This window comes from Gossypium raimondii, chromosome 6, assembly GCF_025698545.1.
Source record: "Gossypium raimondii isolate GPD5lz chromosome 6, ASM2569854v1, whole genome shotgun sequence".
Lineage (NCBI taxonomy): Eukaryota > Viridiplantae > Streptophyta > Magnoliopsida > Malvales > Malvaceae > Gossypium > Gossypium raimondii.
In genome coordinates this window covers 57,133,321-57,204,895 of record NC_068570.1, presented here as the reverse complement: position 1 = coordinate 57,204,895, position 71,575 = coordinate 57,133,321, and the positions used below count along the sequence as shown (strand labels likewise).

Sequence of the window (71,575 nt, the reverse complement as noted above, 5' to 3'; positions counted from 1 at the left end):
ACATTCATTGACATAAAAAGAATCATATCAGAAATCAAATTGTATTTCGATTTTTATATTAAAAAATAGTAAATTAGTTATGCATGTTAGATTAAAGAGTAAATTGGTTTTTTTATTAAAAATTTTATCTATTTTTACGGTTAAAAATTGACCCCTATGCCGCTATGCGTAAGTAGGAGATACACATGGTATGTCATGTGTCATTGTCAAGTTAGTCTATCAGCCACATCAGTTTTAACCGTACAAAGGGATGAATTTTTTTTAAAAAGGAACTAATTTGCTCTTTGATCTAAGTACTAGGATTAATTTATCCGTTTTTTAGCAGAGGGGGTAAAATACAATCTATCTCCTAAAACAAAAGTTTTCATGATACTTTACCTTACGTTGATTTAAACTAAAACCAGATTTCGAATCTCCGCATTTGCAACCCCTTCCCTTATTCTTGGGTTACAATCACTTTAGTCCTAACTTATTGTTTTGGTAAAGATATTTTGGGTGGCTCCGGGGACTCACATGGACAACAACATATTCAAAGATCCGGAGAAGTTTGATCCATCGAGATTCGAGAACTCGTCGAAAGCGTTCCCTCCGTATACTTACGTACCGTTTGGAGCAGGGCCTCGGGTTTGTGCCGGGATCGAATTCGCTAGAGTCGAAACGTTGCTGATAATACATCATCTTGTAACAAAGTATAGTTGGACTGAAATGATCTCTGATGAACCTATAATTCGGGAACCAATGCCATATCCTGCCATGGGACTTCCTATCAAGCTTTACCCCAAAAACTGATGTATGAAAATGATAGCCTAAGATTTTTTATGATTAACAGATAAAAATCACTATAGTTTGATTATTTATTGTTTTTTCAATAAGAGTTTTTAATGGTAGCAATCTGTAATCTATTTAATATCGATATCTAATACATATTTAAACATGAATAAATGTTTTATCCTTCAAGTATATGAAAAAATTTTCATTTCATTTCCATAAAAAGAGTACAACCTGAACAAGACAAAAATCTCATGTTAGATATTGTGTGACTCGAATCTCGTTACTAAATAAATACACTGGCTAAATAAGAAAATATGTGGGGGCGAGAGATCCCCATTAAGCATAAAATTAAACTTCGCGGTACGGACCATGAGCAGAAGATGGTAAGAAGGTTGGTGGCTGGTAAAGACTAAAAATGCCGCATATAGAATCTACTACTGAAAATCCAAGCAGACCGGTGACTTAAGCGGAGAAGTAGTGAGGAGGGTGGAGCACAGAGGAACAGGCGGCGGTTGGCTGGAACAATAAGGCACCTACGTGAGAGAGGCCGAATTAGAGGTTGCCGAAGGAGAAATCAAAAGGGCTTTCTCTAACGGAAAGGTTGAAATATAAGAGAGCCGGTAAAGATTACCAACCAAACGATTAACAAAGATTGTACAAGAGTGGAAGAGCTCTTGATGGTGCTGCCCTTGGCCAAAGAGATAGCCAGTATCGATGAGAAAGCTCCTTCTCGAGAGTACAAAACGAGAGAGAAAAGTAGAGGGACTTAAGTTCCATGTGCATAAGTTATTATGAAAATTCCAATATCTTGGGGCAAACAACATTTTTTTTTGTAAGAATAGATAGAACTTTGTGGTTGACTGACCTGTGCCTAGTCACATTTACTCTTTTTGCTTTTATAATATCAATGCCTGCACATGGTAATGGTTATGGACATTCTACCATAGGTCCATAAACTAATGCTATCAGTGGATTGTAAGCGAGGAGACAATTCCAATGAACAAAAAATTGCAAAATACTGCAGATTAGTAACAATAACCTAAGGGGTCCCTGGAAATGGAAACCGGTGAAGAGGAATCCGGCAAACTGAACTATAACATACAGAAGGAATCACGAATGTAAACCGTAAAACAAAAACGAAAGGGAACAAAAACCGGATTCTTCTTCGCCAGATAACCCCTTAATAAATCTCAGTTTCTTAAGGAACAAGTTAAAACTCATCCCGAATCTTGGCTTTCTGAGGGGCATCTGATCAATTCCAATATATTAACTACCTCGGACATATCTGGCCGATTTGATGGTACTTGTGACGTGCAGATTAAGCCTAGTTTCATTACAGGAATCGCTTCCTCTACTGGGAATTTGCCTTGCAGCCTTTCGTCAACACATTCTTCCACCCTGCCTTCTTCCAATGCTCCTCGTACCATGTCGCAAAGGATGACGACATCGTCTTCCATGTACTCAACAGGTCTCTTCCCAGTAACCACTTCCATAACCAAAACACCGAATCCATACACATCGCATTTCTCGGTTATTTTCACGGTTCGGCAGGCAAACTCGGGTGCCATGTAGCCAAGTGCACTTTGAATTTTGCTGCTTAAAATGTAGCGGTCTAGCATAGGCAACAACCTTGCTAGGCCAAAATCTGCCACTTTAGGTTCACCTGAACCATCGATGAGGATGTTGCTCGACTTTATATTGTAGTGAATAATGTTTGATTCGTGCAAGTGAGCCAAGCCTTTCGCTGTCCCTAGAATGATACGGAACCTGTCGTGCCAAGAAAGGTAATTTCCACTCGGTCCTTCATGAAGATGTTTGTGTAGACTTCCACCGGATACAAATTCAGAAATGAGAAGTTGCAGCGATGGAGTCCAGTAATAGCCCTCAAGCGCCACAAGATTATAGTGCCGTAGTTTCCCCAGTTTCTTGACTTCCCTTTCGAATTCTTCTTGTGACTTCACAAGACTTGAGACAGTGAGCTTCTTGATTGCCACCGCGCGTCCATCTTGCGAAACTGTTCGGTACACTGCTCCGAACCCACCACGCCCAAGCTCACAGTCCTTGTTGAGCATAGCATGTGCTCCTGTGCTAAAGTCAGGTTCACCAGAAAACATGACAAGTTTCCCAGAGTTGGCATCGGTAGTAGGGCTACGGCTAAACTCGTCCCCAGCAGAAAAAGCAATGGGCGCTGCAGAGTGGTATGTTGATGACTTGACACGGAGATTAAGAACAGTGACGGCAATGACTCCAACAACAATGAAAGCAGCTGCACCAATAGCAATAAGGGCAGATATACTAAGAACTATCCTTTTACGACCAACATTCGGAGGTAAGTCATCAGGAATGGAATCAGAAGTGGTGTTAGGATTTAGTACAATCGGTTTCGGGAGAACTGCAGGGCAAGATTTGTTAACTGTGGAGCCGCAAAGTAAGGGATTGCCGAAGACAGCCGTAGGCGATATGGTGTTGAAAAATCCACCAGCAGGCAGTTCTCCTTGTAAATTGTTGTGGGAAATGTTGAATGATAAGAGACGGGGAAGATTGGCTAACTGCTTCGGCAACCTTCCCACAAGGTCGTTGAAAGACAAGTCCACGTATTCTAGGTTGCTCAGTTCTCCAATTTTGGCAGGGATCGGACCACTCAGGTTGTTTTGTGATATGATCCTACAAAAATTCAACAACAAAAGAAAATCCAACACTTAATACATCGTAAATTCAAGATACCTTGCTGAAAAAGCTTTAACCATGTTTCCAACATCAAGCATCAACACAAATGCAACAGATAATCCATGGAACATAAAAGGTTTCAGTTTTAAAGTAACTTTTTCAATGACAAATAGTCCAAAAACTCATACAACCTTTGAACAAATAGATTAAAATTCACCTATCAAAAGCTTATATGAATATAATGAACCACAAAATGAGCTAATCATACTCAAAGAGAAACTTACAAAGTCCTTAGCAAAGTGCAGTTCTCAATTGATGAAGGAATTTTTCCCTCTATGAAATTTGCTTTGAGCCTAAGATCCTTAAGGGAGTAAGCTCCTCCAATTTCCATAGGAATGCTTCCATTAAGTTGATTTTGACTCAAATCAAGAACTTCCAAGGCCTTCAACTCTGCAACAGTTCCTGGAACAGGTCCAATGAGAGAGTTTCTAGACAGATTCAACAACTTCAAGCTGCTTAAAGCCCCGATATCGAACGTTAATTCCCCGGAAAATGAATTCTGAGATAAATCCAGGACTTGAATTCTTTGAAGGTAGGCTCCTAATGAAGCTGAAATGGGGTTATCCACATTTGCACCAACTTTTTGCTCCGAAAACAAGACTTGGTTCGGACCGGATTTAAAAATCCATCCAGGAAGATCACCGGTCAACGAGTTCTGGCTAATATCCAATGCCAGAAGGTTCATATTGTTTTCCATTGATGCAGGTAAGCTACCATTTAAGCTATTAGAAGAGAAATTCAACACCTTCAAGAACTTAAGTTTTCCTATAGAATCAGGAACCTGACCAGAAAATTTATTCACTGACAAATCCAAAGTTTGGAGACTTTCCATTTCACCGATCCATTCAGGAACCTCAACAACAAATGAATTCACACTTAAATTCAGATAAGTACACAAGCTAAGCTCTTGCATTGTCTTAGGAACTGACCCAGAGAACAAATTCATGCTGAAATCAATTGATCTTAACAACAAACAGCTTCCAATTTCATCAGGAACTTGACCAGTGAACCTGTTGTTACTCAAATTAATGGACCTCAAATTGTTCAAAGCATGAACCCCTTCAGGAATTTCACCTTCCAACATGTTACAAGACAAATCCAATGTCCTTAAACCACTTAAACCCCAAATCCCAACAGGTAATAACCCTGAAAACCGGTTCATGGACAAGTTAATAGCAGCAAGTGTAGCACAAGAACCTAAACTCCCTGGAATCTTACCTGAAAAGTGATTATTTGCTAAAGAAATGTACCTCAAAGACCCACATTGTTTAAAAAAATCATCAGGGATGGAACCTGTAAGAGAATTCTCACTCAAGTCAATGGCTATGAGACTTTCAAGCTTTACCATGTTGGGACTTATGGTTCCACTGAGGTTGTTGTTGGCTAAAGAAAGCTTCCTTAAGAACTCGAGCTGCAAAAGGCCACGTCCGATCCGACCCGAAAGAGAGAACCCGTCAAGGTTGAGCTCAGTGACCCGGTTTGACCTAGGGTTACATTTAATTCCTTTCCAGTTACAAGGAGTGTCATCGTCTTCATTCCAAGATGAAAGCTTTTGAGTTGGATCTTGAATGTCTGCTTTGAAAACTATTAACCCCAAAACATCATCATTTAAAGAAGGGCTTAAAGTTAAAGATCTCACTGGGAATGAAGCAATAACAGCTAAAAGAACAAGCCAAAACAAAACAAAAGTTAAAAGAGATTTCATCTTCATCTTCATGTCCATGTCCATTGCTCTTCAGCATTACAAAAACTCCATTTTCTTTTTCTTTTTCCTACTAAGCTTCAAACAAAAGCTGGAGAAGCCATAACTATGGGGTTGAAACTTCAAAAAAGAAAAAAAACAAAGAAATGGACTTTAAAAAAAAAATAAGCTAAAAAGCTAAGAATTTGGAACCTAGAAAACAAGAGAGGAAATGTTTAGTTTCTTTGAAATATCAGCATTTTTAAGAAAACCCCATTGGTAAGAGAACCACCGCCTGTAGGGTTCCTGTGAGAGTCGCCGCCGGGAAGTGAAGTAGAGAGAGGGAAGTGAAGAGTGGAAATGGTCTGTTATTGTCAGCTTGTGTTGTTTTTTCTTTTAATTAAATAACTGGAAAGGGTCAGATAGATTGGTGGGGGAATTTAATGAAGGGAGAGATTAGGACACGTGGCGAAATATAATAGGTTGATAATAACTACGTGGCAGACACGTAGTCATAGTCAGTGAGGGATTTTAATTTTTATAATTTTAAATTAATTTTTATTGGTTTTTGAAATTAAATGTCGGGAAAACGTGATTCTTGGAATTGACCCAACATTTTCGTTGTTTTTTAATTCATGGAAAACGACATGCATGTATTCCAAAACCAAAGCCAAAAAAATATCTTTTTAGTCCCTGCATTTGTACACAACATGTGATTTAGTCTTTATATTTTAAAAAGTTAAAATTCAATCCTCTTACTTCTTTAATTTAAAAAATTTAGTTCCACAATTATCATCGTTAATAGTTTCTATCAAAATTTGTCAACTTATCATATTTATTTTCTGTCAATATAAAGATAGCTTAATCAAAGTTTCAAATTGATAAATTTTGATGGAAAATATTTATGATTTTAATGACTGAATAGAGATTTTAAATAAAAAAAGAAGATTTAATTTTAACTTTTAAAGTGCAAAGTCTAAATCTTAATTTTTGACAAAGTATAGGGACTTAAAAAACATAATTACTCTATTATTATTTTATGGTCAACTTAAATTCATGTAATCAAAAACAAAATATCGACTTTTCGCTTTGCTTCTAGCGAAACATGATCGAAGAACCTTACAACCCCGAATTTAGAATTGGAAGCTTTACAACCTCATATTTAATATTTTTTATTTGCTTGTTTCGGTCTTCCACGATGTAATATCTGTCATGTGTGTAAATTTTTTTTTAAATTTTAAAAAAGTCGCATAATCCATTTTAGATGAACTTCTTCGACCGTATTATCTATTGGGCTTTGATTATTAAATCCAAAGAGTATAGAGGCTAAATTCATTGGATTAAAAGTAGATAGATCAGATTTCAAATGTTAAAAAGTATAAGGGACCAGAAGAATTAAAAAAAACAATGCTATGTTATGTTATGATGCATGTTCTGTTTTTTTGTTGCCGTTGCCATATTCTTGGTGAGTTTAGTTAGAAGGAATTTTTGGGTATAATTTCAGTGTGTACTTTCTTGTTTTTTAAGTTATTTAAGTACCAATATGGTATAAACTAAATAAATATTTTTAAAAAACCTACCGGTTTAATTTATTGATTATATTGATTAAATTTTAAGTTAAATCGAGTTTTTTTCTCAAAAATTTAGATTAAGTTTAAATATTGGAATCAATATTGTTTCGAGGGATTTAATTGAACAAGCATTGATACGAGCAATGAGCACTAGGAGTGTAACTGTGATAAATAAAAAAGAATACAAGCAAGTTGTTTACGCAATTCAGTTTTTTTATAATTACGAAGTCTTGTCTAAAGAGATAATCCAATACCTTTCAACCTTGTACAACAAGTGGTATAAGTCTTAACACACACCGGTTTAACAATCTCACATTTGCATCTAAAGATCTAGATCACTCTCCTCTAAGTTCCCTCTAAAAACTTATGTTGTAAATTAATGGCATCTTTGGATTGGCGTTTACCTCCAGTATGGTGTGCTTAGCTTTCTTTTTGTTTCATGCTACAGTATCGCTACATTATCTAATCTCATCGCCATCATTGTTTTTATACTAACCGCAGGTAAACACACTATCAATCCAAATAGGCCTTAAGTAGAACACTACTTTACACTCTCAATGCACTTCACAAGTACAAATTCCTTAATGAACAGATAAGTGTTAAAAGCTCTTAGTACACAACCTATACAAATCTCTTCAATATATAATCATCAATTACAATCAGTCTTCCCTATTAAAATGCTGCCAAAACAATATATACAATACTCTCTCCCACTAAAATTTGTTGGCTTCTTATTTTTTAAATTTATTGTAGATAAATTGGATCAATTTTCAAAGATGGGGTATAACATGTTCAAGCTATCAACAAGAACTATAATTCAAGAATTTTGTTCTAAAAGATTGCCAACAATAAATAATGCAAATTATGTGGGTTTGTTTGGTGCGAAAGGAGAGTGGGCACTTACCACTACACAAAGGAAGCGCAATTCCATCGATTTTTCGATGATAACACGTTTTCATAAATGATTTCATTTGTGTTAAACTTCCGCATTTATGGAATCATAATTAAATACTAAATTCAAACATATAATTTTCGAAATTTAAAAACAACATATCTGTCGAAATCATTTTTATTTTTGAAAAAAAAAATAAAAATTTAGTTGTCGATTTAAAAAAATAAAAAATTGGGAGTCACCACCAATCTTTTATTGAGGTGTGATTGGATCACCTAAAAACGACTTTGGTCTATGAGTTTTAGAAAAACGGATCCTGAAGTCAGTTACGTACAAGGAAGGATTAGCACCCTCGTTACGCCAAAAAATTGGTACCTAGTTGATTAATTAGTGTCTTAATGTCGAGAGTTAAAAAAATATGATCCTTAATAGAAACTTTAAAAATACGTTACTTATTTAGACTTTTCTCATTTCGGAAAAAGAAAATGTCACACCCAATGCGTTAGGGCACGACATTCTACTTCTCCAAAAGTGAGTTTGTCCAAAATGCTCGTGTAATAAAATTTAAAAGAATATTCATTTGTTTAAGATTTATAAAGAAATCGCGGCCCAATACATTAGGGTACAATTTCTCAAAATTTTAAGCATTGAATATTTCCTTTATTATTTTTTAGAAAAATCTTTATCTCGAGAAATCAACGCGTCACATCCAATACGTTAGGACACAATATGTTGAATTCCTGATGATAAGCTTTATTTTGTTTGATTAAAAAGCAATTCTCGATTGTTAGATTTTACTAAGAAAATTGGAACCCAATACATTAGGACTCAATTTTCTTGAAAATCCTAAATCTGAGTATTATCTCTATTTTGAAAAATTTCTATTTCTAAATTCGAGTAAAAGATGTTGTAATGTTATATTGTATGTATAAATGTCGCAATAACAAATACAACAATAATAAATACAACAATGACATAGAAATAATATAAACAAATAAATAAACGAAACTAATATACATAAGAAAAAAAATCAATGACATGCAAAGTATCAAATAAATGAGCAAAAAATAAATAAATGAAAACACAAATTAATAAACAAATGAAAGAAATAAACAAAAAATATAAAGAAAAAATACAAAATATATATATTGAAATCATGAAGAATAAAAGACGTACACATAAAATTTTGGGTTATAAAACTTATATATATAAAATACATAGTGCATTTATGAAAACAAAGAAAAAATATAAATATATACATATATACATAAATTAGAAAATATGTGTTAAAAATATAAGTAGGTAATTAAACATTTTCGAAAATAAAAAAAACATAGATATATATGTATATAAATATAATAGAATATTCATTAGAAACAAAATAAATAAATATGTATACATGTACATATAAAATATATTAAAAATGATTAAATAACATCTACATTATCAAAATTAATTAATTTTTTAAAAAATATGTATATACATACGTGTATGTTTTTTAAGGAAAAATAATACAAATGTATAAGTATAAATATTATTAAAATGTATGCACATAGGTATATATGCATAATTATAAATATATATATATATTAAAAATATAGGTAGGTATGTATATATTTTAGCGTTATAAAAATATATATGTAAGAATATTAAAATATACATAAATGAATATATAATAACAATAATACTTAATAACAATAAAATCAAATTTAATAAAAATAAATAATAAATAATAAATAATAAAAGACTAAATCGAGCTTTGACATAAATTCTGGGCCTAAATCCGCAAATAAATGAAGTCGAAAGGACCCTATTGAACACGCCAATAATGCAGAGGGGCTGGAAAGAAAATTATCCCTTCCCCTCTAAAACGGCGTCATTCAAATAGGACTAAATTGAAAACGAAAATAAATTAAATGGATAAATTTAAAAATAAAGAAAAACTCAATTGAATGAACATTAAAAGGCGGAGGGGCTAAAAACGCAATTTACCCCTCCGCATAAAAACACGCGAATCCTAGGCCGGGTCGAGTTGGTTTCGGGCCAATCTATGCTTAAACGACGTCGTTTTTAACATTTCGGACCGCTCCCAAAACGGTACCGTTTAGTACTGCTATTTAAATTAATTTTTTCCCAAAAAAATCATTTGTAGCAAAAAAGAAAAACTTGATATTCCTCTGCTAGGGTTTCGGCCCTAGCTTCTATGCCGCTGTGCCTTTGCCACGATCCCACCGTGAAAGGTAGTCGGAGCAGCACCCCAAAGAGGCTTTTTGGCTCTTTTCGCGCAGATTTAAAGGCGTATCCAGGTATTTTCCTTGTCTTTCTTTTTTACTTTCCGTATAACAAATAAATAAATCGAATTGAAGGAAAGGAAAACAAATCACTACCTTTAATCTCTATTTTGTTTTTCTCTGCTTGATATTGTGAAAATACTCTTTTTTTATTGATTTCCAAAAAAAAAAATCTCTTTTACAATATATTAATGGCCTTTTTATAGCCATAGTAATAATAAAAAAATAAAGAAACAAATCATGTTTGATATCTTCTTGATCTTTGATTTTGTTTCCTTCTTTTTGTTTATTTCTTGCAGGTGAAGGCGTGCGGCTCACGCGGGGGCTTGGATGCGGCGCAAAAGTTTACCCCAGAAACCCTAAGGGTTTTTGACATTGTTTTGGGCCACTGGGTTGGTATTTTGGGCCTCTGTATTTCGGGTTTGGGCCATATAAGCCTGTTGTAGTTTGGGCTAGGGGGTTCATTCGGTTAACCGACCCGAAATTGCTATAACCGAATTAACCGACTTTTCAAAATTTTTAACCGTTAACCGAACCGAATTTTAAAAAAAAAATTAACCGAACCGAAATATTTTCGGTTAATAAGGTCGGTTAATTGAATTAACCGAAAATTATGTGTTTTTTTATTTTTGGTTAAAAATTACCCGAATTACCCGATTAACCGAATTAACCAAATTAACCGAATTACCCAAAAATTACCTGAATTACCTGAAAATTACCCAAAAAATTCGGTGTTGAGCTTGAGAAAAAAGTGGGCCGGGTTTAATTTGACCGAGTTTAGGCCCTACCCTGAAAAATTCGGTTTACCCGATTTTTTTCGGTTAACCGACCGATTTCAAACCGATTTAACCGTTAACCGAAAAAATCAAAAAAAATTAACCGACTCCCGACCGAATTTTTTCGGTTAACCGACCGATTAACCAAACTCGGTCGGGTAATCGAAAAAAATCGGGTTAACCGAATTATGCACAGCCCTAGTTTGGACCTTTTAGACCCGGGCCAAAATCGGGTATTACAGTATCAATTTTTGGACGTTGTGAGGATGCTAGTATCTTCTTCACATGTAACTGAATCCTGAATTCAAGCTTCTTCTTTTTCTCTTTTTTTTTTTTATACTTATTTTCAAGGTGTAGGCCAAATAATTATCTTTTTAAAATAATTTGCAAAATTTTCTTTTTAAAAGGTGATTTTATAACTGTTCGATCACACCTAAACAAAATATTGGTGGAGGCTCTTGTTTTTTTAATAATAAAAGCGAATTTTATTCAAAAATAATTTCAACATATATTATGTTGTTTTTTAAGTAAAACTTTTAAAAGATATGAATAAATTAATTAATTTCACATTAATAAACTATCATATTAATTAATATTAATTTTATTATTTTAACATAATAATACTAATAAATCTTATTCTAATGTCAATTTAGTAGTATAATTAATAATAAAAAGTATTTTAAATCAGTTCAAAAGTTCCTCTAAACTCATGCTTTTATATATATATATATTATAGTTTATAGATTTTTTATAGATTCATAAATTTTACAAATTTTAATATTTTTAAATAAATCTTATAATTTTTAATATTGAAAAAAATATTTTTTACATGTTATGAAATAAAAGAGAAAAAAAGAATAAGAAATAAGAGTGCAAAAGATAATTTATTTATCTTATTAATAGGGATGTTTACTGTGTTTCTTCAAATTCTATATTTATAGACATAAGGGTATAAATGAAATAAAACGATACTTTTAATGAATATTAAAGTCTTAAAGTAAATCAAACTTATCTTGATGTCGATGAACATCCGTTTAATAATAAAATATTTATAGCATTACAAAATTTATAATATTTATAAGTTTTACATTTTTAAAATAAATTTTAATATTTTTTTTGGTTGGTCAACGACTAATTGATGTCAATCAACTTGGTTAACTCACCACATCTTCAATCACCATTCCACATCATTGATTAACATACAACATCATTAGTATAGTTGACGTTGCACGTTCTCATTGGTCATCTTTTTTTATTTTTTAACGCCGAGATCAAAATAGGTAACAAATCAAATTCAAAGGCCCAAATAAAAGGATAAAAAATTTTCAATACCAAAATGAAAAATTAGGTATGTCAAATTGTGAAAAAAATTTAATATGATGTATTATTATTATTAGTGACAATTACATAAGCCAAATGCAATTTCAGCTATTAATGTAATTTAATTTAATTTATTGATATTTTTTTAACTAAAATTGAAATCTTAAAGTTTTTAATAGCACTTTAATGAAGTCAAATCATGAAAATTTCAAGTCAAGTAAAGATGTTTAAAAATAATAATTTGATCTAGTCTTCGTATTTAAAGATATTTGATTTGTAAAGAAAATTACATTAAAAATATTTTTGTTGATTCGTTTCATGTTGGAGACTTTTATCGAGTTGAATCAAAGGAATTAGATATTCAAGTTGATTATAATTAAACAACCCATTTTATGTTTATTTAAGAAAATTCTTGTTCCAATTTTAGATATGAAATTCAAAAATACTTGACATGCAAAAACAAAAGATTTATTTATTTTTTTAATATTAATCTCATTATAAATTTTTATCATATCTGCTCTTTTTTGATACCATGTCTAAGCCTCTTCCAATTCTTAAATAGGGGATAATGCGCTGAAGTGCGCACTCAAATCCACATCCTCTTACACTAATAATAATACTGTTGCTAGTCAAACTAATACTCAACCGAAATAAAAAAAAATATTTTGTAACATGGAAATTTCACCTACATATCCCTCTCTTGGTCATATCTAATATTATAAGCTAGTTAAAGTTGAAACATATGTCTCAACTGCTATTATATTTAAAAATATGTATTAGGTGCACTTAACATATTTATAATTTCAAAAGAAAACAAAGCAATTTATTATTTAATATTTGCACATATACTTATATCCTTTTACATTTTATATCTTCCATCATCTATCATGGAATAAATAATTTGATATTTGAGTTTAACGATTGGTATTTGTGTTAATTTTTAGTCCAATTAGGTATTTATATTTGACAAAAGTTATATATATATTTTGGTACCTAAAGTAACGTGTTAACTTTTTAATGTTTAATTCGAGTTTTGGAGTTGATTTGATGAAAGTTCATTGTTAATATTATTATATTTGATTTTGTTTAGGATTTCGTTAATTGTGAATTTGTTTAATTTGAGTTTAATTTGTTAAATACAGTACAATATATGTGATTTAATTCGAGTTTTAGAGTTGATTTGATGACAGTTAATTGCTAATATTATTAGCTAATTATAAATTTTCATCAACTCAATTCTAAAACCTGAATTAAACCTTAGAATGTAAGCATTGTTACCTTCAAGTACCATTACACTCTAACCCTGTAACAGCCCAAACCTGGCCTAGACGTTATGGCTAAATCTTGAGGAAGTACATAAACTTGTTTTAAATTCTATATTTTAAACTAGAAAAATGTGTTTTTCGAAAAAATGTTAATTTTAACAAATCTCTTGCAAATTTCAAGAATATATGCATAGGTCTTACTTACTTAGCAGAAAATAGTTAATTTGTTACTTAATTTCACAGTGGAAGTTTTAGAGTTGATAATTTGTAAAACGCAATTTCAAAAGGTGAAACTGAATAATTTTGCAATTTATTAAAAGCATAATCCAATAGAAAACCCAATAAAAACCGAAAATAAAGTCCAAAATATTTAAACAGTCTAGAGTTAAATTTAAAAACATAAACCAACTCATTTTATTAACTAAGAATCCAATCCGAGCACCCGCATGCTGCCCAGTCCAAAGTTTGTTGATTACCTGAGAAGATAAAAATATAGAGTGAGCCAACAAAGCTCAATGTGCAACTCAGGCCTCATGCAAATAATAGAGTTCAGATAGTCAAACAAATTCCATAACTGAACAGACACATATGGCATGGCAATTTTATGAAATGCAACATAATAAGCAAATCAGATACTGATGGTAAAACACCCCAAACTCAACCTAGACGTTATGGCCGTATCTGGCAATGTCATACGATAGTGTTTTTGAAACCCCGTTGTTACGATGAAAACATTCCATGTTATTATCTTTAGTAAACCTTTGTTAGAACTTAGGAAGTCGTCTTTATTCATTTAAAACATTTGTTTTGAAACACCCCTCGTTGAGGAAGCTTTAATAAAACAGTCTAAGTGATCATGCGTTTAGAAAATACTTTAACTTTTTGATAACCGAATTTCTTATGACCAGCAGGTATAAATCCATAAAGTGAAATAAATAAATAAATAATCAAAATTTAAAACCAAAGTCCCAGAGGGTCCTTAAGTTACAACCCAAATAATCAATAATAATCAAATCATAAATCGTAAATTGAAAACCATGAAGTCCAAAAATTACTGTGGTTTCTCCGTCGCACCAAACCGTCTAAGTCTGGGGTTTACCAGTGCACATTAAACAAAAAGGGTGAGTTTACATAAACTCAATGTGTAATCTCGCAGAAATAAACAAACAATCAGTATTCACAGTGCACAGTTGAACAGTCTTGGGCCTAAGCCCTTTTCAATATCAGTGACAGTTTGGGCCTTAGCCCATCTCAGTATAGTGTCAAAAATGCAGTAGGGCCTTAGCCCATCACAGTATCAGTAACAACAGCTATGCAATAGCAAAATCCTACCCAACCAGCCTCTACACACTATCTCCGTTCAACCCTACACTCCATGTGGGGATATAACCCATCCTTACACTCCAAGTAGTACTGAATGCGGCACAAAATAGTAGTTTGCAGCTGAGCTGCCAGTAAATTAGGCTTAAAGCCTTTCAGTACACTTCCTCCGAATAACAACCCCCAACCCAATGCAATGCAACATACCATGAATGATATGCTATTATGCGATTTCAGTACATATATTCAGTTAAGATATTAACATGCTTAGTACAAATATCATTCAGTCAATTTCACACATTTAGGGGTCTAAGTAGCGCTTACCGACCTTACAGTAGGTTCACAGTCAACTTGGGTGACCCATGCAACCTTAGAATCATTTCAGTAAAAATGGGCCCACTGCCAGTATGTGCCCGTGTGGCCCACTCGGCTCAAATTGGCCTTGGCCATGTGATCCATTTTTAATGTAACTCATGCTAGCTAAATATTCATATATGTTTTCACTATTTACTTATATGATCATTTAGAGCTGTCTACTTGAGTCATTGTCACTAAATTATTTATATCTTGAGTTGCAGAATTCCAAATTAAGATCCGCTTGATGTTTTTGAAACTAGACTCAAATACCTTTCTACCATAAAATTTTTAGAATTTATAGCGTATCAAATAAGTATAGTAAAATCTTCAAATTTATCCTTATTCTGCTGTTTGACAGCTACAACCTTTCCTTACTAAAAATTATTTATCTCTTGGTACGAAATTTGGATGACATTTCCGTTTGTTTCTCTTAAAAATCGACTCATTAAGGATTTAAAAGTATAAATTTAAGCCCTAATTATTCTTTTTACAATTTTTGATGATTTTCCAAAGTTAGAACAGGGGAACCCAAAATCATTCTGACCTTATCTTACAAATTTTATTATATCTCATAATTTACAATTCTATTGCTTACACCGTTTCTTCCATGAAAAACTAGACTCAATAAAATTTAATTTCATATTTTATTCAACCTGAAACTCAATTTCCACTGTTTTTTTATGATTTTTCAAAGTTAGACCACTGCTGCTGTCCAAAACCATTTTAGTGCAAAATGTTGATTTCCAAGTTTATAACACCCTTATTTCCTTTCTCTACAATTTTTTCGCATCATTTTCTCTTATTTCTCAACAGCAAGCAATTTTGGCTTTTCGTCGAATCTCATTTTCTGCGTTTCGGGTACACACCTGTATCGTTTTCGCTGCTTACGCAATCCCGAGATCACCAAAAACCTTCTAACTTCGCACAATTCCACCACTACTCAACACGAGGGAGATAGCAATCGAAACGATTCCCTGCTGTAAAAAAATAACCATTCCTCATTAACGAAGAGTTCAACAAAGTTAAGAACGAATCCAAAGCTAAAACAACTCGCCTAAACAACACAAGAAAATGCATACCCTATACGCTTACCAAACGATCACCACTTCGAGTCAAATCGACGAATGTTAATTCCAGCCTCACGATCGACTCCTAAACAGTCAACAAAACACCCCTTAATCCCTTATCCAGAGTAACATTCGAGTTTAATAAAACGAAAACTTACCTTACAACACAATTACAAACTTGCACAAATGGGAAAAGATGAAGAAAGACAACAAAAACGGAAGGGGAATTCAAAGGAAATTCAGCAGCAAGGATTTATTATTTAGAAAAAAGAGGAAAACCGAAAATTGAGAGTGGGGGAGAAGAGAGAAAACGTCAAAAAGGGGGAAAAGAGTCCGAAATTTGAAAAAAAAACTAAACAAAAAGATAATGCCTAAAAATCTGGTAACTCATCTCTCCCTAACCTCCCACAACAACTCCACTACTTGAAATTTTAATTTGACTAGGACTCCACCACGCCACACGACCAAGCAACAAAAATAATTCCCTTGCTTACACAGGGACTTGAACACCAAACCTCCCACCCGCCAACACACACTTTAGCCACCAAACCAACAGACCCATTTTAATATGTTTTTACCAACCTTTAACTATAAGCCTACTGACCAGAGATAAGGCTTTATTCATAAAAAGACCAAAATTTGCCCAATTCAAAGCTTGAACTTGGGACCTCATATACACACTCAAAACATTAAACCACTAAAGCAGACAAATATTTATGTCATATTTTCACAATAACAAAATTAGAAATTTTAGGGCGTTATAGATGGCATGGCATATCATGCGATGCATCATATTTCACATATCAGATATAAATCCTACCCCAATCCGCTACACACCATTTTCGTCCATCCCTACACATCATTTAGGGTAATAAGTACCTATCCAACCCTACACGCCAAATAAGTGATCATATGTCACTGTATAGAAATGTGCAGTCAAGGCTGTCAGAAATAATGTGGTAATTCGCCAGAATCAGATAAGGGGTAATAAGTACCTATCCAACCCTACACGCCAAATAAGTGATCATATGTCACTGTATAGAAATGTGCAGTCAAGGCTGTCAGAAATAATGTGGTAATTCGCCAGAATCAGATAAGAGTGGTCAAGCCACTAGAATAGATTTGTGGTTAAACCACCAGATAGGACAGATCATTAAACTAGCAACACTTCCTGTCACATAATTATCTCACCCCAATGCACGTGTTGAAACATAATACATACTCAAATGCTCACAGATGAACCATGCTTTAATATATCAGAAACATGCTAACAAAATACTTAGATTTGCAGATCAAATGCAGAATTTATACTACAGACACACTTTTAGATGTTACACATACAATATCAGTACCACTTATTTCATATATCGGAATCATATGTATTATATAACAAACCTTATGAAGTAGCTAACCTCTGAATGCACTTCAAACACGGCCCCAACTAAATTTCACTGAATATGAGCCCACATGCCCGCGTGGAGTTGACAGTGAGTTTTTCAGCTTTGCTTCGTTCACTAATTTTTGAGAATATCGTTACACACATTATTGTTTCACGATGCCCACACAACCGTAGCGACTCTAAAACCTAAAACAACAACAACTCAGTTGATTAAACCAACAGTCGCACTAGAACCAAACACGTATTAAACCCTTATTCGACTAGGATATGTGATCAAAGTATGCTTAGGCACTCAACCACTAACAATTCTACATTTAACAACCTCTATCGAAGGTGTTCGGCCACTTACCCGCAAAAAGGAATGATACCAACAACAATCAACTTGTCGACGGAGTAATTGTTACAAGATCCACCGCTGAAAGAACCCATAAAAGAACGATCAACATCGAATGTTTAAGAACAATTAAAATCTCCTAACATTCACACGAAACAAAATTAATCTTACCATCAAAAAATACACATACTGACCTACACTGAAATGAAAAACACAATTCTTTGTTCAAAAACTTGACACAATAACAATATTGCTAGAAGAATAGTGACAAAAACGTCACAACAAATAGAGGCAAATAAATTGAGGGAAGTAGGACGATTGAAAGGCGAAATCTTAGGGATATTTTTTCCTATTTTTTTAAAAATAAAATAAAATCTTTATTCATCTAAATCCTATCAAATTTCCCAAGCAACACAGATAGAGGCAAATAAAAAATAATTTCGCTTTGCATGCACAAGATTCAAACACAGGACCTCTAGGTAAAATAAAACTTTATCACTAAACCAAAAAACTCATTTTGGTTAATAATTGAGCAAAAATAATAGATAAGCTAGATATTCAAAGTGAGAGGTTGGAACAAAAATTAATAAAAATTCAAATAAAGGGATCACATATAACTAAAACTTAGCCACTAAGTCAAATTAATTACTTGACATGATTTGACAATTCAAAAACAAGAATTTTGACCTAGTCAGAAACACAAAATAATTAAACCTGGTACGAAAACATACTAAATGGCCAACATTGATCACAACCTCCCATTCGCATACATACGCACAAATGTGACCATAATATTGAACACTTCTGAGCACTCACAACTGACACAAAATCCTGAGATTGACACTCAAACAATGAAAAAGGCAACAAGAAGAGTCACAAACGTACAATATGGTAACCGGAAAAAAAAGGAATGAGAGTATAGTAAAACAAAAAGGAGGAAAAAGAAATGAAATGAAAGAAATTGGAGGAAATCAAAAGATGGAGAGAAAAATGGGAAGAAGGGGATGACAAGAGAAAGAGTGGGAGAGTGGGACAGTTGAGTGGGAGATTTTTGGGGGAAATAATTTTCAAATTCTTTTAAAAAAAATAATATTCAAATAAATTCTTCCCATATGGGTGACATAGACAAAGACGGATCAAAAATAATTTTACTTTGCACATACCTCTAACTAAGCTAAAGTCTCATCACTGAATCAGTAAACTCATTCTTATTAATAGTTGAACAAAAACAATAGATAAACTATATATTCAAAGTCAGAGGTTAGAACAAAAATAATAAAAATTTAACGAAAAAGATTTAAACACAGCATCTCAAACACATAACTAAAATACTTAACCACCAAATCAAATTACTTAAAATTTTTTTAACACTTTCAAAAAAAAATTTAGGGAATTACAATAAACCAATTCAATGGACTTCAGAAGTGCCCCATGCTATTGGCACTGCGTCTCTCCTTGCTAGTTTCAGAACAAGAATGGTTGATGACCTCTCTTCCTTTATTGATTCACACAATTGCATCATTGTACGACTTCGAGCTAAGATCGAGGTGATACAAAAGATCAAGGATCGAGAGAATGTCATGCGAAATGACTTGTTTGCTCTCCCAATGGATTAATGATTTGACAATTTTTTTTATCAAAAAGAGGGAGTATATGCTTGAAAGTTTTTTTTGTTCTACTATTTCTTTTTTCCTATTGAAAGTTTGTAATCAGGGACTTTTGAATTTTTAAAATCACTGAATAAATTTGCATTATTGCACATTTTCTTATAGTCTTAGTTTGATGGTTAATCCGCTTAATTATATCCTAAATTAAGTATGATGGATTAAGAGAATTGTGCTGAGAGAATAATTGGTGTAAGTTTTTGAAGTGATAGTTTATGTGCCAATGGGAATAATCACTTCTAGCATCACTGTGTTATATTTAAAAATTCATAATTTTTGAAATAAAACCTTTAGGCTAAATATATTCAATCACATCAATGAAGATCACTCCATTCGAAGAAATATATCTCAAAAGTTGGATTGGATCGATGTTACCAAATCCCTTGATCAAGACAAACTTGGATGGTTTATCTCCAACGGTCCAAGTTTCTTTGTCCAGATTACTTTGGTTTTTATTTATTTATTTATTAGATTGTATTTATGCTTTTTTAGTTGCTTAAAAAAGGGAACTAGATTGTAATTAATCTCTTAGTATTGTTAGCACGACTTGTATTAATGCATTCCACTTTGAACATACCTCTCACAAATCCAACTTTCTCGCTGATGAATCATATAATAATATGCAATTTTATATTTATCAAGGGCAATCTGAACCAAGTTCTGTGGAGTTCCATATGCAAACTTCTAAATTGATCTCCCCCGAAGGACCGAGGAATCGGAAAGGGATTAGAAGAAAATCCATAGGCGGAAAACCCTCGACTCGTCCTGGAAAATTCTCGGTCAACGATTTTAACCTAAGAGAGCTCATTCCTTTTCCAGATACAAGATCATACAAATAATATACCTTTGATGAGCTTGGGGCAATACAAGTTATCATGGCTATATTCCCAATGTTTTCGACGCTCTTGTTGAGGAGGAAGAGAATACCGTCCTCTTCGGCTTGGAGAACAAGGAATTGTTCGTTCATCCCCAACGAGACGGACAATGGGGTGTTGTACCGAAAACGCCTTCCGGAATCCCAATGTTTGCTACTGAAGTGTAGTGACAATTGTTCAGACGAGCCGACAAAATTGCAAGCTGGAAGTGGGCATGCGCATGGTGCATGTGTGCATTTTTCTTCGTGATCATTTTTCCTTGTATAATCTACAGTTTTACTGCAACCATATTCTTTGTTGCAGCATGGTCTTCCATCTGGTTCAACAATTTCCTCCATGTCTCCACACATGATGCCCTTACTCTTCGGAAAATTCACCACACATATCTGCAGAAATGATGAGTAACAAAGTTCCAAACATGTCAGGAGTTTCTTGAAAACCAGAAAGCTCATAACTTCTACTTCATAGAAGGACCGAATGATTACCAGTAAGTTTAATCCAAATGGAACATTTGAAACATGTTTAATGCAATGACCCTATGTATGTGGATTTGGATGTCACCACAGCAGACTTACATAAAAATTGGTACTGTGAGGGTTAAAGAACTCTCTTATGGGAGAAAGCTCTGGTTCTAGGTGAGGAAAGTGCACCTAGGGTGACTGCTTTGAGGGGTTTGTGGTTGCCAAAAGAGGACACTAAATTTGATATAAACGGGCGCAAGGTAATGACCAAAATTTGATACTTAATGTAACATGGGGGTGACAAACAAATTCTGATACTCATGGTGACACGGGGCCGGTCACTGGCCTCATGCTTCCGCTTAACTCTTATATCCTCCATTTTTAACAACAAAATCAATTTCACCAATTTTAAGAGGGGAAGAGATAAAGGAGAACAAAGAAGCAAATTTTGTCACATTTGAATGCTATATGAAACTGTAACGAATGCGGTGCAATATACATTTTGGGAGCAGAAAATTTCGAGTCTTTTCATGGAACTATAGAATCAACGATGAACAATAAATGACAAGATGCAGAAACGGTTGAAGCGAACAATGAGCCAAAAAAATAAACAAAGGAAGCACCATTGTGTGGCTGCTTTATAGGAAGAACTATTACCTCCTCCATGCTAAAATCCTCGTTCATTTGTTCTTCGTCAGCCTACCAAATTGAGAAACAGAATAAAACTTAGCCCAAGAAAATTTTTAATTGTAAAAAGATTAAGACCTTTCATCTCAATGCATGCTAAACATCACATATAAGTCATCAATTTTAATCCTTAAGCATTTACTTACGCTAAGAATTGCTTTTAAGTTGGTTGCCTTAGGCTCTTAGCTAATAAACAGTTTGCAGGCTAACCTCCTAGGTTCTATTACAAAGGTCATCTCACCATACTTGAGCTTATGAAAGACTCGAGCTTTGAGGGTGTAACAAAAAGAGAATTTGTAATTAAGAAGCATTTTGACAAAGTGCTTGAAAATTACTTTTCAAGATAGATTCTTGAGACTTACGTATTGGTTATATGACCCTACAAGGTATAACATATAACATAACCTCATAAAGATAGTAATAAAGGATCCCATCAATTCAAAACAACATATACTGTAAAGCAAAGGCCTTACGGTGCAGTTTACTATCCCGAACCTTTGGTAGAATATTTTAGCCTAAATAAAAAAAAAAAAATCATTTCTCAAAATAAAATACCACCAAGAAATGCCAAAATAATTCAATGAACTTACATGTAAAAATCAACAAATTCGGGCTTCAACTCTAATCATTTGATATCTACCACCATATCAACCGTATCTTTCTATCTATTCTTCATTATGCAAGATTTACAGCATTATCCAAGAAGAATGAATTCATATCACATCTTAATTATCCATGAACTTTACTTTTCTAAACAAAACCCGGAGAAAGTTCTTAAAAACATTTATGAAACTTATCCGTACATTAAATACTTATCACAAAATACCTGAGTCCTCTCCTGCTCAAAGACGGGATTGTGCTCAACTCCCATGCTCATTTTTCCACCCGATAGGCCTTCCACTTGGATTCTATATTCTAGTGATTCCATATCATGACAGCCCTCCCTGCTAATCACCTGCCGAGCAGGAGACTCAATTATTTCATAGAAATTGCATGTATGATGTATAGGGAACGTGATTTTACCTCTCCACACCCATAACCACCAAGTTCTCTTTCTCGCTTTTCTCTTTCAGTGATCTCTTCCTCTCCCCATGAAGATAAACACGGAATGACAACAGGTGCAGAAGACCCAGCTCCCTCAATTGATATGCTCTCATAATAGAACAGCTGAGAAGCAAAACAGGTTTAGCGATGATTAATCTTTATAGAACTAAAGTGAGAGAGTTCTATGCCAACCTGGAGAAAAAGAAGACATCCACCAACAGCTCGCTGCTTCCCTTGACGAAAGCGAGATACCTCTCGGACAAGCCGATCAAGCAAGAACTTTCCCCAATTATACTGGTGCACAGCATCCATATTAATTAAGAAGTGGAGGAACGATGGACTAACATCTAATCTTGCTGTTGGGGATAAAAGTGTACCCAATGCGTAAAGGATAAAAGATCTCTTAAAATCGTCTCCTGCTTCTGGAGCAGCCAACCGTTCTTCAAGAAGTCGCACTGAAATCCCACGATTAGTAGCATTATAAATGTAACGCAAGTCCGCAATCAAGTCATCAGGACCTGAATTCACCACATCCTTCCCACAAGCTGCTAGTCCCATTACATGCTCTACATCTCTCGGGGATAAAGGAATGCGCTCCCCACATATCTCCAAACTGCGCCGTGTAGTGTTAAACCTCTCCAACAACCAAAGACATAAACTACGACGTAGGGTGCGGCATCTCAAACCAAGTAGGCTACCAAATCCCATGCTCTTCACTGCATCCTTTTGCTCGGATGTCAGGCGCTGTAACACATTGAATAAGCGGCCAGGAGAGCATCTTGTGACAAGTTTAGTCTGCATTGCATAACAACAAAACTTGTTGGATGAACAATAAGAAAACAACAAAATCACCACAAGTAAAATGCTACCTGCTTCCTCGGTTTAGGGATACGAGCCGGAGTTGTGCTCAAGTAATTATCCCACACTTCACGAGCACGTCGAGTGTATTTTTCTTTCTCCTCAATGCTCATTAATTTCCAAGCATCCGATGCAGCCTTTGTAGCCTAGCATTAAGAAAATAAATCGCGAAAAAGAAAAAAAAAATATTAATCTACTTATCGTGTTGCAAATCATTCTATAGAATCAGAGCCACTGTATACTGATTTCATGAGGACCAAAATACTCACAGCTTTAAGGCCTGAAGATTCAGGATGAGAAGCACTATACTCCTTGATAAATTCCCGGCTAACATATACAAATTGACAAATTAGTACACTCAAAATAACCCGAAAACTATCACGAAATTCTGCATTAAATGAACCAAATTCTACCTAAAATATACCCAAGAACATGCAGGACGAGGAGCAGAAACTTGCTTCTTTTTCTTCTTTCTCCTCTTCTCTTCTGACACAACATTCTCTTCATCATTTACATCTAAGCTTGATACATCCCCTTCATTTGGGACCTAAAACAAACGTTGGTATGCAAAGGAAATCGCAGCAAATAACCCAGAAAGTATATGAATTTGTTCTTTCAATCAATGAAAATGCAATTGTAAAATAAAAAACCCATATCAAAATTTAAAGGTTTTTTTTTTCCAAAGAAACAGAGTGAACTAATAATCCTTCAATGATTCACCTGAAAAAAAAAAAAAAAAACTCACCTGAAATACTGGGATTATAGAACAATCCACAACTTGGGGTGGATCAGTTAGGCTCATGGCTTTTAATCCTTTTTCCCACACTGCACCTTCACTTTCCGGTCGTCTTCCTTTTGTTTTCCTTTTTTATTTTTTTACAATTCTAAAGGACAAAAATGGAGCTTGCAATTTTTTCTTTCCTTCTTCCTAATTTTTAAAATAAGTTCTTTAATTTTCACCGCTTGCAAATATATAGGTTAAAATCTGCTTATAGTCCCTATTCTTTTCCTACATTTAGAATTTAGTCCTCTATTTTTATTTCTAGAAATTTATTCCATCTGCTTTTATATTTCAAAATAGAAGGGTTAAATTCCTAAAATAAAAGTAGAGAGACTAAATTTTAAATTTAAGAAGAGTGCAAGAAGAGTTCATGGATTTGTATTGATAACTCTCATATTTAGAGTTGTTTTAGTATAATTTTAGCATTTAGATTAATTTTTAGTGCATTTTATAGTTTTTGATTACTTATTTTTATTTGATTTTATCATTCTTAGAGTTAGTTTGGATTTACTTTCTATTTTCCTCTCTACATTGCAGGTTTCGAACAAGGAATAAAAGATTTAGAGCATATAGTGAAGAGAAACCTTTCGTTCCATTGAATTTCTGTGTGGTGGAGCATAATCTTCAATTCAAAATTTCCAAACAGAAAGCAATCCACTCCACTACAATTCTACATTTGGTGGAGCAGAATGATTAAAAACCTACAAATAATGGGTGACATGATTTAAGAGGAAAAGAGTAAAAGGATCAACTTGGAGGCTAAGAAACAGTTCCCTCATACTAAGGGAAACTTCAAGGTTGCAAAGACGAGAAGAAAAAGAGATCTGGAGCGCTTGGTATCAATTCAGTAAATATTTTCTCTCTAGATTATTTCTTTTTTACTTTTTATCAATGCAAGTTTGTTTTGAATTTCTTCTTGTGTTGTTTTCTCAAATTAACATGAACTAAACTCTCTTTTCTTGAAATGATGATGAATCCTATTTTTTAGTTAATTAATTATTTTCTCTTCAATTATTTTGATTTATATTAATTATTTATTCACTCTAGTGCTTATTTAATCTGCTTCTATTATCACCAAGTTGCACTAATCCGATAATCTTGATTTGTCTTGGAAGAGAAAATTAATGTTGATATCTTGACTGAATAGATTAAGATTAACTTTAGTAGTGTCAACAAACAAGTTGATTTGCGGTTAGGGTAGGAATATACCTGATGCCCTAATCAACCCAATTACGGGTTTGATTGTACTGACTTCACTCAACTTGCTTAACAAAAGAATATAGTTAGTGGGGAAAATGGATTAACTTAACTAAATACTGTAAGGATCTAGTTAATACCATTGAATCTTAGTTTAGTAATTACATAAGTTGAACAATTGAGCAAGAGATAATTGATTAACTAAAATAGGCGAAGTTATAGTTCCAAGATCATAAAATTGATTGAGAAACTTAGTAATTTTTATTGTTTTAGTTTAATAAAATCTCTTTAATTTGCTTAATTTAGTTTTATTAGCAATTAAAATTTATTTTCTTGATTCGAATTAGATAAAACTGAATAGTTGGTACATAACAACTTAGAATTTGATCCTTGTAGGAACGATATTTTCTTATCAATTTATTACTTGATTAGACACATGCACTTGCGTAACGAATTTTCGCACATCACGTGCATAATTTAATTAAAAATTATGTAAAAATTGTAGAAAGCTTCTTTGTAACTTATTTGTGGGTCGGTCGATTAGACGACGACATCATAACGAGAAACTTCCTAAAGTTGCGACGACGGATGACGGCGTGATGACGTGAATGGGGATGTTGTGACATGGCGACGTGTTCCCCACATAAATTAGGTTTCTTCTCCCAATTAAACTCTTCTATCTTTTCCCAGTTAAATTCTGATTACACCAGGCATGTTTTAGTACAATTAGACCTTTAATCTTAGCTTATTTAAAGTGGTATTGTATCCATGTTTTAACAGATAAATTAAAAAGGTAATTAAAGATGTAGTACTACATGACTTTTCTTTTAGGGACGACAAGATGTAGTCACAGATGAGTTTTAATGAGAGTTTTCGTGGTAACTATGGAGAGAATTTTGTTTTCGAGTTAGGGCTTTATTTTCAGGGTTTGCATTTGTATGTTTAGTATGTTTAGGTTTATTTTTTCTATATTATACTCTCGTTTGTTTACTCATTTAATGAAAAGCCGAAGCCTCCTTTGCCCGTGGTTTTCATACTCTTTAGAGGAGTTTTCACATAATATTTATATTCGATCTTCTCTACTTTTCTATTTCATTGTTTATACGGGTTTATTCCCAACATTATTGTATAATTATACTAATATATAAGAATTCATCGATATATGGAAATAGAAATCTAATTAAAAGTTGTAGAAGGCATCCTTTTTATTATGCAAGGAAATAGAAATCTACACAGAGCTTGTACAAATCTTGTGTAGATCCAAAATCTAGAAACTGAAACTTCAGAAATCAACATAAAGCTAACAAATATTTATTGTAAAAAGACTCTATAACATTAAAATGGTGGATTTGCAGGGAATGCCATCTTCTATTTCAGCTCCCGCATATGATCACTTCTCTTGGGCCACTGAGTTTGCTTGCTTCAGCTGCTTGTCATAAATAAATAAATAAAAATGCAACGTGAGAGTTGTGCATAGGAGAAGCAAAAAGAAAATGGTTGAGCTGAGTTAAACCTGAAAGTAGGGTTCAAGCTTGGCTTTGAAACTGTCATACTCCTTTCGCAGCTCCAAGATGCCAGCTTTTGTCCTGCATATGCATGGAAGTCATCACATACATACATTTTCAAATCATACATATAACTATATTATAGATGTAAGCAAAGAATGTTACCCTTCCAGGTTTCCTTTCCCTAAAACTTGTCTTGTTTTGTTGACCTCTTTTAGTACTTTATTAGCACCAACACTTCATTAAAAACGAAAGTTTTCCATTAGAACAACGTTGATTAAGCTTTTTTCTTTTTAGGGATTCTTGGAAATTTACCTGGCACTGCTGCCCTTGAGCTGATGCAGGATGTTGTCCACTTTTATTGAATCAATAGGGATAGTTTTCCTTCATAAATTATGTTTTGAAGATTAGCACTCTAGTAATATTCATGTCATCATCTTAATCAATGTATACTTGTTGAAATGTGATATCAACAGAAGTGGAGAAGGAAGCGAAGGGTGAAGAAGCAAAGAAGAAGAAGAAGATAAAGAAAATGGAGTCTGGAGTGCCCCCTCCCTAGAGTGGTCTTCAGAAACATATAAATAAGGGGTTTATCAGATCGGATTTCGAGTCGGGTTATTTTTACTATAATTGTATAACAATACTTACATTGCCTGCTCAATAGTTTCTAGAAATGCAGTGGAGTCCCTGAAGTACATGGTAAACACCTCTTCAACAAAGTTGGGGTTATCTTTACCCTCTAGCTGCTCCAGTTGAGAAAATTTTTCGTCTAAAACCTCCTGAATTCATGTTTAACATAAAAACATCCTTAATTTTGTCAAATATAGATGCATGAATGCATGTTTTGATGTAAAGAGTAAATCAAACCTCATCAAAGAAGGATTGCCTCATTGCAGCGATTTTTTGATGAACATGTTTACTTTCCATTGAAGAAATTAAAACTAGTGAGTTTTAATTTGGAAGCTACTTGGTTATTCAACAATGGCTACCTAAACCTAACTATATATACCCAAAAAATGTTTTACTAAGAGCTGACAGATGTTTAAAAATGAAACATAAATGTTTTAAAAAAATTTATTACTTCAGATTTTCCGTATCTACTTTGAAGATTTTGGAATTAATGAATTTGATTCGAAAATTTACTATATACGTCTTTCGTTACTATTTAAAATTGTTATCATAATGTTGATTGAGTCTTTAACTCGATTGGACCGATTGAGTCTTAGCTCGATTGATATGGATATTGTTACCAATACAGGAAGACGTGAGTCTTAGTTCTAGGCATTGTATCAAGAGTAGATATGATCAGAACTTATAATAAGATTATTAAAAAAACTGTTATCATACTAACTTGAGGAAAATGATTTCCTCATTTAACCTCTCTTATGGAGTTAAAAAACTCTACCATCTAGGGGTGTAGCTAGGGGGCCAGCAAGGGTCTGGGCCTCCTTAAAATGGAAAATTTTTCATTTAAGCATTTTAAAATTTTAAATTAGTAAAGGTAAAATTACACTTTAGCCTCCTTAAAATTGATAAAAATATTGATTTAATTCTTTAAAATTTATAAATATATAGGCTATTAAAATGATGAAATTGTATTTTTACTATCATAAAAATTACAATTTAATTTCGGCCCCCTAAACAATTTTCTAACTTCGCCTATGCTACCATCATTGCATCAAATAATAATAATCCATATACAAATGTGAATCTAAGACAGAACCTTGGCCCCAAAATGAAAAGTTGCAATTTAGTCTTGTAATAAATTATTAAATTATATGCTAATATATGGTTAAATTACATATTGTAATTCCTTATGCCATGTTTGATAGTGCAATTTTTAATTACGCAGATTACATAATTTATATTTTTATTTAAAATATATTAATTACTATAGAAATTATTATTATGATAAAATAATTTATAAACAAGTAACACAAATTAAAACCAAATCATCATATGTATTATGTTAGCATAAAAAGTAGTTGATAACACGATTACTAACAAAAATAGCAAGAAAATTAAATATTATATGTAAATTCATCTAATTGTTCTAATGCATATATGTTGAGTTATTCCTCTTCAATATTTAATATATGCTCTTTATCATAATCTGCTGATATTTGACCAAATTATGAGTTATCAAGATCTTCTTCTTCCATGTACTCTACGAAGTATGAGTTATGTCAATTCCACCATTGGTTAAAGTTATAAAATATGCAACATGCTATTATGCTCCAACCTTCTTTTTTATGTTATACTAGTGTGATGTTGTTAATATGAGAAATATTTTTTAGAACAACAAATGTCTTCTCAATCACATTTCGAAACAATATTTTAAAGCCTTGGATCTATTAAATTAAAGAGTTCGTCAGCTATCTATGGTACTTGTTGACACCATTTTTTTGGATGGAAAACGGGGTCGACTTGGGTTTTGAAAAATGAAAACGAAAACGGGAGTCGCCACCAATCTTTTTTGATAAGGTGTGATTGGATCACCCGAAAAGTGATTGTTTTTAATAAAAGGTTTGATTTTATTAAAACAACAAGTTTGGTCCACGAAATTCAGGAAAAACGGGTTCGGGAGTTGGTTACGCACGAGGAAGGATTAGCTATGCTATGCTGACCCAACGAGAAAGGCATTGCCCTGGCAAAGAATTGCACTGTTCATACTGCAAATTTCTGACATGGTGCTGTTGTGCAGATTTTATTATCGGCATTTAACCCGGGCATATCCTGGTATGATTCTACAAAGATATCTTCGAACTCTAGAGGTAACTTGATGAGGTCTTACTTCATTTTTGCGATCTGGTCAATTCTAATATTTGCCAAGCTCACGATTTCTGATGATTCCTTGTGAGGTAGGATCTGTCTATCCTCTTGTTCAACCATCCTTAACAAGTCAGGAGATAAACTACAATCTTTGTCATTTTCAAAGCATTGAGATCCCTCTGAACACATGCCTCGCTCAAAAGGAAAATGCAGGTGCAGAGCGAGTCATTCACGTAATTGATATCCGGGACCCATAGCAAGTACCAAAGAATATACAAAAGAATGTATAGATTCATGAATAATTATTTGTATCATATAATTATGAATGAATGAATGATGGTTTGGAAGAAAATTCAAAAGAATGAAAGAATCAGAAATAATTATTCAAAAAGAATGAAAGAATATTAGCTCAAAAAGGAATGCAAAGATGTATTTTATTAGAATAATGACGTTCAGACATTAGCCTATTTCACAAAGAAATCGTTTTAGGCTAAAAACAACAAAAAAGTTCTGGACATTACTCTAAATAAGCCCTGATAACTACAGGGATTTCTTCCACAAGCTAATTGCTTAAAACACTCCAGATTTATAAGGGCAGGTATCTAACAAGGTCTCTTTTCCTTTGCGTCTTCATGTATGGCATGGATGTGAACGCTTCCCAACACTGCTTCATATATCTCATTCATCCCGTGGTCAACATGATTGGGTAGATGGCTTTTTGCACTAGATGAATCACCCAACTTGACAATACCCATGTTGATAAATTTTTCGACTAGCTTCTTGAAGGCAATGCAATTCTCTATTGAATGCCCCGTAATTCCCGCATGGTAGTCACATTGTGCATTCATGTCATACCATTTGGGATACGGGGGTTGTATGGGTTTTAAGTAATGAGGAGCAACAACATGCGCATCGAACAAGCTTTGATACAGCTCCTTATATGACATCGAAATTGGCGTGAACTGGAGGTTCTCAGTGCCTTGTTTCACTCGAGATTCTTGCTTTAAAGGGCTCTGATGGCTGGTGGTCTCCGTCTTTGGCCTGCCCACAGTGATTGGTTTTGAGTGACCCTTGTTATATCTGCCTACATTATCCCCTTTATTCCCTTTCTTCCCTAGGGCCTTTGTAGTATCTGGATATTCTATCATCATCTTCTTTATTTCGGCTAGATTAGCAACAAGATTAGCTAAATCATTCCTCAAATTGGATTCTAAGCCTGTCAGGCAATTCACTGGTGTCGATGTACCAGTCTGATAATATTGGGATCCGATAGTAAAAAGTGCTCCTTGTGGACGCCCATCTGGCTGAATCTGGACACTTGTCGGAGTACAATCTAAGGAATAGACAAGATCCTCATTATCAACCCCAAAGTAAACCACCGGGTCTTTCACTTCTTTTGACTTTCCAACTAGCAATCGGTTGAACTGGTTTATCATAGTTCTCCGTAATTCTAGCATCTGATCTCTCATCTCCTGTTGAAATTCAGTCAATTGCTCCTGCATCTGAATCTGCATTCGCTCTAATTTTTCCAACCTTCGTTCCATTTCTCTAGTCTTTGCTTGGATATCGTAAGGGTGTTTGGTTGGTTTGTTTTCCAAGTTAGCTGAAATAAATTTACTCGTTTAGACTCTTTCAATGGATTTTAATGCATGTAATGCAATGTAAAAAAATGAATGAAATGAATGCCTAAAGAGACGTTGATTCTGATTCAATTACATTTAGGAAACTTTTCTAGAAAGCAAATTCCCTTACATAAAACGGATACATGTACGGCCTCACCCTCATATTCCAAGAAACAACATCAGTCTTTTTCTTTATCCGCATGTTTGAGGTAATCTCGCCAATAGATGCCATTGCTAGCTTCTTCTCTTGATCTTGGTTGCAATCCATCACCTGTCCATCCTCCTAAGGCTCGTCCGCCTCTTAAAGGGGTTGGAATGTTAAAGGCTCTTAGGCAATTGCCTTGAATCTTGAGGCCATAAAGCAGGGTCACGAACTCTTCCATCGCCATTCCTGTGTTTCTCAGAATATATTCGGGAAGTCGTATTGTTTTCTAATTTATCAAAGAATCCGTATTCCATGACAAGCTTTCTAATTTAGTAATCGAACTTGAATCAATATCTCTTTCCTAAGATGCAAATGCAATGTAATGCAATCATAACCAAAACACAACAAGAGGGGTTAGAACAAAACATAAGCAAGCACGAAAAACAATAAGTACCTAATCAGGTAAATACTAGGGATTTGGAGTGGCTCTACCTAGGTTAAGTTCCTAAGTCCACTATATGAGGGTTGGTTCTAAAGATAAGGTACCCGAACCAGCAGATTCCTCGATCTTCACCCATTATAGGCTCATATGCATCGAAGTTCGGTTCAGGGGAATACATTTCCCTATGGCTGCACGGAGATGAAAATCTCACGAAGACATAGGTACGGATGTATTCCGAAAGCGATCCACTATCCTGCACGGAGGTGAAAACCTTACGAAGGAGTAGCTTCTCACTCCCACTTAAAAGGGTGTGACCATAGGTCATGCAATGCAATGCAAAAGATACCAAAATTTAAACAAACAGAGTAATTATAAACCACAATGATGAAAATTACAATGAAGAATGAAATGCCATGAAAGGATCGTAAATTTAAACCAAATTTTCAATTTTCGACAAAAAGACAAAAAGTAATCAACTCGTGGCTCGACTCACTTATTTTCAAAAAGTCCCCAGTGGAGTCGCCAAGCTGTTGACACCATTTTTTGGATGGAAAACGGGGTCGACTTGGGTTTTGAAAAATGAAAACGAAAATGGGAGTCGCCACCAATCTTTTTTGATAAGGTGTGATTGGATCACTAAAAGTGGTTGTTTTAATAAAAGGTTTGATTTTATTAAAACAACAAGTTTGGTCCACGAAATTCGAAAAAAGCGAGTTCGGAGTCGGTTCGCATACGAGGAAGGATTAGCACCCTCGATCGCCCAAAATTGGTACCTAGTTGATTACTTAATGTCTTAGTGTCGAAGATTGAAAACTTTAAAGAAATTTAAAATACGATCCTTAAAAAACTCATCGGCATGGATTTAAATTCAATAGGATATTTGGCAATTTGGTTAAACGAGAAATCGAAACCCAAAGACCTTAGGGCACGTTCTCGAATTCCCAAACGCAAAACATTGCCTTATTTTGAAATTTTAAAAGGATATTAAGTCATTTGGTTGAACGAGAAAAATCGACACCCAGCACCTTAGGGCATGTTTTCTCGAATTTCCAAACGGCAAAACATTACCTTTTTGAAAAATTTTCCTTTTGAAGTATAGTGTTAATAGGCATAGTGGGATAATAGATATGATAATGTGAACAAATATTACAAAACGAACAATAAAATAAATCAATCATGCATATATCATAGCAAATAAATAAATAAATAAACTAAAACATAAAAATGGACATATAAATAAATACATAAATGAACATGAAAACAATAAAGGAAAATAGATGAAAATTATAAAAATGGATATGTGCATGTACATCTAAGGAAATATATATGTATGTACATAAAATTATTAAAATATATACATAAATTATAAGATATAAAAATATAAATATTTACATGTATACGTATGTAGATTATAATATATATATATATATATATTTATATATATATGGATATAGACATAAAGTAATATTGTATAAAATATTTGTGATTTAAAACATAGAAGTATATATGAGAAAACCTTTTGTTAGAAGAACGTATTTATAAAATAGAAGATACATAGACAATATTGAAGTAATATAAAACATAGATTAATATATTATAGAATATAATATATAATATAAAAGAGTTTAAATAATGGCACATAATGAAATAAAATAATATATGAAAACAATAAACAAATATATGAACTAGTATAGTAATAATAATAATAATAATAATAATAATAATAATAATAATAATAATAATGAAGAAATAATAATAATAATAATAATAATAATAATAATAATAATAATAATGCTAAAAAGGACTAAATCGAAGTAAAAATAAAAAACACTGGGCGAATTTAAACATGGAAAATACAAAAAGGACCGATTTATAACGCACGCGAAGCCTAGGGGATCGATTTGGAAAATATCCCAAGCCCTATACGCAGCGCTTTTGACACGGGCTGAAATGAAACATATGAGAAATTATGCGTCAATTAAAAAACAAAACAGGACTAAATTGCACCAGTAGCGAAGGAGGAGGGACCTCGCGAAAATATCCCTCCAATGAAAACACGTGGACCCTCCGGTCGGATCGGTCGACGCGGATCTGGGGTAAAAGCGGTGACGTTTTAACGCCTAGGGCTATGGCACGAAACGCGCCGTTTTAAGTGCTTATAAATTCAAAGTTTTTTTAAAAACTTCATTTTCTGCTCTTTCAAAGAAAAAAATGATTTCTCTTCAAAAATCCTCTCTCCTCCAAAGACCGCCCAAAATCCAAATGAGGAAACCACTGTCGACACCACCGTGGCCGTCAAATGCGGTGGCCGGAAAATCCCAAAGGTAATTTTTTTATATGCTATATATAGTTTTTTAAGTAAAAGAAAAATAAAATGAAGGATACAAACAGTTCGAAGGAAGAAAATCAAAAGAAAATAAAAATAAGAAGAAAAATAAAGCTTATACCAAAATTTTCTTCAATCTCTTTTCTTTTCCTTTTATCTATTGAAATCTGATACAATCGGTTTTAGAATCGTTTTTTACCGAAAATAAAACAAAAGCCCCCTCTTTACATGTTCTTAGTTTCGGCTTTTAAAGCCGATTTACATGAAATCCTAGTCTATGCCTATGCCTGTCTCGCTTGCCTTGATTTGTTTGCGGGATCAACGCACGTGGATGGAAGTGACGGTGGCGGTTGGCGGTGGTTCTTGGCAGAGCGGTGGGCGAAGACCAAAAGTCGAAGACCCTAGGAGCGGCGCCTAGGGTTCTTCTTTTCTACTAGGGTTTTCTATTTCCTTTTTTTTGGTTGGGCCATTTGGGCTGTTTAAGTTAGTTGGGTATTGAAAGTTTGGGTTTAATTTGTTTGGGTTTGTATTAGTTTTGATGGGCTTTGGGCTGGGGGTTTATTACTGGGCTCGGGCAAAATGGCCTGCAACAGTACTTATATCTGGCACCATTCTCTAAAATAATATTTGGGTTCAAAGTCCAAATAGTCTATAGCTTAATTATAAAAAATTATATAAACTTAGGTGTTCGAAAAGCCACCTAGTAATTGAATTTGATTGTAATTGCTTATAATTACGTATGGTGGCATGTTTGGATAACATTGTAATTGGTAGATCCCACTGAATTGAGTGTAATTGAAGCACCCCATTACACTTTCCAATTCTTAGGGGGAGGATAAAAATTGGAGTAATTACATAGGTAATTACACCCAAATCCAATTACCTTATGGTTTTCCGAACACTCATACATGATTTAACTTTTTTTTAAAAAGTATACAAGTTTATGTTGTGAAAATTATATTATAAGCATGGACATGTAATGAGTGTTTGGGATGATTATGTTAAAAAAAATTCTAATGTTAAATATTATAAATCTTTAAAAAGTTATATTATAAAAAATAATTTATGTGTATTTTATAAAGTTATAACAAAAAAATGTATTATTTAAATCCTATAAAAAATTTAAAGTTTAAAGGCCCATTTAAATAGGTTAAGTTTAAAGAGCTAAGACGACTAAAATATCCCTAAAGTAATCAGAGTTCGACTGTGAAAAGAAATCTTGCTTGGCTATCAAAACACGACTGTATTACTCGAGGAATATGTTGCATCGTCATGACATCTAATGCATGCTCGTCACGACGTCACGTCGTCATCCTTGAACGGGTCAATTGCGAAAACCCTTGCTCTGATACCAATTTGTTGGGGATCGACTCATATAAACAGTGAAATAGAAAAGGTAGAAAAGATCGAACACAAATTTTACGTGAAAAATTCCTCCAAAGAGGATAAAAACCACATGCAAAGAAGGCTTCGATTTTTCACTAAATAAGTAAACAAACGATAGTACAATATGGAAAAAATAAATCTAAATGTACTAAACGTATAAGTCCAAACCTTAAAAACAAAACTCTAACTCTTATAGAGTTATTTCAAAAAGGGTACAGAATTTTCTTCATAGTTGCCACGAAAATTCTCATTAAAACTCATCTGTAACTACATCTTGTCGCTCCCAAAAGAAAAGTCTTATCGAAATAGGGATACAAGGCCCTTTTAAATAGCCTAAGTTTAAAGGGCTAAAATGACTAAAATATTCTTAAAGTAATCAGAGTTCGACTGGGAGAAGAAGTCATCTTCGTTACCACAAGTTTAGTTATTTCTAAGTCATTAAATACTTCAAACTTTTGTGGTCAGTAAAAACATGACATTTCTCGTCATACAGATAATGTCGCCAAATCTTCGAAGTGAATACAACTGTGACCAGTTCTAAATCATATGTCGGGTAATTTCTCTCATGTGGTTTAAGATATCAGGAAGCATAAGCTATAATTTTTTCGTTTTGCATTTGAACGCAACCCAAACCAGTCAATGAAGCATAACTATAAACAACAAATTGATCTTTCCCAGATTCTAGTTGAGTCAACACTGGTGCCTTTGTCAACATGGTTTTCAATACATTTTTCTGACCAAACAAAACTGACATCTTTCTGTAATAGTTTCGTCATCGATAATACTAGTATAAAAAAATTCTTAATGAAAAGTCGATAATACCTAGCTAAACCCAGAAAATTGCATACCTTAGAAACATTTCTCGGAGGCTTCCAATTCAGAATTGCAAATATCTTGCTCGGATCAACCCGTATGCCTTCTGTTGAAATCACATGATCAAGAAATCCATCAACCCGCATGCCTTCTATTGAAATCACATGATCAAGAAATCCAACTTCTCTAAGTCAAAACTCTCATTTACTGAACTTTGCGTATAATTGCTTCTCATGTAAAGTCTGTAATACAATTTTCAAGTGTTGAGCATGCTCGGACTTGTTCTGGGAATAGAGCAAAATATCATCACTGAATACAACTACAAATATGTCAAAATGTGGCTTAAAAACTCGATTCATTAAGTCCATAAACGCTGCAAGGACATTGGTTAATCTAAAAGGCACAACCAGAAACTCGTAATGTCCATAATGGATTCTAAATGCAATTTCGACACGACAACATCTTTAACTCACAACTGATAGTAGCTAGATCAGAGGTCTATCTTCGAAAATATTGTGGTTCCTTTCAACTGATCGAATAAATCGTCTATACAAGGCAGTGAATATTTATTCTTTATAGTGACTTTATTTAGTTGTTGGTAGTCAATACACAACCTCATCGACCCCTTTTTTTCTTTTTCACGAATAGTACTGGTGCACTCTAAGGTGACACACTCGGCCGTATAAAACCTCTGTCAATTAACTATTGCAAGTGTACTTTTAATTCTTTTAGCTTGGTTGGAGCCATTCTATACGGGGCAATTGAGATTGGAGCAGTTCCAGGTAATAACTCTATAGTGAATTCAACTTCTCGTTCTAGCAGTAACTCAGACAACTCCTCATGCAATAACTTGGAGTTCATAGTAATTTAAGCTTGAACCATGGTAATTTCTGCTTAAGATGATGCACTTTGTAATTGGTTCAAGAAATTCTTCACCTATAAGTAATCCACTATATAATCAACAAGTATAAGTTTTGATATGAGTTCAACTCACTTTCCATGTCGCAAAACTCCCTCTTATACTTCGAAAAGGATCACTCTCCCTCTAAAACTTTCCCCTGAATGCTTAGATGTAAATTGAAGAAAACAATTTAGTTTACTTACGATTTTGCACTAAAATAATAGTTCCTAATTGAACAAATAATCTTTTTGTAAATTTTTAAATATTTTTATAATATGTAATATATATTTTCTATAACTTTTTATGCTTTTAAATAGAAAATACTAGTTTTCGCCACATGATACGATTTTGGTGTGCCACATGGCGACAAAGACCCCCACCCAAAAAAAAAAAAGAAAATAGTAAAATGACAATCATTGTTCTTTAACGGTCAATTGTTAAAGTTAATAGTTAAAGGGTTTAATTGATGGAAATTTTAACATTTGAAGGTTAAATTGGATTTTTTTTCTTTCAAGTGCTTAATTGATTTCTTTGGAAAAGTTTAGGGGTTCCTGTTAAAATAGAATGTCGATAATGACAATGTATCGCAAAGAAAGGAAAGAAAAACAGAACACACAAATTTTACGTGGAAACCCTTTAAAAAAACCCCGAGTAAAGGAGAAGAAAATTTACTATGTCGAATTCGAATGAATATAAGAAGTATAGACTGTATCTATTTATAGGTTTAGAAAACATTATTCTAATTAACATCTAATAGAAGTAATATACAGTAAGGTTGAAACACCTATACGAGTTCTTCTTGTGTAGCCTGTGCTATACAAAATCATGAATCCCTCTATCTTGCAACTTATATTTTATTTTAATAAGAAGTTGAGTCACAACTATAACAATTCCTTATCTATCCTTTAGCCTTAAAAGTAGGGGTGAGCATTCGATCAAATCGAATCGAATCGAATCGAATCGAAAATTTTCGAGTTAATCGAGTTTTCGAATCTCATTTTATCATCCTAACTTTATTTGAAGTTTTCTCGAATCGAGTCGAGTGAGATGGAATTCGAATCGAATCGAATCGAATATATTTGTTCGAGTTAAATTTTAAAAAATAATTTTAGGTCCTTGTAACCATTGTCACCCATCATAATAAAATTTGTCCACCTTAATCAAATTTTTATTAACTTTCATCACCTCATAATTTATTTATTAATTTTTATATCTTGGTTAGCTTATTTGTTTGCTTAGTTGTTTCAATTATCTTGGATTCTTGTCACTATGTATTTTGGAATTAAAATATATTAAATATAAAATATGATTTTTAATAAAATTTATTTTAAAAATAAAATTTGAAATTGATACCAATATAAAATTTTAACACGAATATTTTATGGCATAATTAATAATTCAATTTTAATATAAATATTCAATATGACTAAACAATTCAATAATATAAATAATATAAAATGTGAAATTTAATTTAATAATATAAATAGTATATATAAATAAAATTATTACTATTTATGTTTAGTGATTTTTTGGATAATTTTGATTTTTATTTGAGAGTAAAGGGTGAGAAGTAAAAGTTTAGGGGAAAATAAAAAGTTTTGGGGAATAAAAGTTTGAGGGAAAGTAAATAGAGGGAGTAAAATTTTGGAGGGAAAATATTAAAAAAAAAATTGGAGGGGGGAGGGTTTGGGGTAGATGAGAGGTGGGATGGGAAGAGAATAAAAGTTTTAGGGGAAAAGTGGGAGGGAGTAAAAATTTTGGGGGAAAATAAAAGTTTTGAGAGTTTTTGAGAGTAAAATTTTGAAAAAAAAATGAATGGAAGAGTAAAATTTTGGTGGGAAATGTATTTTGAGTACATTGGGGGTTGGGAGGGGAGGGGAGTAAAAGTTTTGGGGGAAAAGTGGGAAGGAGTAAAAGTTTTGAGGGAAAAGTAAAAAAGTTTGAGAGTTTAGGGTAAAACTGTAAAATATTATAGTTTGATATTCGAATTATTCGAATTATTCGAGTTATTTGAATTCGAAAACTCAACTCGATTCGAACTCGAAATTCGAAAAAAAAATTCGAGTTGATTCGAATAACTCGATTAACTCGAATAACTCGATTCGTTTAACTCGAAATTCGAATTTTTTTTCGATTTTTTCGAGTCAAATCGAATTTTGCTCACCCCTACTTAAAAGTATAATGTTAGTTCCTCATATCCTTTAGCCTTAAAAGTATAATAGAAAAGATAGGGACATGTGAAGCAAAAATGACCATCATCCATCTTAAAAAAACTTCAACATAGACAGATCAACAAAACCTTCTCGCTCATTTTTATTAATCCTTTGGTTATTGTAAATGCATAAATATTATATAACATTAAAATTTGATGGATTTGTAGGGATTGCCACAAAATGGCACCCTCTGTTTTTAGCTCTAGCATGATTACTTCTCTTGGGGCACATACTTTGCTTGCCTCACCTGGTTATAAATTAAAAAAAAAAAAAATGCAAGTCATCAGTGTTGAATTAAAATTGTTAGAGATTGTGTGTCTTGAATCTTGTCACTTGAAAAAATAAATTAAAACTAGACTTTAGCCCCAACAGTACGAACCATACATCACAAGTTGAATCCGTAAAGAACTATTCTTCTTTTATTTAATTAGAACAGAGTTTTTCAACTGTAGTCGAAACTCTCTTGTATAATTCGTTTTTCAACATTAGTGAATTTTTTCCTCCTCTGCCCGTAGTTTTTTCCCCCAAAGAGTTTCCACGTAAAATCTGTATCTGTGTTTTTTTTTTTTCTTTACAACCATTCTACCGCCATTATCGACGCTTATTATAACAAAAATCTTCAATTATGGACATATATATATATATATAATGTATAATACTGTTATCGTATGTGTTCATCGTTATTCTTCATTGTTACCAGAAATAGTTGACACTGCTCATAACACTGTTTACTTTTACTTACAAATATCATTCTATATTCTTACAGATCAAGAAAATAATGTAGAAAAAGAAGAGTTTAATTAGAAAGAGGCCAAAAATAAAGAATCAATAGCCATTAAATGGCCTATAATTCAAAACCTGAGAATCCTTTTATTATATGAAGCAATTAACACTCTTGCTGTTTAATTTAATCGAAACATGGTTGAAAGAACATTGACTGTGATAACTCATAGACTAAACACAATATAAGATATTATGGTGGATTTGCAGGGAATGCCATCTTCTATTTCAGCTCTACCATATGATCACTTCTCTTGGGGCACTGAGTTTGCTTGCTTCAGCTGCTTGTCATCAATAAATAAAAACAATGGGAGAGTTGTGCATGGGAAAAGAAACAAAAAAAAGTGAATTATTTATGGTCTAACAATGGTCGAACTAGATAAACCTGAAAGTAGGGTTCTAGCTTGGCTTTGAGACTTTCATACTCCTTTCGCATCTCCCAAATGCCAGCTTTTGTCCTACATATGCATGCATGCATGCATGTCATCACATTCATTTCAAATCATATATACATATATTATAGATGTAAGTAGAGAAGATTACCCTTCTAGGTTTCCTTTCTCCAGAACTTGTCTTGTCTTGTTGATCTCATTTAGAACTTTTTTAGCACCGACACTTCAATTAGAAATGACAGTTCTCCATTAGACCAACATTGATAGGCTTTTATCTTGTATAGAGATTCTTAGAATTTACCTGGCACTGCTGCCCTTGAGTTGATGAAGGATTTTGTCCATTTTAGCAAAAGTAATAGAGATAGTTTTCCTTCATAAATTATTTTTTCAAGATTAGCACTCTTAGTATTATTCATGTCATCATCTTAATCAATGTATACTTACATTGCTTGTTCAACAGTTTCTAGTAGTGTAGTGGAGTCTCTGAAGTACATGGTAAACACCTCTTCTACAAAGTTGGGGTTATTTTGATCCTCTAGCTGCTCCAATTGAGAAAAAAATTCATCTAAGACCTCCTGAATTAATAGTATGACATTTAACATAAGAACATCCTTAATTTTGTCAAATATAGATGCATGAATGCATGTTTTGATGTAAAGAGTAAATCAAACCTCATCAAAGAAGGATTGTCTCATTGCAGCGATTTGTTGATGAACATGTTTACTTTCCATTGAAGAAATCAGAACTAGTGAGTTTTGATTTTTAAGCTACTTGGTTATTCAACAATGGCTACCTAGACCTAACTATATATACCCATAAAACGTTTACAGATGTTTAAAAATGAAACATAAATGTTTTAAAAAAAATTATTACTTTAGATTTCCGTATCTACTTTGAAGATTTTGGAATTAATGAACTAGATTTGAAAATTTACTATATATGTCTTCCGTTACTATCTAAAATTGTTATCATAATAGTCGATTGAGTCTTAACTCAGTTAGTATGGGTATTATCCTCAATGCAAGAGGACGTGGGTTCGAGTGCACTAAAGTACATTATACTCGCGGGAAGGGGCCTTGGCCCTCTAAAATGAAAAAAAAAAATGCAAGTTAGTCCTCTTATAAATGATCAAATTATAAGTTAATATATAATAAAATTACACTTTTCTCCCAAAATGAAAAAAAGTATATTTAGCCCCTTAAAAATGATAAAACTAGAAATAATACATACAATTACATTCGGAACAATTTATAATTCAATTCTAACTCCCTTAAAGAAATTATTGGATTCGCCCCTCTGTCCAATAGAGAATCTAAAACTTTATTTCTAATATTATATCCACAAATTAACTATTAATGTCGAATAAAATTATTTATCTTTTGTTGTTTCAGTATCATCATATATCTTATGGTATTACTAGGGGATAAGCAAAGGCCTTGACCCCCTTGATTAATGGAATTTCTTTTGGTCCGTTCCTATTATCAATTATTCAATTTAAGTCCTTTTAAAACAAAAATTTTACCTTTTACCCAATGTAGATACTTGGTTTTAGCTATTGTTTTGGGAAATTGTGTTACAAAGCTTGAAACAAGTAGCAAACGTTCTTTCACTTGTTATCTGTTTCAAAAGAACAATAATTATCCTAAATAGTTTTTGTTCATATCAACAGTTGTTTGAAAATGGCTACATTCGGAACAGTTATGTTTAGAATAAGGTTTTAGGTTAGAATAGTTGTCATCCAATGTAGCTATCATTTGAGAATGGCTCTTGTTGAGAGCAACTCAAGTTCAGAACAACTCTTGTTTAGAATAATAGTGTTTCAAGAACAACTATGTTTAGAACAATTATTTTTTGGAACAACTTCTATTTAGAACAATTGTGTTTTTCCAAAAGTGAAGAAAAGCCTCTACATAAAAACAACAATATTGAGAGCAACTCACATCTGGAACAAGTCAGAATAACTCACGTTCAAGAACAACTCTCATCTTGTGGAAAATGCTTCTCATAATACTACTTCACTAAAATAGAAGTGGAAGTAACCCCTATATATGGTAGGGTTTTGGGGTTATCTTGGGATGTTTCGGAGAGCTTAGCATGGCGAATCAAATATGAAAGTAGTTAGGAGTTTTACTCTTAACCTTTTTCTATAACATTGGGTGTTTCTCCCTTCCTTAAAAAATATAGTGAACTCTTATTCACTATTCATCGTCACCATCCCCTCTTAATAATTAATCTCATTGTAACTGAAAATTAATTTCACTACTCCTATTAATTGTCATTTTTGTAACTCTCGTTCTTGAGACATTATAAATAGAAGTATTTCACAATTAGTAAAGGGAGTTTTGACATTTTTTACTCTCAAAGCACTCTTTCTGGAATTTCTCAACTTGTTTTTTTGCTTAACCTTATTGTCAGCCAAGATTTCCTTCTTTTTTTCTCCACCTTAACAATCACCATTTGTCATTGCGTTCAATGTTATCTGATTTGTTCTAGTCTTCCTCTTCGCCTTCTTGTAGTACATCTTGTTCACTTGTTTGCAACGCTTCCTCTCTCCACCAAAGAACTCTCTACACCCACCAAATCTTAAAATTTTATTTCGAACCCTTAACACTAAATTCTGAATTCTGTGGCTTCGCTCTTAATTTCCATCACTTGCAAATATATATCACACTTTTCAACTTTTATATAAGCCAAAAATTTTTGATTGGATTTGGACATGAAATTTTAAGCTCATTTTTCGAACATTTTTTTATGTTTTGTCTATATAAATTTTGATTGGATTTGGACAAAATTTTAAACACTTTTTTTCGAATTGGTTTGGGCCTAGAAAACGGACTTAAATTTCTACATCGGTCCGAACCCGTCCTAGCCCAGCTCGTGTAGCAAGAACATGCTAATCCCTCTTATCACCACTTTTCACGAAACCATCCCTTTAAATTCCAAGCATCGCAACCTTGTGGTATAGAGAATGAATACCATGAAGAAATCAATCACAGTCGTCACCAGCACCCGCATCAAATTTGACACTTGCGTCCCCATCCCTATCCTTAAGCTGCAACTTCTTCCGTTCAGCAAACATGTAACGTAATGCAGCATTGTCACCCTTCAGCTGTCTCACTCGCGATTATGATATACGAAAGCTCTCAATCCCACAAATTACTGTTCTTGGAGTTAATTTTTGTTATGAGACCATTGATGAGTCCTTGAAGAGTTGCAGACGTTTCGTTATAATTATAATCCATTTTGGGCAGCTGTTCTTTTCTGTAGCCCCAGACACTTGCTTCAGCTCCTCCTCGTAGTTGGTTTACTCCAAATGAACAAAACCAAAACAGATAACCCCCTGATAAGAACAAATTTATTTTACACACAACCATAACAAATATGCTATTATTTCGCTCAGTAAACCACCAGCAACCCCCACCGCTTCCTGCCTAACCCAGTCAAAATTTTTCATTCAGCCAGTGCTGATTCAATCGCCAACATTGCTCAAGAAGCATTTCCAGCCAACCTCATTGAACAGTGTCATAGAAACATTTAGAAGTATTTGAAGACCTCCAAACCCCGACTGCTCTTCAAATCTTGCCAATTCAGCTACAACTACAGCTTCATCATCATGCCCGTCGACATTAACCAAGGACTTTTCCCAGACTCCAAGCTCTTTCAGCATTTCTAATAATTATCCTCTTGCGATTTTTGAAATCGGAATAAGATAAAGAGGCATTTACTATTTTATTTGAAGGCTCGCCCTTTTTTGCCTTTACCCTTATTTGATGTCCTGGTTAAGTTAGACGTAAATTCAGAAACTTTTTAAATAATAACATAGATAATTGAGTTGACGACCCAGTTAAGGGTAACACCAATTTTATAAATTGCTAAAATTATAATACAAATTATATAAATTTGCAACACTTTTATATATACTAGATTTATGTAAAAAAGTTATAAATATATTTATTAAAAATTTGTGTATGTTGCACGTAATCTTATGTGTCTTTTGTTTTAATTTATTACATGTTAGGAGTTTTGACCTGCTCGTTCCATGTTCTGTTAGATTGAGAACGAATTTTTTACTTAGATCGTGGGTTGTTTCGGTCCCATGGTGTTTAAAATTTTTTGCATACTATGGAGTGACATATTTGACAAAATAACAATTGGAGTTCGACTAGGACTCTTTAGCTGTTTAATTGGTCATATTGAGAAGTTTAAAGTGAAGATATGTTTATCCTCACCCTTATCTCTTAAGAGAGTTTTGGAGTAGTTGGAAGACAGATTTATAGATATTTTTATTTGATAAATACTCAGGGATAATTTTAGCTGTTAAATTGGAGTTTAAAGTTTATCAAAACTCTGTTGGATGGACTATTGTATTAGCCTATAAATAGGTTGCTTGTGGCTTTCACCTAGAGAGCAATTTTAGAGTGTCATTAGTGACAATTTTGTTTTTATTTTCTTGATGTGATTTCTTGACTCTTTTAGGTATTCTTTGGAGAGTTTTGACTCAATAGGTGATTCGAACGATTGTTGAATAAAATCATTCACTAGACGAGACTCTGTAAATATAGGATCGTTGTGTCTAAATTGTGTGAACAAATATCGTGTGTTAATTTTTTTTCCTTATTTTGCATTTAACCTTTCTGTTCATTTCTGTTCCAACTGTAGCTGTTTTCCAAGTGCAAACCAAAAACTTTTTCACTAAATAATATAATTTTACAATTTAAAAAGTATATTTACTAATTAAATAAGATTTGGCTTATTTTATAATAAAAGCCTATTAATTTTGATAAATAATAGAGAATAAATTATGTTAAAAGTATTGGAAATAAAAAAGTATGAAATAAACGATAATAAAATATTAAGCAATTAAATAAAATAACTTGTCATTCGAATAAGATAAAAATAATCATTAGTTTAATACTCCATTATTTTGAAATATTCACAACTGTGTAAGTAGTAAAACTATTGAAATATGAAATTAATAATAAAACCAAACATACTTAAAAGATAATGAAAATCATTTTTTTATTGATGGAACCAAAATTTAGTAAATAATATTAAAATATAATTTTTAGTAATTCTTGAATATTATTTGAATAAAATGTCTTACTAATGTACAGATTTATAGTGCTAAATATTAATTTTAATTGGTCTATAATTGTAACACTAATTAAGTGATGATTATACTAAAATAATATTATAATCAAGTTTAATTATAATAATAAAATCTAATTAAAACATCATTAATAAAATAATTAGAATTATAAATATTTTATATTAATAATTTGCCATGAAAAATATAAATAAATAAATTTATTTTCTCTATTTTATGCTTAGACCACACTATTTTACACCTAATAAACCTAAACTAAATTATAATTAGATTTAAATGCCAATCGATAAATATAAATAAAATTATAATAATATTTAGGTGTCAATATAATTTATAATTATCACTACAATTTATGTTTAAATCTCAATTAATAGTTTTAATTTAAATTATAATTATATTTAGATGTTAATAAAATTTGTAATTATCAAATCTACCTATCACACATTACTTCACGTTAATTTTATACTAATAATTAGATATCAATATAATTTGTAATTATCACAATATTTAAATGTTAATTAATAATTTTAAATAATTTTATAATTATTATTAGATGTTTTCGTATGAAAATCGAATGATGCTTTGGTTGCAATACTAAAATTAAAAATTTGATATGCATGATGTTTTTTTGTTTAAATTTTATTAATTTATATAGATATGTAGACAAAAATACCCCATAATAATATAACTTATTTTGTAAAATAATAGTTTTTTTTTATTTACATTGGACACCTTGAAATATTATTTATTTACAACACCTTCAAATAATATTTATTTACATTGGACACTGGGTTCGCATTTAAACACCCCCAACCCCACAACCCACCCCTTGGATGATTTTCAGACATGAAACTGCAAAGCCTTTTGAAGCACATTACTATACTATAATGTCTGTTCTATCAAAGTTTTTAACACAAATTCAAGCTAGATTTCATGCAAGAACGGCAGCTTTTAAAGATTCATACAAGTAACCAAACATTCAAACTGCCTTTGAGATCGAATCGGACAAATAAACTTGAGAAACTTCAACACGATGACTCACTTTAGCCAAGTACAAACAATGTCCTCGAGAGCTGGTCTAACATCCTGCTCCAACATCTTCCTATACTCCAATGTATCACCACTGGACTTCCTCAACTCTACTAAATAGAAAGATGGGGCGACCTCGAATATCTGTGCATAGATAGTCAATTCGCCTTTTTGGCCTCTGCTCGATTTTTCTATTTTCAAAAGCCCTCCAACTTCCTTCTTAACTTTGAACTTCAAGTGCTCAGCAAAGTCCTCTAGTTTAGAAGTGATGGCAGAGACACTATGCATGGAAGTGAATCTAACTTCCTTCTTCTCGCCGGTTTCCGTAAACAATCCAGACAAATCGAGCCCACTTGATAAGGAAATGATGTCGAAAGCATTCAACTTGGTGAGCTGATCCTTGTGATTCTTTGTTTCGAATGCTGCTGTGTTAGCCTCAGAACCAAAAACCACATTGGTATCGGTAGAAGGCAAGTCCTTTTCGGCAGTTTTGTGACTTGATTTCAATTTAAACCCCTTTTTGAACCAGGAGTTTGTCATTATTTTCGCGGTTGAAATTCGAGATTTTGGATTAGGATTGAGGATTCTCGATAGCAGCTTGGTGACATCAGGTGAGAACCAACTAGGAAACTTGTAATCTGCTTTGCTTATTTTCTTATACATTCCTATCAGATTTGAATCATGAAATGGAAGATAACCAGCCAGTAGGACAAAGAGGATAACCCCGCAAGACCAGATATCGGCTTTTGCCCCATCATAGCCCTTTCGGTTTATAACTTCAGGAGCTACATATGCAGGGGTTCCACAAGTTGTGTGGAGCAATCCATCTTGATGCTTAGACTCACCAAGGGCACTCAAGCCGAAATCTGATACCTTAAGGGTTCCATTTTCATCAAGGAGCAAGTTTTCGGGCTTCAAATCCCGATGATAAACACCTCTGCTGTGGCAAAAATCAACTGCACTGATCAGCTGTTGGAAATACTTCCTTGCCAAGTCTTCTCTCAACTTCCCTTTTGCTACCTTGTTGAAGAGCTCGCCACCGTTGGCATACTCCATAACATAGTAAATCTTGTTTTTGCTAGCCATGACTTCGTAAAGTTCCAAGATATTCGGGTGCTTAACGAGGCTCATAGTGGATATCTCCGTCTTGGTTTGATCGATCATGCCTACTTTCAAGACCTTCTCTTTCTCAATGACCTTAATCGCCACGCTCTGGCTTGTTTTGATGTTCTTTGCATAGTAAACTTTAGCAAAATTCCCTTGGCCCAACATTTTTCCGAATTCATACTTTTGCATCAACACCTTCCCCTTATTCTCCATTCTAAAAGATTTTAATCCTAACAGGCTCCAAAAAAGAGTATTATCTCCTGCAGTATTAATAATATATATATATATATATGTAAATGTACTCTAAGAGAACTTCCTATAACACGAAAAACTCAACCGTCTTCAGCAAGGTCATTCATCAACATGGTGGAGATTTTGTTTTCAGCCCTGTTAAGAACTTGAACACCGAGCATGAATCTGCTGTTTCCTGAGTATCCGACCTCATCGAGAAAGAATAAGGGTAATCCAGATCCGGATACATCCTTGTGGAGTTGATATAGAGAATTCTCAGCGTGCATAGACATCTTTCCGCATTCCCTATTCCTTTCTTAATACTTTCTGAAAGACAAATCGAGTCAATTAGGCAATAATTCAAACGCCTGACATGCATAAATATTAGAACCGAGCAATCATAAATGCACCAAATTTCAACACCACCTGCTGCAGGAAAAAAACATTGGTACCATATCAAGCAACAATCACAACAAGTTCAACTTAACTTTTTTTCTGATTCAAACGTCACCGACATTTAGTAGAATCGAAGAACATGATCTAAGCAAACAGTGTATTAATTCTTTCAAAATCTAACATTGTTCATTGTTCATTGATCAAATTTAAAGATTTCATGTGAGATTAAACATAGAAAACAATACCCAGAACCAATTCCACAGCATGAACATGATTCAACAATGAAGAAACAGATTCATAACCAAAAACAAAAATAAAAGGCAATGAAAATTCAATGGGAAAGAAAGACCCAAACTTACTTTTGATGGGCAAATGAGAAAAGAGAAATAGACTTGAGGTAATTCAATGGAAGATGACACCCTTCTTGCGGAGAAGGTGATGGGGGGTTAGAAAGATGATGAAATGAAAGCCACAAATGTAGGAAGCACATGAATGCAATGTAATATAATGAAATTTGTAAGATAATAATAGGAATGACAGGTTTTGGGGACTAAATATAGAAGGTTTTATATATGAAAAGACTGTTAGTTATGACAGAAAGACAGAAGGCTGGCGTTTCAAAATCAGTCACTTTTGTCCCTAATTTTGGTAATTCACTATTTTTGTTCAATTTTCTGCTTTTGCTTCAACAATACATTTGGTTACTATAAAAAGGAAACAATTTGAGCAAATCCGAATCGGCACATGGATTTTGAGTCATCTGCTTCAAATGGAGTAGAATTTTCTTTAAACCAGACGCAGGGTAGATTTTTGTAGATAATTACTTCCTCCACTCTGCCTCGCTCTATTATATTAAATTATCATTTTATCCCGGCTATATATGTATGTATGTATAGGCTCTCTTTGACAATTGACGGATAGCTGATTGCATTAATTGATTCTATTAATTGATTTGATTAATTGTTTCTATTATCTGTTTATTTAAAGGTGTTTGGTAAAACTTAACCGATAGGTGAAAGCTGATATGTGCGTGCCATATTTTATTGTTAAATATTTATTTGTTTATAATACTTTACTTTTTACTGGATGAAATTATTGAAATAAAATACTATTATCAAGGAATTAAAACATTCATTATGGAAATTAGTTAGTATATATTTTTGAAATTTTAAATAAATAAATTTCTTAAGTTCCTTATTTGCAAATTTTAACCTCGTGGAAATTGATAAATATTAATAGTATATCAATATAATTGTACATAGCGGCAAATGGAGTAATTTTTAGCAAGTATGGTCAAAATATGTCATTTCACATATTTCATTTATAATCAGCTATGAAAAAATTTGTCAATCCTGACTTTTTCTGTTTTGAAGGTTTTAGCTCAACAAGCTATTGCAAATCTCCATTCACTAAACACTATAATCAAAGGGTTTGACTACTCAATCCTCCATTTGTGCCCAAATCAGCTAAAAAAAGACTAAAAACTCTGTTTACCAAACACCCCTCTTGAATAATTATCCTTGTGTATATTAAACTATTAAAAGGTGAAATGTAATAATGTATTATAAAAAAAAATTCATATGTTTTATGTTTAAATATTTTTACAAAGAATTATGTTTAAATTTTAACTTGATTTTAAAAAATGTTGAAAATATTAAAAATAAGTAACAAAAATTAAATTGAAGTGGAGCAAGAATGGATGCATCCAACATCCATAGAGGTTGTAATGGTTTTTAATATTATGCATACATAATGGAGTAAGGCAAATGGTGGAGCAAAGAGTGACACTTATAGAGCAATGATGGATTTAGCAACATTCACCTTGTCCCGCTTAATTACCATTTGAACAAAGTATTTTTAAATCGGGTAAACTTCACCATTAATTTGGGCACTGTTGTTACAAATCATTTTCGTTTTGGTCATCCACCATTAACTTTGGATTAGGCAATGTTATTGTATACTCATTTTAGTTGCTTAACTTTAGTAAGTGTTCATTTTAGTCACTCATTTTATCTTTTTAAATCATGTCGAAATTAAAATGAAAACTTATTAAAGTTTGGTGACTAAAATTAGTGTACTGTAATATTGTCTAACTCCAAATTAATGATGGGTGACTAGATGAAAACGGTTTGTAACGACAATGCCCTTTTTGCAATATATATACATACATATATATATATATATCAACCGATGCCCAAAATGAAAACTTATGAAGATTAAGTGACCAACTGTGTAGTTTACCATTTTAAATTATGTACATATAAATATTGAGGGTTAATTATACAATAAGCTACACCTAATCTTGAGTTCAAGCTCTAACATTTATGTATTAGGTACATACATACTTGTAATTTGATTGACATCTTTTAAATATTTCCCACGCCAAATTTGATCTAACGTTCAACGCTTGAACTATTGGCGAGACGGATGGAAGGATAAGATTGATACTATATTAATAATTTAAGGATTAAATCAGAATTTTTTGAATTTTAGGATCAACTTAGAATATGAACTATAATTTGGGGATGTTCGGTGGAATTAATCCAAATATTAATTATGATTTTTAGAGTTAATTGCGCCGTACATCCCTAAAATATAACCTCCTTTCTAAATCGCCCCCAAACTTTAAAACAATATTCTAATTACATTCCTAAGCTATCAATGTTATTGTACAAGCCCAAATTTACCCGGGGCCCAATATGGTCCAAATAAAACCAACCCTATACCCACCTAGACCTAACCCAAAATCAGCCCAGTACATTTAAACAAACCCAAACCAATTAAACCTACCCAAACCCAATTACAGGCCCGAAATTAAACTCAACCCAAACCCAATCCTAAACAAAACCTAAACAGCTCAAATGGCCCAACACAAAAAAAGAAACAGGAAACCCTAAGCCTTGGTCTTCTGCCATCGCCGCTCCTAGCTCTGCTCGCAGCCACCGACGCCACCTGCTCTCTGACACCAACCACCCCCGTCCACTTGCACCTGCAGAAGAAATGACAACATAATAAATTTAAAAAAATAGAGTTGTAAATGGCTATAAGAGCCATCTAAAACCATTGTAAAAAGGGGGCTATTATTTTCTTTATTTTTCTCTTCTTTTGTAACATTTTCGTAGAAAAAAGCAAAAAAAATGTGACCTTTTTTCATTTTCGCATTTCCCATCTATTAATACATGTTCATTCTATTTTTATACATATTACATATATATAAATAGTTTATATTCACAAAAAATTAAAAAAAAAGTAAATTTTTACCTCTTTTGAATTTCCACACGGTGGCCGGTGCGACGCCGGAGCGGCGGGCCTAGGCTGGAATCTGGACCTAGTCCAGAGAGAATATTTTTTTCTTTCTTCTGTTTTTTTTTTCTTTTCAATGCCCAAATGATTTTTTTTCTCAAAAGAGTGCCTTTTATACCCTGGTAAAACGACGCCGTTTTGGCCGGCATTCTTAAGCCCTGGAACGATGTCGTTTTGACTTGGTTCAAATCGACCCGACCCGTACCGCCTGGGATCCGAGTGTTTTTGGACCAGAGGGGTTATTTGCGTCCTCAGTCCTTCCGCTTTTGAGGCCGTTTACAATTGAGTCCTATTCCCTTTTATTATTTGTTTTAATTTTGCTCTAAATTTCCATCTTTCTTGCGATTTGGTCCATAGACCGTCTGCTCAGGCTTTGTTAGAACGACGCCGCTTGGTCAACGTGGGAATATTTCCCTTTTGGTCCCCCTCCTTTTGCGCGTGTCTGGATTTAATCCTTTTTGTTTCTTTATTTTTCGAATCCGCCCCATATTTTTCATTTTTAATCCAATTTAGCCCTTTTTTTTATTATTTTGGTTATCTTCTTATTAAAATTAATAAAGTTGACATTATTATTACTATTATTTTTTTTATTTTTTTATTATATTATCATCTTTACTATTATTATTAATATTAATGTTATTATTACTATCATTATATTTCTATTTATATTTACTTATGTAATTTTAAATGTATGTGCCATCTTATATTATATTATATTATTATTACATAAGTGCTTATATATATTTCATATATAATTTATTTAATATATATATTAAATACTTTTTATATATACATATTTATATACATATATCTATATACTCTTTTCCTCATGAATATATGCATATATACTCATATATATTTTTATTTTATTTTAATAATTTTAAAACATACATATGCATATTTTTCATATTTTATAAATTTATGTGTGTACACGTGTTTTATAACATACATACTTATATAGTATATATATATATATATATATATATATTTGCATTTTATAATCTATATACATATATATATATATGTAAATACTTATATTTTTATATCTTATAATTCATATATACATTTTCATATTTCCATAATTTTATGAATATACATACGTATATATTTCCTTATATGTACATACATATTTTCCTTTATTTTTATGTTCATTTATGTATTTATTTATATGTCCATTTTATGCTTTAGTTTATTTATTTATTTATTTGCTATGGTATATGCATGATTGATTTATTTTATTTATTCGTTTTTGCTCATATTATTTTTGTTCACATTATCATATTTATTATTTCATTATGCATATTAACATCGTACTTCAAAAAAGAAAATTTTTCTAAATAAGGCAATATTTAGCATTTGGAAATTCGAGGAAACGTGCCCTAAGGTGCTGGGTGTCGATTTTTCTCATTCAACTAAATAGCTAAATATCCTTCTAAAAATTTCAAAATAAGGCAATGTTTTGCGTTTGGAAATTCGAGAAAACATGCCCTAAGGTGCTGGGTGTCGATTTTTCTCGTTCAACCAAATGGCTTAATATCCTTTTAAAAATTTTAAAATAAGGCAATGTTTTGCGTTTGAAAATTCGAGAAAACATGCCCTAAGGTGCTGGGTGTCGATTTTTCTCGTTCAACCAAATGGCTTAATATCCTTTTAAAAATTTTAAAATAAGACAATGTTTTGTGTAATCACTGAATTTTGTCCGGGAATAATTTCGTGTTAAAAAAATTAAAAAAATTACATTTTGACCCCTATACTTTTTGAAATTTACATTTTGATTTTTCTTGTTTAACCAAATTGCTAAATATCGTCTTGAATTTTAATCCATGCCATTCGAGTTTTTTAAGGATCATATTTTAAATTTCTTTAAAGTTTTCAGTTTTTCGACACTAAGACATTAAGTAATCAACTAGGTACCAATTTTGGGCGTATCGAGGGTGCTAATCCTTCCTCGTGCATAACCGACTCCCGAACCCGTTTTTTTGAATTTCGTGGACCAAACTTGTTGTTTTAATAAAATCAAATCGTTTATTAAAAACAACTACTTTTCGATGTGGTCCGATCACACCTCATCAAAAAGGATCGGTGGCGACTCCCATTTTCGTTTTCATTTTCCAAAACCCAAGTCGACCCCGTTTTTCATCCAAAAAATGGTGTCAACAGTTATATCGAGTCCTCCCATTACTAAAATCATTAATTTAACCGTTAAATAAAATATCAAATCTTATATGGCATAGTTTAAAATAAAAAGTTTAAAGAAAAATGAATATTGTAAAAAACTTAGTTTTGAGTTTTCAAAGCTTTTACAAAATTTTTATTGCCCCTCTTTTTTCAATTTTATTTTATTTTTAGTTTTTTACTTTTAAAAGTTATGCGGTAATTGTTGGAAAAATACAATTTAGAAAACATGTTTGTTGCCTAGTAGTAGTTTTAAATTTTTCTAAAATTGAGCCTTTGTGATCTTTGTAACAATAAACTTTATTACCCAAGTTATACTTGTGTTTTGGAATAGGTGGAATAGGTCATTCTCAGATTTCATCCTCTAAATCTTCTCCGCTAATCTCAACCTCGGTTTGCTAGAGTATGGGCTCTATTCACATATTGATGAAAACTTCTGCAAAACTTTCTAGGGCTAGAAATTGGTTACTCAAGAAAGATGGAAATATTTCGTATGGATATATTCATTGTATTCTAGCAAAGTAACCTCGTAGGTGAATGGTGTATTTTGACCTAGTCCATAATTCCTATTTATAGAGAAAATAATAAGAGTCTCAGTTGAACAATGTATAATTAAATAATAATATTTAATAGGATAAAGCATACTCTCACTAGGAGTAATACATTTGGTGGCGGCACAACCCTTTTCTGGGACTAGGGTTTGCCACTCCATTATTGTATACTAGGCCCAGTTGGGTCTTGTCAATGGCGGAGCTAGGGGGCTGGTAGGGGTCCCGACCCCACCTAAAATAAAAAATTTTTCTAATTAGACCCTTTATAATTTATAAAATTTTAAATTAATTATAGTAAAATTACACTTTAGCCCCTAAAAACAGTAAAAATTTGATTTCATCCTTTAAAAATTATAAAGATATAGATTATTAAAATGGTGAAATTGCATTTTTACTATCATAAAAATATACAATTTAACTCCGCCCCTGTAACACCCCTTACCCGAGACCGTTTCCGGAGTCGAGCACGAGGCATTACTTAGCTTATCTTACCAATTCGGAGCATAAAATCTAGGTTTGAAAATTTATTTCACTATTTACAGCAAATCTGTCCAATCGCGCAGCAGTTACTAAATTAATTATAACTTGAGCTACAGAACTCGACATTTAATTCCGTAAATTTTCCCTGAAACTAGACTCATATATCTACTCACCATAAAATTTTTAGAATTTTTGGTTCAGTCAATAAGTACAGTTTATTACTTAAAGTCTCCCCTGTTTCACCACCTGACTGCCCTGACCTCTTGTTACTAAAAATAAGTTTTCTCACTGTAGGATTTTCATATGAAGTTCTTACTTGTTTTTAAAGAAAATAGACTCATTAAGGAACCTAAGCATGTAAATTTCAACTCATAACCATTTTTGTACAATTTTTAATTATTTTCTAAACTCAGAACAGGGGACTCCAAAAACAGTTCTGACCCTATCTTACTAAAATTCACATATCTTAAAATATAAATTTCCTTTTGCTACACCGTTATTTTTCCATGAAAATAGACTCAACAAGCTTTAATTCCATATATCATTAACCCTCTAATTCATTTTATACTATCTTGGGTGATTTTTCAAATTCACGTCACTATGCTGCCTGAATTCTGTTTCTTTGCAAAATTTTATCCTTTCATGATTTCCATGCATAATTTATCACCTAATCTTTCATAACAACAAACACCTTCATCCTTAACCATTTTAATGACCATACATCATCAAATACTTACACATCACTCATTAGCAAAATCATCATTACAAACATACAAAATGACTAAATCCCTATACATGCCATAACTCAAACGTGTTTCGATATAAAATACCGAGCAGTTGTGGTTGATAGTGTGGACGATCTCCGACTTTTTTAGGATCCTTGAAGTAGCTTTGCAATACTATAAGAGAAAGAGAAATAAAAGAAGTAAGCATAAAGCTTAGTAAGTTTACTAGCAAATAAATAACAATATTTAACTTAAATAATTAAACTCAAATGTCTATATCTCTAGTTTACTCTTTAGTTAATCTCATACTAGTTCTCTTGCTTGTTTACTTAGAATACTTGTGTACATAACTTACTCAACTCTTGCTGCATCGTTGAACATCAATTGATAGTATAATAAGTTCTTAACTCTTATAACTTACCTGAGCTTGCCATTTATGCTTTAAACTGAACTTTCATGAACATAATTCGTTTACAAGCCCGTTGAGCTACATTGGAATAATAAGGATACTCGGGTCTCTTCTGATAATAACATGCCAAAGCCATGTCCCAGACATGGTCTTACATGGGATGTTCTCATATCGGTGCCCATGCCATGTCCTGACATGGTCTTACTGAGGACCTCTCATCTCGGTACAACGCCATGTCCCGACATGGTCTTACATGGGACCTCTCATCTCGGTGCCAATGCCATGTCCCGGACATGGTCTTACATGGGACCTCTCATCTCGGTGCCAATGCCATGTCCCGGACATGGTCTTACATGGGACCTCTTTACCCAAATGTCATGACATTCGTATCCAAGACCATCCTTATGTATCAACGGGACTTTTTAATTTTAATTCTCTATCATTTCATGCTTAGATCATCATCAAATAAATTCATAAAATAAATTCATAGTTGCTGGAAAATAACAGAATTGATAATAAATATTGAAATATTGCATTTATTTACCGTAAACTTACCTCGGTACCAATTATAGCCAAATTCACCAACTTAGTCTTCAACTTTATTCTTCCCTTTGTCTAACCTCGAGTTTCGTACTTCTTGATCTAAAATAGTAAATTTAACTTATTTAATAATCACATTCATCAAAACAGCCCTCGACTCTAACTTTTCAAAATTACAATTTTGCCCTAAACTTTTACATAATTACATTTTTGCCCCAAGGCTCGGAAATTAAACTTCATCTCTTATTCTTATGTTTTATAACATTCTGAACATTTTTCCTTCTATGGCAACATCAAATTCCCACTCTAACATGTACTTATGAACATTAGGTATTTTTACTGATTAGGTCGTTTTACTCGTTTTCACTTAAAATCGCTTAGCAAAAGTTGTTTAACATAATTTATAGCTTCATATTCTATCATAAAACATCAAAATAAACACTTTTCACCTATGGGTATTTTTCCAAATATAAACCCTAGGTTAAATTATTGCTAGAATAAGCTAAATTAAGCTACCGGGACTCCAAAAGCGTAAAAAACATTAAAACGGGACTTGGGATCACTTACTATGGAGCTTGGAAGCTTGAAAACCCTAACTATGGCTTCCCCCCTTGCTGATTTCGTCCTAATGAAGAAGATGATGATTTTTGCCATCTTTTTCCCTTTTAATTCATTTTAATTACTAGATTACCAAATTGCCCCTAACTTAAAAATTTTCTATTTCACTTATCTCATGTCCATTTTTGTCTACCAAGTTACCAATGGTATAATTACCATATAAGGACCTCCAATTTAAAGTTTCATAACAATTGGACACCTCTAACATGTAGAACTCAACTTTTGCACTTTTTACAATTTAGTCCTTTTGACTAAATTGAGTGCCCAAACGTCGAAATTTTCGAACAAAATTTTCACGAAATCATTTTGTGAAATTGTAGACCATAAAATATAAGAAAATAAAATTTTTCTCATCGGATTTGTGGTCCCGAAACCACTTGTTCGATAACCTCAAATTTGGGCCATTACAACTCTCCCCCTTTTTAGGATTTTCGCCTCGAAAATCTTACCAAGAAGAGATTCGGGTATTGCTTCCTCATTGTCTCTTCCGGTTCCCATGTTGCTTCCTCAATCCCGTGCTTTTGCCATAGCACTTTCACCAGATTTACCTTTTTGTTTCTAAGCTCCTTTGTTTCTCGTGCTAATACTTTAACCGGTTCTTCATTATAAGTCATATCCGGCTGAATTTCTACTTCTGTTGGAGTAATAACATGTGAATGATCTGATCGATACCGTCGTAGCATAGATACATGAAATACATTATGAATTTTGTCGAGTTCCGGTGGTAAAGCCAATCGGTAAGTAACTGGTCCAATTCTTTCTATAATCTCATATGGTCCGATAAATCTTGGACTCAATTTACCCTTTCGACCGAACCGGAGAACTTTCTTCCAAGGAGACACTTTTAAGAATACTTTATCACCCACCTGAAATTCAATCTCCCTTCGTTTAAGATCGGCATATGACTTCTGTCGATCGGAAGCTGCTTTTAGACTATCTCGAATCAGCTTGACTTTTTCTTCTGTTTCTCGGATTAAATCAACCCCGTGTATTTTCTTTTCACTGAGCTCTGTCCAATATAACGGTGTTCTACATTTTCTACCATACAAAGCTTCATACGGAGCCATTTTAATACTAGACTGATAACTGTTATTGTAAGCAAATTCAATCAAAGGTAGATACCTTTCCCAATTACCTTGCAACTCTAATACGCAACATCGGAGCATATCTTCCAATACCTGAATTACACGCCAGATTGGCCATCCGTCGAGGATGAAATGCAAGATCTTGAAATACAACCGAGTACCCAAAGCTTCTTGTAATTTGTTCCGAAACGAGGCGTAAATCGGGATCTCATGCGATATAATGGAGACAGCACTCCATGTAGTCTAACAATCTCAGATATATACAATTCAGCCAATTTATCTAAAGAATAATCCATACATACTGGGATAAAGTGCGCGGACTTTGTCAATCGGTCGACAATTACCCAAATGGCATCTTTCTTCTTTGGAGACATCGGTAACCCAGATACAAAATCCATAGTGACTCTTTCCCATTTCCATTCCGGTATAGTGATTGGTTGAAGCAACCCCGAAGGTACCTGATGTTCAGCTTTAACCTGCTGACATACTAAACATCTTGATACAAACTCAGAGATATCACGTTTCATACCCGGCCACCAATACATCTTTTTCAAGTCATTATACATTTTATTACTCCCCGGATGTACAGACATAGTACCGCTATGGGCCTCGTGTAGAATCTTCTGTATAAGCTCGGAATTCTTCGGTACACATACTCTACCTCTAAATAATAAACAACCATCAGTCCCAGTCTGAAATTCTGAATCATTACCGGACTCATAATGTGCCCGTTTAGCCTGTAACTTTTCATCATTTTTCTGAGCCTCACATATTTGTTGACGAAACATCGATTTAGCCTTCGTTTCAGCTATGATTGAACCATCATCAGTCAGTGACAATCGGGCATTCATAGCTCGTAAAGCAAATAGAGATTTTCGGCTCAAAGCATCAGCTACCACGTTAGCCTTACCCGGATGGTAATCAAGAACCAAATCATAATCCTTTATCAATTCAAGCCACCTGCGTTGTCTCAAATTCAAATCTTTCTGTGTCATCAAATATTTCAAGCTTTTGTGATCAGTATAAATATGACACTTTTCACCATACAAATAATGCCGCCATATTTTCAATGCAAATACAATAGCAGCTAATTCGAGATCATGTACCTGGTAGTTTCTTTCATGTGGCTTAAGTTGTCTTGAAGCATAGGCTATTACTTTATCTTCTTGCATCAAGACACAACCCAAACCATTTAATGATGCATCACTATAAATAATAAATTCCTTACCCGATTCAAATTTGTACCAACACAGTGCTTAGTCAACAATTTCTTCAATCGGTCAAAACTTTGCTGGCATTTATCTGTCCATTCAAATTTAACATCTTTCTGTAATAAACGAGTCATTGGAGAAGCTATCATAGAAAACCCCTGTACAAATCTCTGATAATATCCAGCTAATCCCAAGAAACTTCTAACTTCAGATACATTTTTTTGGTGGACTCCAATTGACAATAGCTGAGATTTTACTTGGATCTACCCTGATGCCTTCTGCGGATACAATATGTCCGAGAAAACCTACCTCTCGAAGCCAAAATTCACATTTACTGAATTTAGCATAAAGTTTCTTTTCACGCAGAATTTGCAACACTATTTTCAAATGTTCTGCATGCTCAGTTTCATCCCGAGAATAGACTAAAATGTCATCAATGAAAACTACTACAAACCTATCTAGATACGGTCTGAATATCCGGTTCATCAAATCCATGAATACTGCAGGTGCATTAGTCAACCCAAACGGCATAACCAGAAACTCATAATGCCCATACCTGGTTCTGAAAGCTGTCTTTGGCACATCTGGCTCTTTTACCCGTAACTGATAATAACCCGATCGGAGATCAATCTTTGAAAATACTGTGGCACCTTTCAGTTGATCAAATAAGTCATCAATTCGAGGCAATGGGTACTTATTCTTTATAGTTACCTTATTAAGATGCCGATAGTCGATACACAATCTCAAAGACCCGTCTTTCTTTTTCACAAACAGAACTGGAGCACCCCAAGGTGAATGACTCGGACGAACAAAACCTCTGTCAACAAGTTCACAGAATCGTGCCTTTAACTCTTTTAATTACAGAGGAGCCATACGATGCGGAGCTATGGAAATTGGGGTAGTTCCTAATCGGATCTATAGAAAATTCCACTTCTCTTTACGGTGGCAACCTGGTAATTCCTCCGAAACACATCGGAAAATTCACATACAATCGGCATCGCTCAGATCTTTGACTCGGATACTTTAGTATCCAACACATACGCCAAATAAACATCATACCCTTTTCGACACACCTCTCGAGTGACATCACTAAAATTACATCGATAATTCATCCGTCGATCGATTAACCAAGTAATTCTCCATTCGCACTTTAGTACAACATATTTACGTCTCTGGTTTACTCTTGCATCATCTTTGAGTTAACCAATCCATGCCCAATATCACATCAAACTCATCAAAAGGCAATAACATCAAGTCAACCGGAAACAAATACCTTTTATCATCGGTGGACAATTTTACAAACTTTATCCACTATCACAAAGCGCCCGGGGGTTAGAGACTTTAACCATAAATTGATGAGGTTCAACAGACAAATTTTAACAAATACTAATTTCGTGCATATATATGAATGTGTAGAGCCGGATCAATGCAATAACATTAGTGTCATAAAGAGAAAATGTACCGTAATTATATCGGAGAGGACGCCTCTTCACGAGCACGAATAGCATATGTTCTCGCGGGTGCTCTAACATCTGATCTCGCTGCTGAATCTCTGGATGCACTCCTATTACTCGCTCCCACTCCTGGGTTTCTCTGTGATCTACCTCTAGTAGGAGCATTTCCTGATCTCACACTCGTTATCTCTTCTCTTTTAGCTGTTTCAGGACAATCCCGAATAAAGTGATCGGACGCTCCACATCTGAAACAAATATTTTCACCTGCTCTACACTCTCCGGGGTGGCGTCTCCCACATTGAGGACATTCCGGCCTAGGAGGTCGAGTACTGCCAGTACTTGCAACTGTAGTGGTTTGAGCTCTAGAACCCTCAAATCTTCTACCCCTGCTTCGGCCAGGATATCTAGCTGGAAAATATGATCCGCTAGAGAGCTTCCTAGGCCTCTTAGATGTAGACTGAAATGATTTACTCATTTGCCTCTTCTTTGTATCCTGCGCTCCAGCTTCAGCTTTGCTCTTCTCTTTTTCTTTTAACAAGTCTTCTACTTTACAAGCTCTTTCTACCAGAACAACAAACTCTCTGATTTCCAATACACCCACTGATAGTCGGATGTCATCATTAAGCCCATCTTCAAATCTCTTGCACATGTTAGCTTCAGTGGATACAAATTTGCGTTCATATTCAGTCACAGACATTTTACCTTGTTTTAGCTCAAGAAACTCCTTCCTTTTCTGATCTATAAATCTCTGGCTGATGTACTTCTTTCGAAACTCCTCCTGAAAGAAATCCCAGGTAACCCTCTCACTCGGTACTATAGACACGAGAGTCTTCCACCAATGATAAGCTGAATCTCGAAGAAGTGAAACAACACACTTTATACATTCTTCCGGAGTACAAGATAATTCTTCAAAAACCCTGATTGTATTCTCAAGCCAGAATTCTGCTTTTTCTGCATCATCATCTTTGGTAGCCCGAAATTCTTCAGCCCCTTGCTTCCTAATCTTATCAACAGGTGGTCTCTCCCTGATAACTATACCTGCAGCTGGAGAAGATACATGGGGAACCTGTGAATCTTGAGGGGGTGGAGGTCTTATAGCCGGATTCGTACGAACGAACTCGGCAAACCAATCAGTCATGGCTTGGAAGAAGGCTTCTCTAGCTCCTCCTCCCTGTCTATCTGATGCAGGTCTTTCACTAACATTAACATCTGATGGCACCGTCCCTTCTGCGGGAATAGGCGCATTACTCTCTACTTCATCTGTACTAGCTCGTTCAGGATCCATAACTATAAAAGAAAACATTTTAAAATCGTCAGGAGTCGTCACACTATCAAAATATATAAGTATGGCATGTATAGGTAGACTCTTATTCTTACTGAGTATTTCCGAGAACCGACTAAACCTGCTCTGATACCAACAAAATGTAACACCCCTTACTCGAGACCGTTTCCGGAGTCGAGCACGAGGCATTACTTAGCTTATCTTACCAATTCGGAGCATAAAAACTAGGTTTGAAAATTTATTTCACTATTTACAGCAAATCTGTCCAATCGCGCAGCAGTTACTAAATTAATTATAACTTGAGCTACAGAACTCGAAATTTAATTCCGTAAATTTTCCCTGAAACTAGACCCATATATCTACTCACCATAAAATTTTTAGAATTTTTGGTTCAGTCAATTAGTACAGTTTATTAGTTAAAGTCTCCCCTGTTTCACCACCTGACTGCCCTGACCTCTTGTTACTAAAAATAAGTTTTCTCACTGTAGGATTTTCATATGAAGTTCTTACTTGTTTCTAAAGAAAATAGACTCATTAAGGAATCTAAGCATGTAAATTTCAACTCATAACTATTTTTGTACAATTTGTAATTATTTTATAAACTCAGAACAGGGGACTCCAAAAACAGTTCTGACCCTATCTTACTAAAATTCACATATCTTAAAATATAAATTTCCTTTTGCTACACCGTTATTTTTCCATGAAAATAGACTCAACAAGCTTTAATTCCATATATCATTCACCCTATAATTCATTTTATACTATCTTGGGTGATTTTTCAAATTCACGTCACTATGCTGCCTGAATTCTGTTTCTTTGCAAAATTTTATCCTTTCATGATTTCCATGCATAATTTATCACCTAATCTTTCATAACAACAAACACCTTCATCCTTAACCATTTTAATGACCATACATCATCAAATACTTACACATCACTCATTAGCAAAATCATCATTACAAACATACAAAATAACTAAATCCCTATACATGCCATAACTCAAACGTGTTTCGATATAAAATACCGGCGGTTGTGGTTGATAGTGTGGACGATCTCCGACTTTTTAGGATCCTTGAAGTAGCTTTGCAATACTATAAGAGAAAGAGAAATAAAAAGTAAGCATAAAGCTTAGTAAGTTTACTAGCAAATAAATAACAATATTTAACTTAAATAATTAAACTCAAATGTCTATATCTCTAGTTTACTCTTTAGTTAATCTCATACTAGTTCTCTTGCTTGTTTACTTAGAATACTTGTGTACATAACTTACTCAACTCTTGCTGCATCGTTGAACATCAATTGATAGTATAATAAGTTCTTAACTCTTATAACTTACAGAGCTTGCCATTTATGCTTTAAACCGAACTTTCATGAACATAATTGTTTACAAGCCCGTTGAGCTACATTGGAATAATAAGGATACTCGGTCTCTTCTGATAATAACATGCCAAAGCCATGCCCCAGACATGGTCTTACATGGGATGTTCTCATATCGGTGCCCATGCCATGTCCCAGACATGGTCTTACTGGGACCTCTCATCTCGGTGCAACGCCATGTCCCAGACATGGTCTTACATGGGACCTCTCATCTCGGTGCCAATGCCATGTCCCAGACATGGTCTTACATGGGACCTCTCATCTCGGTGCCAATGCCATGTCCCAGACATGGTCTTACATGGGACCTCTTTACCCAAATGTCATGACATTCGTATCCAGTACCATCCTTATGTATCAACGGGACTTTTTAATTTTAATTCTCTATCATTTCATGCTTAGATCATCATCAAATAAATTCATAAAATAAATTCATAGTTGCTGGAAAATAACAGCATTGATAATAAATATTGAAATATTGCATTTATTTACCGTAAACTTACCTCGGTACCAATTATAGCCAAATTCACCAACTTAGTCTTCAACTTTATTCTTCCCTTTGTCTAACCTCGAGTTTCAGACTTCTTGATCTAAAATAGTAAATTTAACTTATTTAATAATCACATTCATCAAAACAGCCCTCGACTCTAACTTTTTCAAAATTACAATTTTGCCCTAAACTTTTACATAATTACATTTTGCCCCAAGGCTCGGAAATTAAACTTCATCTCTTATTCTTATGTTTTATAACATTCTGAACATTTTTCCTTCTATGGCAACATCAAATTCCCACTCTAACATGTACTTATGAACATTAGGTATTTTTACCGATTATGTCGTTTTACTCGTTTTCACTTAAAATCGCTTAGCAAAAGTTATTTAACATAATTTCTAGCTTCATATTCTATCATAAAACATCAAAATAAACACTTTTCACCTATGGGTATTTTTCCAAATATAAACCCTAGGTTAAATTATTGCTAGAATAAGCTAAATTAAGCTACGGGACTCCAAAAGCGTAAAAACATTAAAAGCGGGACTTGGGATCACTTACTATGGAGCTTGGAAGCTTGAAAACCCTAACTATGGCTTCCCCTTGCTGATTTCGTCCTAATGAAGAAGATGATGATTTTGCCATCTTTTTCCCTTTTAATTCATTTTAATTACTAGATTACCAAATTGCCCCTAACTTAAAAATTTTCTATTTCACTTATCTCATGTCCATTTTTGTCTACCAAGTTACCAATGGTATAATTACCATATAAGGACCTCCAATTTAAAGTTTCATAACAATTGGACACCTCTAACATGTAGAACTCAACTTTTGCACTTTTTACAATTTAGTCCTTTTGACTAAATTGAGTGCCCAAACGTCGAAATTTTCGAACGAAATTTTCACGAAATCATTTTGTGAAATTGTAGACCATAAAAATATAAGAAAAATAAAATTTTTCTCATCGGATTTGTGGTCCCGAAACCACTGTTCCGATAACCTCAAATTTGGGCCATTACAGCCCCCCTCTCAAAAAAAATATTTTCTGGCTCTGCCACTAGGCCTTGTCATATATTAGATATAATTATATATGTTATCTAATCTTTAAACTAACCCATATAATCTACCTAATCTAATAAGCTATTTTTCTATATCAGAAATATTATTTATCCAATTAATTAAGTAAATTAAACAACTTAATTAATTATTTTTTCAACCCGATTTTAATCTTGTTAAAGTCTTGACAACTTTATCGTACTAGAACCTATAAGTAAATAAATTTAATTACCTTGTTCTATGAAACTGTGATGACCAATTAATTTAATTTTTACTTTAAACTTTAATTATTTAATAAATAATAATTTGGAGAAATTAATTTAACCTCTAAGACATCTTTTATTAATGATGAGAAAACTCATTCACTGATAGTGGTTCATGTGATCTATTTCTTTAATTCGTCATTTTTATATATTCACATCATCGATTCAAACCATCAAAGATATACCGAGTTAGCGGAGGGATCAATTGGATTATATAATTAAGGCTCAAATAATTTGTAAATAAGCTCTGACTTTTCGTCTATTAATTACGAAATTATTTAGTTATAGAGTTATTCCACTAAAGTACTATAACTGAGCTCTCCTCATTATATGCCATTACGGAAACTACTTATCAAGTGCTTGTCCAATAGCTTTATCATATGTGTGCTATTAACATAGGACATCCTTAAGTTCTTTGGGATAAAATTCGTACTCTCAATATAATCATATTTTATCTCATTGTAATCATCACATCTTCTTTTATGAAAAAGTCAATTACTAATACATAATGATTAAATCATTCGCCTTTAGACAAATGACTTGGGGTCACGCTACTTTTCCATCTATCATGTAATGTTGATAAGAGGACATCATTAACCTTTTATTGGGCCATGAATTCCACTATTTTAAGTGAAGTTATATCATGCAAAAGTCGTATACCCAATATACTAGCTTTTAATTCTATTATCAATTGACTTAGGCTTTTAATACATCGAAATATACGATTCATGCACACGTAGTCTGTCACTTACTTAGGATTTAGGTAAGCCACACTATGAATATCACAAGTGGATAAATCCAATGTATTGTTAATCCAAATAGTCATATCTATGTCTATCTTTCGGGAGTCATCCACTCCAATACCCAAGATAATACATCTCTCTATTTGGACTTGATAGATGAAATAATAATCTTTTAATCCACTTGCTCAATTTCGATTAGACTTTAGATGATTTAGATTATCTATCAATATAAGTTGTCTTCTCACATTATTATCCAAACTTATAATGCAACTTAATATTAGTTAACCGCTAGATAATCAATAACCTAATATTTGTTTTCATTTTGATTTGTGTGCAAAAACCATTGAAGTCATTATACAAAATATATCAATGAGTATTGTTGATAATAGGTACCGACAAGGGAAAGGAAATGAGGGGACAACGATAGTGACAAGAAGGTCGATTCACTTGTGACAGGTGGAGAGTTGGAGTAAGAATAAAGGAGAAGAAGAGGAGGTAGTGTGCCAAGGCCTGTTGCTAAGGTTGTTAAAATGGAGGGAGAAGATCCCTCATTCATTCTGCCTTATGGTATTTATAAGCGGGAAGTCTCCTTTCCAATTACGACATATCATCGAAAATCTTAGGGTATGGCAAATGTGTGGTCGGCCAGGTGACAATGTTGTTATAGACTAGGTGTCTTCAAGTGTATTACAACTCTGACATTTCATTTACTGAGATAGAACGAGGTTATTAGGCTTCAGTGGTCCCATAATGGTCTATTCTTGATGAATGTGTACCTTTTAGTAGCAGGTGGTCTAATAGGGGGTCCGCTATCAGCAGATAGCTAAGGACGGGCTATCTTCTTATGAGCAGTGTGAAGCAAAGGCCATTACTAGGTGTTTCTTAGGTAGGTTCTCGAGATGCCAAGTGTCTGAGTCGGGTAGGGGTATAACAAGTATGATGGAATTTCATTAAACCATTATTTCGAAAAATTACAAGTTTGTTTGATGATATAACAACACTAAGAGCACTAGATTCCAACCGTAATATTTTACTTTTCTTTAAAATTTTTATTTTAAATTAATTTAAGGATTTTGATAATTGAAAGACTTGAATGATATAACATCGGTAGTTTAAAGACGTAATTAGAATATAAATCCTAATCTAGGGATGTGTATTGAAATTAACTTTTACTTTTATGGTAATTCAAACAATGATATAAGCTCTTAACCGAAGTATGTAATAGAAAAGAAATTTGGACCATAACCATTTCAATGCCATTTTATTACAGAAATCCAAATTATAAAACACCTTCTGCAACAAGCGTTCAGATTTCATAGATGCCAAACACCATCATAAATTAATCCACTCAAAAAACAAACACAAACCAATGAAACAAACCTATTTTATTGTATAATCACATTGTGTTCAAAGCTTGTGGTTTCTTTTTGCTTTGCTTTGATAATGGGAGTGATATGTGGATGAACCCAAATCTTCTCCTTTGTGTGAACACCTGTTTTCGATGATCATCACCATGATGTTTTTTATCATGATCACCAGCTGCTGTTTTTGGATGAAATCTCAAATCTTGCTTTAGTTCATCTAGCATTTGGCTCAAAGCTACTTTTTGTCTTTCAGTTTGGCCTTCATTAGCCTTTTTCAACATATCCCTCATTGACACTGTTGGCCTTGGAACAGGCTTTGGGTTTTGCTTGTTCATCATCACATCCTTTAATGGAGATCTTTGAAGATTGTTGATATTTGAACCATTGTAGACCACCTGTTTGTTCCATTTCCTGAGAGATTCTTCAGCATCCAGCTGCTTCTTGTTTGCGATTTCAACACTTTTTAGAGCCTCTTCCAATGCTTTTTTACTTTTTTTCATTGCATTTGAAGCTTCTTCAAGCTTTCTCAAGATTGTAAGTTGAGAAATATTGTTTGCTTCATCAAATTCATGCATTGAATGAATCATTTCCCTGTTAGAAACCTCTTCTGCTGCCTTTTGTAGTACTTTCGGAGTTCGAGGAGATTGTTCCGGCTTCGACTCCGGCTCCGGGAAGGAAAATCCGGACGAACCCTTTGTTCCAGCAAGTGCATTGAGTTCAACAAGTGCAAGAGCCTCAGCTGCCATGGCTGCTTCCTCCATTTTCTTAGCTGCAAACCACCTCATTTCACCAGTTGTTTCAAGCACTGACACTGCTCTTGGACCTTCAGTTGTTGTTGAAGGATCAACAATATTCCCAAGATCATTGATAGTTTCACCAAGGTTCAACTTTGCCTGCTTCAATTCCATCAAGACCGAATCTGGAGACGAAACCGGGCGGCGACGGTGGTAAGGTCTCGAACTCCCGATTCTGACATGTTCATGATGCTCATTGTTCACAGTGCTCATGTGTTCATCTGGATTCAAGTGTGGAGTTTTGGTCATGCATTTCAAAGCTTCATCTTTGAGTTGTTTCTTTAAATCTTCCACAATCCTTTTTGTAGTCCCTAATTCTTCAAGCACATCAAGGGTCTCCAATTCTTTCACTATCAAATCTTTCTCCAACTCTGCTGCTTGTTCTTCAACTTTCTTTATGTCAAATTCTTCAATTCCATGCTGCTCATAAACACACACATGTATATATATATATATGCATAAACAAACATATTAAAATTAATTTTTGGAAGGCATGCATATGCCATATGTTCCATCAAGACAAAAGCAGAGGAAACTTACATAAGCCTCTCCAAACTTGTACAATGGCACCCAAGGGCCACTGCCACCGAACCGGGTCACAGCCTCCTTAACAGACTCGAAAGGCGGTGATGTATCGATCTCAGCTCGCAAACCCACCCTCCGAATTCCAGGGTTTGAGTCCCTACTCGAGACAGTGCAAAACTTGAAATCCTCGGAGCTAGACTCGGGCCTCACCTCCCGGATTCCAGGTGTACCCGGAACACCTTCCATGGAGGAGTCTTGAGGTAATGTTGCCATTACATATATGCATACAAATAAGCTTAGCTATAATAAAGATTCAGTAATAATAATGTGAAAATATGTGAATGTGAGTGTAGTATGCAAAAGAGAAAGAGTCTCTTCTTAAAGGGTGTGCAAATATTTTTTTAGCTTTAAAGATGAAAAAGAGGGAAAAATAAGTAAATTATGAAGAATTAAGAATTCTAGAGTTAGCTTTGTTATGATTATGTCCATATTCCCCACCAGGTGAAACAAAGAGAAAAGGTGGCAAAGTGATTTCCCTTTTTCTTTTTAAGGTGGACCAATTTGAAATTATTTAGTCATAAATATTAATAAGTGTATTCTGATATTGATTAAAATAATCTTATAGTTTTATTTTTCCTTAATACAATAAAAGTAGTATTCATTTGTAAAGAAAAAAAAATCTAAAATTAATAATGTGGTTGTTTGACTAGTCTCGGCTAGTTAGACCTATGTCGATTGAGTTTTAAGGTCCGTTTAATATTATTTCTAAGAAGTAATTTTGGAACAAAAGTATTTTTTGAAAGAAAAAAATACTTCTTCCAAACAAAAAATTGACCTAAAAGTATTATTTTTTCAAAAGTTGAGAATTTTAATTTCTCTCCAAAAGTGTTTATTTCCCCAAAGCACGTTGAGAAGTATTTTTAAACTAAGCCTTTATTCAATGCAGGAGAACGTAGATTCAAGCGTGTTAAAACGCGTTATTTTTGTATTTATGAGTTTACATCATCGAATTTAAGAAAATTATCACATTAAAAGTTTTTTTATATATAGAAAACTTTAAACCGTGTCGATACGGTAGGTTAACATTTCCATTTCAATGTTTTTCCTTTTTGTCGGATTGACTGAAGTTGTACGTGGACGTGTAAGTGACGTGTTTGATGTATATTGGTTACTGATATATGAGTCAAAGTTGATGGGTCAAAGGTTTTGGGTTTGAACCAATAATGTATTGACACATCAGCAAACTACGATGAGATTGGATTTGCATTGCTTGGGTTGACTTGGCAGTCTTTGGCCGTTGATTGCGGTTTTTAAAGATAGGTTGTTGGGAATTGCAAGTTCCGTAGTGGAAAGGGAATGTCTAATCAAAATCATGCATGTAACTAAACGACGACGTTTGCTTAAAATTGAAGATAATTATATATGTCGACATTTGAAAAGATGTCATAAAACTTTGGAGGAAGGTACCATTAGTTTTCTTTTTCTATTTTAAAATTTTCATATTCGAATTCGATTATATTTTATACTATTTGTTATTAGGGGCGCAGCTAGGAATTTTTTTTAGGTGCTGAAATTAAATTGTAATTTTTAATAGCCTATGTTTTTATAATTTTAAAATGATTAAATCAAATTTTTATTATTTTTAGGAGGATCAAAGTGCAATTTTACTTTTATTAATTTAAAATTTTAAAATTTTTAACAGTCCTAAATGAATAATTTTCCATTTTAGGGGGTTGGGCCTCCTGCAAGCCCCCTAGCTACGCCCCTATTTGTTATGCATAAATATTTTAGTTAAAACATTTAATGGTACGTTTGGAGTGTACGCCAAAATTTTAATGCTTTTGTTAGAAATTTTAGTATTGATTTAAGTTAAAAACTTCAATAAATCTTAAAAATTTTGGTATTTTTTTCAAGCATAGTGCAAACTCTTTTATCTTAGCCACAATGTGAGTCATACCAAGAACTCTATATATACACTTCTTAATATGAGAGCAAAGGGGGTCTTTTTGGGGTTCTTCCTCTCTTCCACTCTTCAGCCATGAAATACATTTCCTAACTCTTTCTCCCACCATGGAAGCCCTCCATTACTTATCCTCTCAATTTCACCATTGATGGCTATCTGCCCTACAAGAGTGAATTGTTTCAAACCCTCCAACACCTCCTCATTAACTCTTTCTTATTAATTTCTTGTATCAACAATTGGTGCGGTGAACGTGGATCAAACTAAAATCGATTAGGATGGCTCCTTCCAATGAAAGCAACCCCTTCCCTTGCGTAAAAATGTGATGATGTAACACTCTAAGATTGTGTCACATCATCATCATCTAAAAATTAATATTTACATATATAATTTATACATAGTACAGAATCAAAAACTGTTTTTGTCTTTTTGATGCCTTGCAAAATATAGTTCATAGATATTTGCTCTTTTTTTTTTTTGTTGAAAGTTTACAAGTACATGTCCGAGCAACCACAAACTGTAGAATGAAACTATTATAGCATAAAGAGAGTAAAACCCGGAACAAATCATACAAAAGTTGATTAATCGAACTAAAACTCACACATGACAAAAACATATGGTGGGACTTGGAATGTATAAATAATAATGAAATAATATTTATATAA

The 71,575-nt window shown here is 33.4% G+C and overlaps 8 protein-coding genes and 1 long non-coding RNA gene across 10 annotated transcripts in view; 1 reads left to right on the top strand and 8 right to left on the bottom strand.

Moving 5' to 3' along the window:
* Positions 1-891, top strand: part of LOC105773583 (taxadiene 5-alpha hydroxylase) — a 4,002-nt gene extending 3,111 nt beyond the window's left edge. Inside the window, exon 4 of the mRNA XM_012595590.2 lies at positions 487-891. Within this exon, the coding sequence (XP_012451044.1) occupies positions 487-789 (303 nt within the window). The 3' untranslated portion in view covers positions 790-891. The remainder of the gene's footprint in view (positions 1-486) is intronic.
* Positions 892-1,768: 877 nt separating this feature from the next.
* Positions 1,769-5,559, bottom strand: LOC105773582 (probable LRR receptor-like serine/threonine-protein kinase IRK). The gene is made up of 2 exons (XM_012595589.2): positions 3,723-5,559; positions 1,769-3,435 (listed from the first exon to the last, which is right to left on the bottom strand). The coding sequence occupies exons 1-2, from the start codon at positions 5,225-5,227 to the stop codon at positions 1,989-1,991; spliced, it is 2,952 nt and encodes a 983-aa protein (XP_012451043.1). The 5' UTR covers positions 5,228-5,559; the 3' UTR covers positions 1,769-1,988.
* A 14,480-nt stretch (positions 5,560-20,039) lies between these two features.
* On the bottom strand, positions 20,040-24,277 carry LOC105774174 (uncharacterized). 2 transcript variants are annotated; one of them, XM_012596551.2, is made up of 9 exons: positions 24,106-24,277; positions 23,774-23,907; positions 23,630-23,687; positions 23,372-23,506; positions 22,695-23,297; positions 22,482-22,625; positions 22,285-22,413; positions 21,429-21,470; positions 20,040-20,696 (listed from the first exon to the last, which is right to left on the bottom strand). In XM_012596551.2, the coding sequence occupies exons 1-9, from the start codon at positions 24,160-24,162 to the stop codon at positions 20,073-20,075; spliced, it is 1,926 nt and encodes a 641-aa protein (XP_012452005.1). In that variant the 5' UTR covers positions 24,163-24,277; the 3' UTR covers positions 20,040-20,072. The 2 variants fall into 2 exon arrangements, with proteins under 2 accessions (XP_012452005.1, XP_012452006.1); XM_012596552.2 differs by having other exon boundaries at positions 23,785-23,907; positions 24,106-24,255.
* Positions 24,278-26,525: 2,248 nt separating this feature from the next.
* Positions 26,526-27,810, bottom strand: LOC105773947 (histidine-containing phosphotransfer protein 4). Its single transcript, XM_052632984.1, has 6 exons — positions 27,711-27,810; positions 27,492-27,622; positions 27,159-27,227; positions 27,009-27,080; positions 26,852-26,924; positions 26,526-26,764 (listed from the first exon to the last, which is right to left on the bottom strand). The coding sequence occupies exons 1-6, from the start codon at positions 27,768-27,770 to the stop codon at positions 26,729-26,731; spliced, it is 441 nt and encodes a 146-aa protein (XP_052488944.1). The 5' UTR covers positions 27,771-27,810; the 3' UTR covers positions 26,526-26,728.
* Positions 27,811-40,281: 12,471 nt separating this feature from the next.
* On the bottom strand, positions 40,282-41,394 carry LOC128041953 (histidine-containing phosphotransfer protein 4-like). The gene is made up of 6 exons (XM_052632985.1): positions 41,307-41,394; positions 41,080-41,210; positions 40,937-41,005; positions 40,787-40,858; positions 40,629-40,701; positions 40,282-40,524 (listed from the first exon to the last, which is right to left on the bottom strand). The coding sequence occupies exons 1-6, from the start codon at positions 41,364-41,366 to the stop codon at positions 40,489-40,491; spliced, it is 441 nt and encodes a 146-aa protein (XP_052488945.1). The 5' UTR covers positions 41,367-41,394; the 3' UTR covers positions 40,282-40,488.
* A 5,185-nt stretch (positions 41,395-46,579) lies between these two features.
* LOC105773946 (CBL-interacting protein kinase 18) lies at positions 46,580-49,251 on the bottom strand. Its single transcript, XM_012596167.2, has 2 exons — positions 48,865-49,251; positions 46,580-48,436 (listed from the first exon to the last, which is right to left on the bottom strand). The coding sequence occupies exon 2, from the start codon at positions 48,089-48,091 to the stop codon at positions 46,781-46,783; it is 1,311 nt and encodes a 436-aa protein (XP_012451621.1). The 5' UTR covers positions 48,092-48,436; positions 48,865-49,251; the 3' UTR covers positions 46,580-46,780.
* Positions 49,252-55,588: 6,337 nt separating this feature from the next.
* Positions 55,589-57,543, bottom strand: LOC128041656 (uncharacterized). The gene is made up of 3 exons (XR_008196598.1): positions 57,256-57,543; positions 56,704-56,790; positions 55,589-55,913 (listed from the first exon to the last, which is right to left on the bottom strand). It is a non-coding gene; the product is annotated as an uncharacterized LOC128041656 (long non-coding RNA).
* A 3,526-nt stretch (positions 57,544-61,069) lies between these two features.
* LOC128041779 (uncharacterized) lies at positions 61,070-62,341 on the bottom strand. The gene is made up of 2 exons (XM_052632103.1): positions 62,171-62,341; positions 61,070-62,122 (listed from the first exon to the last, which is right to left on the bottom strand). The coding sequence occupies exons 1-2, from the start codon at positions 62,339-62,341 to the stop codon at positions 61,070-61,072; spliced, it is 1,224 nt and encodes a 407-aa protein (XP_052488063.1).
* Positions 62,342-67,500: 5,159 nt separating this feature from the next.
* Positions 67,501-69,336, bottom strand: LOC105772576 (WEB family protein At2g40480). The gene is made up of 2 exons (XM_012593932.2): positions 68,966-69,336; positions 67,501-68,845 (listed from the first exon to the last, which is right to left on the bottom strand). The coding sequence occupies exons 1-2, from the start codon at positions 69,221-69,223 to the stop codon at positions 67,664-67,666; spliced, it is 1,440 nt and encodes a 479-aa protein (XP_012449386.1). The 5' UTR covers positions 69,224-69,336; the 3' UTR covers positions 67,501-67,663.
* Between the last annotated feature and the right edge of the window lie 2,239 nt (positions 69,337-71,575).

Excerpts from the sequence above, each read along its gene's own strand:
- LOC105773946 (XM_012596167.2), bottom strand. The coding sequence starts at position 48,091 with ATGGAGAATAAGGGGAAGGTGTTGATGCAAAAGTATGAATTCGGAAAA.
- LOC128041779 (XM_052632103.1), bottom strand. The coding sequence starts at position 62,341 with ATGGATCCTGAACGAGCTAGTACAGATGAAGTAGAGAGTAATGCGCCT. Across the intron at positions 62,123-62,170 it reads CTGATTGGTTTGCCGAGTTC|GTTCCCCATGTATCTTCTCC; the intron begins GTTCGTACGAAT and ends CAAGATTCACAG.
- LOC105774174 (XM_012596551.2), bottom strand. The coding sequence starts at position 24,162 with ATGAGCCTAACTGATCCACCCCAAGTTGTGGATTGTTCTATAATCCCA. Across the intron at positions 22,414-22,481 it reads GTGGTTATGGGTGTGGAGAG|GTGATTAGCAGGGAGGGCTG; the intron begins GTAAAATCACGT and ends CCTGCTCGGCAG. Across the intron at positions 20,697-21,428 it reads AGGATTTTAGCATGGAGGAG|ATATGTGTGGTGAATTTTCC; the intron begins GTAATAGTTCTT and ends TCATTTCTGCAG.
- LOC105772576 (XM_012593932.2), bottom strand. The coding sequence starts at position 69,223 with ATGGCAACATTACCTCAAGACTCCTCCATGGAAGGTGTTCCGGGTACA. Across the intron at positions 68,846-68,965 it reads ACAAGTTTGGAGAGGCTTAT|CATGGAATTGAAGAATTTGA; the intron begins GTAAGTTTCCTC and ends GTTTATGAGCAG.
- LOC105773582 (XM_012595589.2), bottom strand. The coding sequence starts at position 5,227 with ATGGACATGGACATGAAGATGAAGATGAAATCTCTTTTAACTTTTGTT. Across the intron at positions 3,436-3,722 it reads TGCACTTTGCTAAGGACTTT|GATCATATCACAAAACAACC; the intron begins GTAAGTTTCTCT and ends GAATTTTTGTAG.
- LOC105773947 (XM_052632984.1), bottom strand. The coding sequence starts at position 27,770 with ATGGAAAGTAAACATGTTCATCAAAAAATCGCTGCAATGAGGCAATCC. Across the intron at positions 27,228-27,491 it reads GAAACTATTGAGCAGGCAAT|GAAAACTATCCCTATTGATT; the intron begins GTAAGTATTGTT and ends TAATTTATGAAG. Across the intron at positions 27,081-27,158 it reads CTCAAGGGCAGCAGTGCCAG|TGTTGGTGCTAATAAAGTAC; the intron begins GTAAATTTCCAA and ends TTTTTAATGAAG.
- LOC128041953 (XM_052632985.1), bottom strand. The coding sequence starts at position 41,366 with ATGGAAAGTAAACATGTTCATCAACAAATCGCTGCAATGAGACAATCC. Across the intron at positions 41,211-41,306 it reads GACAATCCTTCTTTGATGAG|GAGGTCTTAGATGAATTTTT; the intron begins GTTTGATTTACT and ends CTATTAATTCAG. Across the intron at positions 40,702-40,786 it reads GAGAAAGGAAACCTAGAAGG|GACAAAAGCTGGCATTTGGG; the intron begins GTAATCTTCTCT and ends ATGCATATGTAG.